This window comes from Astatotilapia calliptera, chromosome 7, assembly GCF_900246225.1.
Source record: "Astatotilapia calliptera chromosome 7, fAstCal1.2, whole genome shotgun sequence".
Classification (NCBI taxonomy): Eukaryota; Metazoa; Chordata; class Actinopteri; order Cichliformes; family Cichlidae; genus Astatotilapia; species Astatotilapia calliptera.
Window position 1 is genome coordinate 67,141,856 of NC_039308.1, and position 64,412 is coordinate 67,206,267.

Sequence of the window (64,412 nt, forward strand, 5' to 3'; positions counted from 1 at the left end):
GATTACAGTTGCACCTGCAATGAAAGATTATTATGTGCTTATGCTAACACCTGAAATACAGACTTTAATATAACCTCACCAGTTTCAATAAATGTGTCAATAAAATGATAACAATGATAAATCATAAATGATGCAACAGTAATAATAAGGATTATGAATAGTGACAGTAAAATAATATTTCATCTCGACAATGGCCTGCTGTCTCCCTATTGTCTTCTCTCCATCCCTAACTCTAACCCGCGGATCTCCTCCTTTTCCTGGAATGACAGAGCCAGAAAAGAAAACACCTCCCTGCCTAGCCTTGATGAATTAATATCATCCTACTGATTCTATTTATTATCTAAGATCTGGACATTCTGTTCGGACTTCCTTTTCCCAGAAAATATCATCGTGACTGTCAACCAGTGTGATGTGTAAGCATGCTGCAAGAAGACGCTCTGTGCTCTACGTCAGTCTCAATATTTCAATTCAGTCGAAGCGCTGAATGAGGATCCCGACCCTCAAAAACACGGCAGCAAGCTAATGGGGGCGACCGTGGCTCAGGGGGTTGGGAAGCGCCGGTTCGATCCCTGGGCTCTCTGTCCTGGTCGTTGTGTCCTTGGGCAAGACACTTTACCCTACTTGCCTGCTGGTGTTGGCCAGAGGGGCCGATGGCGCGATATGGCAGCCTCGCTTCTGTCAGTCTGCCCCAGGGCAGCTGTGGCTACACCTGTAGCTGCCTCCACCAGTGTGTGAATGTGAGAGTGAATGAATAGTGACATTGTAAAGCGCTATATAAATGCAATCCATTATAATGAGCTGAAATGTGTATATAAAAATAATTTAAAAAAACAGCTTTACTTAATCATTCTAACAGTTCACATAGTTTGTGAATGAATTCCAATGGGTCTTCAAAAATGAGTTTGAGGATCTGCTACTTACTAGACACCCATATGGAAAAGACTTGCATAAGATGTGGCCTACTTCATATAGTGAATCATATAAGGCTCATATGATTTACTCATGAAAGTGGCCACTTTCGTATATTGTTTTAATAAGTATCCAAAACATACAAGTTGTCACGGCTCGCAGTGGCAGACCGTGTGGAGAGTGTGAGGAGGACTCAGGTGCAGACACAAGTGAGGATACGGGAGTGAACTTAAACAACAGCGAGCCTTTTATTGTGGCTGATGAACACAAAATAAACAAGAGTGAGGGCAGCACAAGAGCAGTAACTAAACAGAAACCTAAACTGGGAACAAACTATGGTAAGGCTATGGGGTGGGAACACAGACGACGCGACACAGACTGCATGAAACACCGAGACTAAATACACATGAGGGATGATCAGGGGAAGTGGCCACACATGGGAGCACAGCTGACACACATGAACCTAACGACAGGACAGGAGAGGTGAAACTAAATACACTGACATTGAATACAGACTTTCAAAGTAAAACAGGAAACATGGAGATTAGACATGACATGAACTAAACATAACCATGCAGACATGACTCATGACAGGTAGACGCACGAACCAGGGAGACGGAGTACAGGGGAAGATGACAGAAGCGACAGCATGAACTTGACAACACAAGACACACAGACATAAACACATGAAGGGCAAGGGAGGCTTAATACAAGGGTGATATAATTACAAATGAGCTGGAATAACTTAATGAACCTAAACAAACAATAAACATCAAAATAGACTAAACACAAAACACTGGGTCGCACGACCCAGGACCATGATACAAGTTTCATTTATATAATTTTTCTAGGGATCTTATATCTGTTTTCACTCTTGTATGCTTTTCATACAAGTTTCACACAAGACAGAAAATTTATAAGATATGGAAACCGTGCACATCATTTTATTTGAAAGTACACAAACAGAAAAGGGAGGGCCAACGACTGAACTACCCCTTTAAAAGAGGCTAACCATGTACACTACTCTTTTTTTCAGTGCATTCCTATCTGTCTCAACATGTTTGCTTCACTTGTGCTGCTATGGCTCTTCATTTGGATCGCCATCCTTCATCTCAAATCCTGGAGGCCCAAGAACTTTCCACCAGGACCTCTTAACGTGCCCCTACTGGGCAGCATTTTTCACCTGAGCCTAGAGAACCCCTTGAAAGATTTTGAGAAGGTAATAAAAATGCTGTTTGTTGAATTGTGTTGTTTTATCATTTTAAGTAACGATAAAACAACACGCATCAACATTGCGTGCAGCAGCAACCACAGCCTCCCAGACACTGTTCAGAGAGGTGTACTGTTTTCCCTCCTTGTAAATCTCACATTTGATGATGGACCACAGGTTCTCAATGGGGTTCAGATCAGGTGAACAAGGAGGCCATGTCATTAGTTTTTCTTCTTTTATACCCTTTCTTGCAGCCACGCTGTGGAGTACTTGGACGCGTGTGATGGAGCATTGTCCTGCATGAAAATCATGTTTTTCTTGAAGGATGCAGACTTCTTCCTGTACCACTGCTTGAAGAAGGTGTCTTCCAGAAACTGGCAGTAGGACTGGGAGTTGAGCTTGACTCCATCCTCAACCCGAAAAGGCCCCACAAGCTCATCTTTGATGATACCAGCCCAAACCAGTACTCCACCTCCACCTTGCTGGCATCTGAGTGGGACTGGAGCTCTCTGCCCTTTACCAATCCAGCCACGGGCCCATCCATCTGGCCCATCAAGACTCACTCTCATTTCATCAGTCCATAAAACCTTAGAAAAACCAGTCTTGAGATATTTCTTGGCCCAGTCTTGACGTTTCAGCTTGTGTGTCTTGTTCAGTGGTGGTCATCTTTCAGCCTTTCTTACCTTGGCCATGTCTCTGAGTATTGCACACCTTGTGCTTTTGGGCACTCCAGTGATGTTGCAGCTCTGAAATATGGCCAAACTGGTGGCAAGTGGCATCTTGGCAGCTGCACGCTTGACTTTTCTCAGTTCATGGGCAGTTATTTTGCTCCTTGGTTTTTCCACACGCTTCTTGCGACCCTGTTGACTATTTTGAATGAAACGCTTGATTGTTCGATGATCACGCTTCAGAAGCTTTGCAATTTTGAGACTGCTGCATCCCTCTGCAAGATATCTCACTGTTTTTGACTTTTCTGAGCCTGTCAAGTCCTTCTTTTGACCCATTTTGCCAAAGGAAAGGACGTTGCCTAATAATTATGCACACCTGATATAGGGTGTTGATGTCATTAGACCACACCCCTTCTCATTACAGGGATGCACATCACCTAATATGCTTAATTGGTAGTAGGCTTTCGAGCCTATACAGCTTGGAGTAAGACAACATGCATGAAGAGGATGATGTGGACAACATACTCATTTGCCTAATAATTCTGCACTCCCTGTATATCTTATGCCATCAGCTTGTCCTAAGTCACAGTTTCCTTCCACATAAAGCTTTGCAAAAACTGCATAAAAAGCACTTGCAGCAACAAAAACATAATATTCCAGAAACACGCTTTGCCATCCAATCAGCTGTTCATAACACTTCCTACATTGGAATAGACGTCAGCGTGAACTTTTGCATGTCTGCCATTACCTGCTCGAAACCGGAAGTGACGTCATTTTCGCGGAAATGTAGTTTGTTTTTTTTTACCATCAGGGCCTCATGAGCCTATACTGGTGTTTTTAAAAGTTATGTTTGACTTTATGACTTTCTGTGTCGTTTCTGGGATGCTGAGGACTCATATTGCACTGCTGGAAATAGTTTATTTTGATGCATGTGCGGCTTTTTTGCAAATTTGTTGTATAATATTTATTTTCGTTTTTCCTGCAGTGTATAAAAATTGGTGTATTTCAAAAATAAAACTATGAAGACAATCAAAATAAATTTCCTGTGGTGGGAAACTATCTTGTGCAACTTGTTTGGGATAAGCCTCTTAAATTTCTCTAACTAGAAATATATGTTAAAAAGCAAAAACGATTTTCAATTTTTTTTGTAGTTTATTGCACTTTTTTGCAATTTATGTAATTACTATGCACTTAATGCAGACATATTATTAAAATCTGGGCTATAATGGTTGTATTGATGTATAGCAACTTGAAATGCTCCCAAAAATGGCTCCACAGCATGTAAAAAATATAATATAAGCTCTGGCGGACTTGGTTCTATGGTAGGTCTTAAAGGGTTAACAGTACTGATCTTACCTTTTTACTGTGATTGCCTAATATGTTGTTGGTATAAAACTGACTCTCTGCACAGTTGGCATTTACCCAGCCAATACAGATTGGACCTTACCTTCTTGATAAGTCAGTATTTGCCAACAGAGTTTTTCTGTATGTGTGAAGGGGGTTATAATTATAATAATAATAATAATGGATTGGATTTATATAGCGCTTTTCAAGGCACCCAAATCACTTTACAATGCCACTATTCATTCACTCTCGCATTCACACACTGGTGCAGGCAAGCTACAGTTGTAGCCACAGCTGCCCTGGGGCAGACTGACAGAAGCGAGGCTGCCATATCGCACCATCAGCCCCTCTGGCCAACACCAGTAGGGTAAAGTGTCTTGCCCAAGGACACAACGACCAGGACAGAGAGCCCGCGGATCGAACCGGCGACCTTCAGGTTACAGAGACGCTTCCCAACCCCCTGAGCCACGGTCGCCCCATCTTTATGTTTCTTTATATAAAATAATAAAAGAGCAGTATATGCTTCAAAAAAACAATTATTTTATTGAGTATAATTTGTCAATATAGCTTTACTAATATGCCACAAGCTGTGTCTAGCAGGATGCGTACACAGGGTCCTATTTTCAGGTCATAGTAGAAAAATATTAAGGACATAAATTACATTTAATTCAATTTTTTTCATAGCTGCTTTAGACCATATAAAATGTTAATTCCTCTGGTCGGTAAATATGTTTAAAGCCCCTTCAAAATGTAATATTCATCTGAGGGTGTGACGCATGGATTTCAAACATGTCATTTTGTTTCCTCCCAGCTGAGGAAGTCTTATGGAGATGTCTACAGTATTTTCATCGGTTGTAAACCAGCTGTAGTCATCAATGGTGTAAAGGCCATGAAGGAGGCTATGGTGACCAAGGCTGCTGATTTTGCTGGACGACCTCAAGGCTTGTTCATTAATGAGCTCAGTGATGGGAAAGGTAGAATTTACATCATATGTTATATGAGGTATAATGGAATAATAGTAAAATCTTCTTTATCAGAAATTCTAAGTGCGACTCAGAGTCAAATGTACGTTTTGGTGGGTGTTTTGTTGCTGCTTCTCCAGTGCCCCTGTCGTGACTTTCGCGTGCATCAAAACAAGCGAAACAGACTCACAGTGGTTTATGTTTCCTACCTGGGAAAGTTGATGTTGCTGATGTTTTACTGACTTTAAACTACACTGTGAGGATCAATTGTTCACTTACGTTTTAGGCCAAGAGGTTGGAGAGCTTTGGAACAGGGAACATTTTTGAGTTCTTTCTTCTTTATGTTGCTCAACCTGTTGTAGGAGTCATTATGGCAGATTATGGCTCTAAGTGGAGGGAACAGCGTCGCTTTGCTTTGATGACTTTGAGGAACTTTGGTCTGGGAAAGAATTCAATGGAGGAGAGAATTCATGACGAGATCAAACACATCATCAGTACCCTGGAAAAGAACGTTGGTATGTTCATCGATGGGTTCACGCAACAGTTTTGCACAGTGCTGTTGGTTTCAGAATATTGATTTGTACTCTCGTACAGTGCTGTCTTGTTTCATTATGTCTCCTACAGGTAAAACAATGAGCCCTAAGGTTATGTTTCATAATGCAGCCTCCAACATCATCTGCCAGGTTCTGTTTGCTAGACGCTACAAGTACGATGATGAGTTAGGGTGTCGAAAAACAATGCAGAATTACAGCAAATGAAAAGCACCCATTATTAAAAACTTGACTAATCCTATGTTTAGTTCATCATTCACTCGTGGCATTTACCACATTGCTAATTTTCATTTTCTCTTTAAATATCATTAACTGTTGTTTGTTATGTAACATTTGTTTTTGACTTTCTTTACAACACATTGTATGATGCAACATCTCCCACAGAACGATGTCAGCACGAGATAGACCGAGTGTTAGACGGGAAGGACCGCGCCAGTTTTGAAGATAGACACAATATGCCCTACGTGCAGGTACAAATCATACAACATATGTCTGGTCATATGTTTACTCATATTTTACAATGAAGACAAGAAGACCCAAATGCAGGGTATTGCAGACTGAACATTTCGACTGGTTATGTCGCTGTAGTATTGTCATGATCGAGCCAGCGTTTTGAGTTTTCATTTATGTTGATGGTTTGCGTTTAAGTTCATTTAGTTATAAGCTTCTAGGTTTCCCAGTTACGGTTCATTGTTTATTAGATTATGTGGGCTCAAATTTTGGTCATAAATATTTTTTAACCTTGTAAACCCAAATATCTGAAAGTTTTATGTTTCCGCATCTATAGAGGAGAATTTGTGAGTGTGTAAAAAGGATTTGTGTTTGTAAAAGATATTTACACAAGTTACAAATTTTTTTGCTATGGTCTGCTTACAGATACAAAACAAAACAAAAACAGAAGCATTTATGTGTCGACTAGGCGTGCGACAATACACAAAATTGATGGTTCGGTTCGACACTTTGGTGTCATGGTTTGATATTTTTTCGATACAAAAAAATGTTCATGCCTTTTTTCATTTGCAATTTATTAGAATTATAAATATTTCTTTTACCTCAAAAGTACAGTTTTTCAATTAAATGCTGCTGAAACACCTGCAGCTATACTTGCTCCAACGTTTGAGAATGATGGGCAGGTCATGGAGGATCTGATGGTTGGCATCCTTGATGTGTTTGACCTGGCCGATGTCCTGCGTTGCTCGATGGCGGTTTCTGGCGAGGCGGTAGATTTTGTTCGCTCCCCCAGGCATGTCCAGTTCTTTGTAGAGTTTGTTATAATGTGACGCCTTTGCCGCTACTATTGCCTTCTTCGTGGCCGATTGAAGGGCCCTGTAGTGTTGATAGTCGCCATCGTTGCGAGACTGAAGCCACATCTTGAATGCTGTCTGATTGTTTGCTGCACGCTGTCATTGACAGCAATAAAAGTTGCAATTGCCCTGTCTATTTCTTTTGCCCTCTTATAACCATGTGCTAACGGCTGTCTAAATGACTCGGGTAGAGTTTGTAGCATGTGTGCTTGTTGTTGTTTTTGTCTGCTTCCACTTGTCTTTGCACTAGGGTGATGTCGACATAAATGTGCAGTCATATTCGTTGTGTTCCCACCGATGGAATTGAGCATTGCGTGACACAATCCAACATACTGTTGTACTTTTGTCCATGACGTGTTTACCATCAGGGTCATGCTTCACATGAAAACCAAAATAGTTCCAAACGCCAGATCTGAACGATGGTGCGGGAGGTTCAATTTCGGGTAGCGTTGAGGCAGTTGCCATGTTGCAACGAGCTTAACTTCTGTCTCGCTAGCTTGAGTGAATGCATATGGGCGGTGCTTAGTGGATCTGTGCTCGACAATGCAGCCTAGGCGGAGTAGTCAAACGCAGATCCACTGAACTCTCAACACAGACAGCATCATCAGAAGAAAAGTTGATAAAATAAATGAAAAATTTTGTATTGTTCGATACATATGCGTACCGAACCGAAAGCACTGTATCCAACAGTTCAATACAAACACATGTATTGTTGCACCCCTAGTGTTGACAATGCACAACTTTCAAGGATAGAAGACATACTAAAGACAGAGACAAGAAGACTCACATTAAACATGAAGACGGAGACAAATGCTTTGCAATGGACCTTATGCTTCTCACCTTATAACATCTGGGAGAGGCTTCGGACAAAGTTTGCTTTGTCATTGATTGAAGCCATTGATTTGGATAGCTGTTGTAATCATTCATTCATTACAATCTCTTTATAGAGAGAAACTAGATAACTGCTAGTACTAGTGAGCCTGCACTGTTTGTCTTTTGCTCTATGCTACATAAAACATGTCTTAATCCAGGCAGTGATTCATGAAGTACAGAGGGTTGCCAACACTGTTCCTCTCAGCGTCTTCCACTGCACCACCAGGGACACAGAGCTCATGGGATATTCCATTCCCAGGGTAAGAGGCAACCGGCTATACAGGTTTTAGGAATAGAGGCAATGAAGAGTTTTCTTAATGTCTTTTATTGTTTTGGTGTTTTTTCAGGGTACAGTAATTATCCAGAATCTGACCTCAGTACTCAACGAGGACGGACAGTGGAAATTCCCTCATGAATTCAACCGTGAAAACTTCCTAAATGACCAAGGAGAGTTTGTTAAACCAGAGGCTTTCATGCCTTTCTCTGCAGGTACAAGAGCATAGACAAATCTTACTTGGAGCAGCAGCAGAGACAGGGTTGTAATATGTTGTCAAATATGTGAACTACATGGTACTGAGACCTTTTTTAATGTCTCAGGTCCTCGGATTTGTCTCGGAAAGGGTCTGGCTCGTATGGAGCTCTTCCTCATCATGGTGACTCTGCTGATGAGATATCAGTTCATCTGGCCCGAGGACGCAGGAGAACCAGACTTCACTCCGGTCTACGGGATCACCTTAACTCCCAAACCTTTTAGCATGAAGATCCAACTCAGGACACCACAGTGAGATGGTGTGCCGACGCTGTAGCTCAGTGACTCAGATAAAAATAGAGGCATACTTAGAATTGAATAAAAATAAATTTCTGCTGCCTTAAAGTCAACAGTCACAAAAGTAAAATATACATAAATTGGGCGAGTGCACCTATCCCAACATAGGGTTTGATCCTTAATTAGTCTCTAAACTATGTATTAGATTTTCCCAAATACTGCAGGGTCTACCCTGAGGCAACGCTTTGTGTGATTTGGAGCTATATAAAAAAAACCTGACCAACAGTCGTCCAACATCTAATTTGGAAAAAAAAAAAGATGTGTGGATGTGAATCAAATCAAATTCAAATTCAAATTCAAATTTTATTTGTCACGTACACAGTCATACACAGTACGATATGGGTAAATTTAACTAGGAAGGAATAAAATATAAATTAAGGTTAAAAATGAAATAACTGTACAACACAAATTAGAATGAAGGGTAAATTTAACTGGGAAGAATAAGATAAAATATATAAATTAAAGTTGAAAATAAAATAACTGTACAACAAAATACACAATATAGAACTAAATAAGAATGTATGAAGAAATCTAAATAAATATATACACAATAACAGCAGCTGTACAAGTATTAACTGGAAATGAAGAATATAGTGACCAGTGTTGTGCGATCCACATTATGTCTTGTGCAGTGCAAACATGCTTAAAGTGATTTAAGTGATGAAGTGAAAACAATGTCCAGAAAGTCCAGTGTGTGTGTAAGAACTGTATATGTGGGTCAGTACTGTGTGGTGGTGTGATTGAGAGACCGTATCGCCTGCGGGAAGAAGCTCCTCCTCAGTCTCTCTGTGTTGGTCTTCAGGGAGCGGAATCGCTTTCCTGACCTCAGCAGAGAGAACAGTCTGTTGTTGGGATGGCTGAGGTCCTTCACCATCTTCCTGGCCTTGGTCCAGCACCGCCTGCTGTAGATTGAGTGCAGGTCAGGGAGCTCGGAGCGGATGGTGCGCTCAGCTGACCGCACCACACCCATCATTGTGTTAATAAAGAGTGTTTTCTCTCATAGAAGTGAAACAATAAATCCATTACAACCCAGATTTGTGTGTGTTGTTTTACACTCTCATGGTTATGCAGACTCTTTTTTGAGGTCATCTTTTGTGACAATTAATTTTAGTTATTGGTTGTTCAGCAGATCTTCCTGGTTTTCAGACATTAACAGAAACTCATTTACAACTGTCCCAGATTTAAAAACTCACAAAACACATGTATAGTCTTTACATCAGCCCAAATTACAGGTCTTTATAGATTTTGATGGTAAGAAACACTTTAACTTAAAATGGGTTAACAGACAATTTTTAATTTCATCATTTCACAGAAGTTATTATAAATACAAATAAAAATAACATCATTAGTTTTTTCACTTGATATAATAATAATAATAACTTTCGGTTGTTAAACAAGACACTACAGTGGTGGGTCTTATCACCAACGGTGATGAGACGGCTTACAGGGAGGAGGTCAGCGCCCTGACCCACTGGTGTCAAGACAACCATCTCACCCTCAACGTCGCAAAGACAAAGGAGTTGATAGTGGACTTCCGGAGGTGCAGAGAAGTACACACCCCCATCACCATCAACGGCGCTGCTGTGGAGAGAGTGAGCAGCTTCCGGTTCCTTGGAGTACATCTGGCTGAGGATCTTACGTGGTCAGTACACACAAACAAAACAGTGAAGAAGGCGCAGCAGCGCCTCTTCTTTCTCAGGAGACTGAAAAGATTCGGCATGAGCCCCCGCATCCTCAGGACCTTCTATCACTGTGCCATTGAGAGCATCCTCACTGGATGCATCACCACCTGGTATGGCAACAGCACCGCCTACAACTGCAAAGCTCTCCAGCGAGTAGTGCGGTGCTCTGAACGGATAATTGGAGGTGAGCTTCCCTCCCTCCAAGACATCTACAGGAAGCGCTGCCTGAGGAAAGCGGGGAGGATCATCAAGGACTCCAGTCACCCCAGCCATAAACTGTTCAGACTGCTTCCATCAGGAAGGAGGTTCTGCAGCATCCGGTCCCGTACCAGCAGACTGAGAGACAGCTTCTTCCACCAGGCCATCAGACTGCTGAACACTTCATAGACACCTCAGCTTCACTACTGGAACTTTAACATTATGCACTCCATACTGTACAGTAACGCCACTGTTTTGCATATTATTTTTTTTTTTTTTTTTTTTTTTTACTATTTAATTTGTAAAAATGCATATACACACACACACATACACACACACACATACACACACACACACACACACACACACACACACACACACACACACGTAGGAAAATATTTAGTATACACATCCAGAAATGCATACACTATTATATATTGTACATATATTTATTAGTTTCAGGTTGGCCATTCTTGTATTTTGCTCGTTTGTGTTGTTGTGTTTGCACATCTCTGTTGCTTGTGGGGCTCGCACACAAGAATTTCACTCGCATGTGCTGTGCCAGTGTGCCTGCACATGTGATGTGACAATAAAAAGTGATTTGATTTGATTTGATTTGTAGTTTCTTGTTTTGTATTTTGACAGTTTTATGGGCTCATATTTCATCTTCTTACCTTAAACATGGATTAAAGATTTTTATTGTAGTACATATGTATTTCATTATCTTTTCATGTTTAAATACTATTTATTCAACATGTTTGTCCTTAAAAATGAAAATTATGTTAAATCTACAACATGTATTTTAATTTACTGTCTCTTAAAAATACAGAAATATTCTAAATATTAATTACAGAAAGCTTATATATTTTTATGTGATGGTATCCATCCATCCGTTTTCTACAGCTCATCCAGGTTCAGGTTGTGGGGGCGGAGTCTGTGGAGAGCGGCACAAAGAAGCCCAGACATCCTCTGCCTGTATAATGAGACATTTACAGTTTTACCAGGTCTAACTGATTACAAATAGCTTGGGGAAAAAATGGATCCCATTGATGCGACCGTCTCAGGAGTACATCACGCCCACCCACATAATATTCAAACCTTTGATTTCCGAGGAGCAGCCAATCAAAGGAAAGTGGGTGGAGCTGCTCCAAGTACCAGTACAACATTTTTAAAAAGATGGTTTGAAATGCAGTATTTTTCCAATATTGTGAATCATGCAAATCCAAGAATAAATATCTGAAGTTGTAAAAACAGTCCTAATACAGGCATCCATTGTTTTTCTTTTTTTAAACTTTTGTCAGTTAAACATTAAAACAAAAAGTACAATTTTAAATATTTGCATTTCTATATATTAAATTAAAAGTGAAGTAGGCATCATAGGTACCATTATGTTCTGTGGCAACAGTGATAGCAGACATTTGCTTGCCTATGATGGCACAGACATGCGTAGATCAAGTCGGTGTCGAACAAATGACTAACCCGATTCAGTGCCTCTGCAGGCCCCACGACTGTGCAAAGGTTGTCTGTGTTTGTACAGTAAAGGGTTAAGGTTAGGGTGTACAAAGGCCCGATGAAACAGAATACATTGAATCACAGCATCACCATGTTTGCATCTGTTGCTCTGATATTGTTGTTGGTGTTGTTGCTTCTCCTGCTGCTTTTTTCAGCATACAGACCCAATAATTTCCCTACAGGCCTGCGACCAATCCCCGTCTTTGGAAACCTGTTGGATCTCAATTCAATTCAATTTTATTTATATAGTGGCAAATCACAACAAAAGTCGCCTCAAGGCGCTTCATAGATACAGGGAAAAACCCAACAATCATATGAGCCCCTATGAGCAAGCACTTTGGCGACAGTGGGAAGGAAAAACTCCCTTTTAACAGGAAGAAACCTCCGGCAGAACCAGGCTCAGGGAGGGGCGGGGCCATCTGCTGTGATTGGTTGGAGTGAGAGAAGGAAGACAGGATAAAGACATGCTGTGGAAGAGAGACAGAGGTTAATAACAGATATGATTCAATGCAGAGAGGTCTGTTAATACATAGTGAGTGAGAAAGGTGACTGGAAAGGAAAAACTCAATGCATCATGGGAATCCCCGGCAGCCTACGTCTATTGCAGCATAACTAAGGGAGGATTCAGGGTCACCTGAGGGAAGCCAATGCAGGATCTGGAGAAGCCTATTGCTGGTCTAGAGGGGGTAAAGTTTAATATCTTTTCTAATATTTTAAATATATAAAACAATTCTAAAAATTTTTTAATATATGCATTCATTGATGTACACACTGATAGGTTTGTCTGAGATTCCTGCATCTTTAATTGTTTCCTGGTGTTAGTTTTTGTTTTCCGTTCTATCTAAAAATAAAATATTAGATGGGATTAGATAAAACTTTATTAATCCCTCCGGTGGGTTCCTCCGGGAAATTCGGTAAGCTGCATACAGGTTAATAAGGGAAATGACTGTTTTTAGTCTAGATATAATGATACTCACTTGTTGAATAAATATCTTAAAAGATGAATGAAAATAAAGTTGAATATGCCAAAGGTTTTTTTTTCGTGGTAGTTATTTCACTCGGCTGTTTGTCTGCCTGAGCTGATGAGCTGAGCTCCTCACAGAACAGAGGGGGCTTGGCTCTGTGACCTGATGGTCAGTTATTTATCAAAAAAATCTAACTTAAAAGAATAAAAATGCTCTGCAGAGCTGCTGTGAGGTGATTTTAGTCCAAACAAGGTCACTCGTTTGGACTAAATCTTTACGACGACGATAACTTTTTAAAATCAACTGTAAATCAATGTTACAGTGTCTCATAATTGCACTGAATCTGAATTTCATACCCTATTTTTATAAAACATGCCACTTTATCTCCCCCAGCTGGCTGAACACTATGGTAACATCTACAGCCTTTTTATTGGTCCCAGGCCTGCGGTTGTTATCATTGGGCCTTAAAGGAGGCCCTGATCCACAAAGCTGCTGACTTCTCTGGCAGACCACAACACCTAATGTACAATCATGCTGCACAAGTGAAAGGTACGATAGCTTTCTGTGACTTTCTGTCTCTTTATGCAGCCCCCGCAGACATGTTTCATCTCGTCTCAATTTTTACACCAGATCCTCTTCCTGATACAGCTCCCAAGGGATTTGTGTCTCTTCCAATCAATCAATCAATCAATCAATCAATCAATCAATCAATCAATCAATCAATCAATCAATCAAAGCTTTATTCGCCACATGCAGGTTGCCCTGCAGTGAAATGGGACCCCACCCTCCCGACCTTACACACACAATACAGACATCACATGGGGATACAGGTCGGAGATCGGTAGCGTTACAGAAAAAACACTGAAATGTACACTACAATGGGAAAGTACAAGAGGAAAAAAAGAGAGCTCTACTCATGCTGTGCTTCCATGGTAGGACAGCATGAGAACAGGAAACAAAAAAACTCCTCTGCACAAAAAAGCACATAAATGTCCACAGCACAACTTTGTGAAAGACATGACAAGTCACAGGATTGGGTGGGGGGTGAGGAGTAATCCGAAGCGAACACAGCAGCCGCCCTGCACAGCGCTACCATTCCAGCGCGGCGCACAGACCCGCCGTGTTCCCCCGCAGGAAACAAGCATCGAAGGCGTTTGGAAAGGGAGGGGGATGAGTGTGTGCTTATCAGTGTAAGTGTATGTGTGTGTGTGTGTGTGTCCAGAGTTCAGCTGAGACAGTGTCCTCCTCCCTGCCAGGCTAAGTAAACAGTCTGCCAGTCAACCCAGGTGGCCTTGCATGGAATGGGGGGAACAGTCTAAACACAGTCGTTATCAGGGTGTTGTTGTTCAGCTCCAGCCTTGAGGCCGCAGCTGGCGCCGAAGGGGTCTCCGCATGAAGTGATGATGGTTTTTACTTTAGTGCGAACAACTCATATGAATTTCAAAGCTGTTCTACAGTCCGACACTGGTCTCTCAATCTCCCGTTGGAGAGCCGCGAGCTTCCTATGATGTTATCAAACTTACGTTCCGTGATGTTGTCGTTCTTTTTGCTCAAAGAGCCGATTCTGAGAACTCACGACCGCAGTGCACTTCCCCAAGATGTGATCGAATTTGCGCTCAAAGTTGTTATTCGAGCGAGCCCCTCCAGATGTAATCCAGTTTTTCACTCAGAGATCTTATTCTGAGTATTCACGGCAGCCGTAGCTTCTCCAAGATCTTCTCCGTGCTGCACTCAATGAGCCCATTTTGAGAAACTCACGCCTTGTCCCATCGTTCCAATCCCAGCGGGCAGCCTTGTGGGGGTTTGAACAGCCGGTTCCGCTTCCTTAATTCTTCGATAAGTCAGGGCCAAGCCAGCTCCGATCAGCCAGAACCCTGTTACCATGGTTCCGAATAGGTAGATATCTTCAGCAGTCAGGCTCACCCGAGCCCAGACTTCTCGTTAAGAAAGGGGTGTCAATTGCATTCAGAGACCAGTTGATCAAATCCACAATTCCTCTTTTAGGTTTTAGAGAACAGACTGTGAGAGAGTGTCCAGGGAAAAGTACACGAGACACGACAAGGACACAAGAGGCTAAGCAGCGAAGATAAGGGGAAGAGGAGAGGAGAAAAGTGCGACCGCCTTCGCCGTGAGCCAAACGAAGTTTGGAACTGAACTGCATAACTTTTGCTTGTGAGGTGAATGTGTAAACCACTAAACTATGAAAATGTAACTGCTGTGGTCCTCCGTTTGTTATTTTAATGGTAAAGGAGTAAGAGCACAATGACAGCCTCGGGTCTCAGAGTTGCATCGGATAACAGTGGCCACTGGAAATGTAATGCAGACGTATTAGTCTGCATGTGGTTGGAGTGCAAGATTAAAATAAATTAAGTGGGAATACTTTCTGTGGTGACATGAATGTGATGTAAATACTGTGAAACAAAGTAAATGCTGAATGTCAAAACTCCTTACACTGGCACCATCTGGTGGTAGCAGTGAGAACAACAGGTGATGTGCTTGTAATTACTGAAACATAATTAAAGGGATAAAAGTTTCCGTTTTTGCATGTAGCTCACCCTCCAGGAGTGGTTTTAGCAGATTACAGTCCCGGTTAGAGCACAGACGCTTCTGCCTGATGACCCTGAGAAACTTTGGTCTGGGGAAACAGTCCATGGAGCAGAGGATTCTCGGAGAAATGCAGCACGCTGTGAAGCTTCTGCTGGAAAGCGTTGGTATGCTTTTCTCCAGCAGTGAGTAACTAATTGTTTTTGTTGCTCTGTTTTTAATGACGTGTGTGACTAAAAACGTCTGTTCACATTGTTTCTCCAGGTAGGACCACAGACCTTCAGCTGCTGTTCCACACTGGAGCCTCAAACATCATCTGCCAAGTTCTGTTTGCTGAGCAACGAGGATGAATTCATCAAGTTTTCTGTTCGTCTTTTTCATGAGACATCCAAATTAATCGCTGGGGCACGGTGAGCTGCTTTCATAGTGACGCCTCTGAATATCATGCTGTCACTAATATTATGCAGAATAAATACAATCTGCAAACAAGGTCACACCATAACAAGACCTTCAGTAAAATTACATTTCATCACTTTTTTCATCTGTACAGACTTCCTGTGGTGCGCACCTTCCCGCTGCCTTTCCCGAAAGCCTTCAAGTATTTCAGGCTATGTTTTGGAAAGTTTTGATTTGCAAAACTTTTGTAAATAATCCTTATTTTATGTTTTAATGCAGAGACAATAGCAAAGCTGTCATATGTTTGATGATATACTCCTGTAGAAGTGAAGGAGCTGACAGGTGAAACCTCTTCCTTAGATGAACATGATCAATAATCATGTATAACCACTATATTAAAAATCAAATATTCTCATTCAAACCAGGAAAATGTTCGTATTAAAAATTAAAATTATGTCACTTGAAATTGAAATGTTGAGGTGACCACATGTGACCACATTGAGGCACATTTGAATCAGGCACAAATGACACAAGCACTGAGTGCTAGCTCTCCATATATTTTCAAACATTTCCCCCAAAAGCAAGAAAAAGCCCCAAAATTCTGTTATTTTACTGGACGTAGTATGATGCAACACAGGATCAACAATACAGCACCTGCAGTATTAAGTGTGAGTCAGTTTTATCCATGTGTTTAAAAACATCCATGTCAGCATGACACACGGTGCAGTCATCGAAACAGCTCATCAAAGCTTTTTTCCTGTTAGATCGCCCATGAAAGAGATTTGGAGAAGTTGACAGAGAACAAAAAGAGCAAAGTTCCCGGTAAACCACGTCGTTTATAGATTGCTACCTGGAACCTGGATGAACTGGACAAGGTGTGTGTGTGTGTGTGTGTGTGTGTGTGTGTGTGTGTGTGTGTGTGTGTGTGTGTGTGTGTGTGTGTGTGTGTGTGTGTGTGTGTTTGCTGTCTCCTGCTCAAACATTTCAGTGTAAACAACTGATTAAAAAAACACTGACGCACTCGTTTCCTCTCGTCTGTTCATCAAGAGAGGAAACGACGGCTCGTTGTTTTCTGAAGACCAGCTTTCACTGCGCACCGTCACTATGCTGGAACTGACCCACCTGCAAACACCATGCTTGTTGCAATCCTCTACCTGATGAATTAGCGCGAGGTGCAGGGTATGCTTTTTATACAGTGTCTCGTTTAGCCAAGGAATAGCTGCATGTTTGATGCTTTGTGACCTGCAAAACTAACGACATCTTAATAATAATAAATAATAATAATAATACATTTTATTTAAAAGCGTCTTTCAAAACACCCAAGGACACTGTACAGAACAAACAATACAGCCATAAAAACAGGAAATAAACACAATAATAAAAAAAATGTTTACGAGCATGGAGAAGTTATATAGAGAAGGCTATCTTGAACAGGTGGGCTTTGAAGGTGGACTTAAAAAGAGGGAATGAACTGATGTTTCTGAGGTCGGGGCATAGGGAATTCCAAAGTCGAGGGGCAGAGCGACTAAAAGCCCTGCCTCCCATGGTGAAAGGAAGACGAAAGGAAGGAACAGAAAGAAAAAGAGAAAAGGAGGATCTGAGGCACCGGGATGGGATGGAGATCTGTACCAAATCAGAGAGGTATGGTATGAATAGCCTTATAATAGACTTTAAAGGAGTATTTTAAAATTAATGCAAAGTTTAACCGCTAGCCAGTGAAGCTGCTTCAGGATAGGGGTGATGTGGTGGGTAGGGGGAGTCCTAGTGATAATACGGGCAGCAGAGCTCTAATCCTGCAGGGATGATGGAATGTGTGTGAGTTTGGGGTATCACGCTTGGTAAACATGTGTTACCATCCTGCAAGGATTCGCTGTGTACCGGCTGATATGAAAACCAGATTTACAAAATATGTAGACGATAAGGAGAATCAGCACCTCCAAATCCGAGGCCATGGTCCTCAGCTGGAAAGGAGTGGAGTGCCCACTCTGGGTTAGGAATGGGTTCCTACCCGGAGTGGAGGAGTTTAAGTATCTCAGGGTTTTGTTGAGTGCGGGAGAAGGGAGCGGGACGCTGACAGACTGATTGGTGACGTGGACACTGTGCTGGTCCACTGTGGTGAAGAGAGAGCTCAGTGTAAAAGCAAAGTTCTCAATTTACCAGTTAATCTGCGTCCCCACCCTCACCTACAGTTTGAGCTGTGGATGGTGACTGAAAGAACGAGATTGCGGATACAAGCGGCAGAAATGAGCTTCCTCTGAAGGGTTTCTGGCCTCTGCCTTAGAGATGGGGACTCAGGATAGAGCTGCTCCTCCACATCGAAAGGAGCCAGCTGAGGTGGTTCGGGCATCTGACAAGGATGCCCCCTGGGCGCCTCCTGGGTGAGGTGTTCCAGGCATGTCCCACCGGGAGGAGGCCCCGGGGCAGACCCAGGACACGCTGGAGAGATTATATCTCTCGGCTGGCCTGGGAACGCCTTGGTGTTCCCCCGGATAAGCTGGAGAGGGGTGGCTGAGGAAAGGGAGGTCTGGGCTTCTCTGTTTATGCTGCTGCCCCGACGACCCAACCCGGATAAGTGGAAGAAGATCGATGGATGGATGGATGGATGGATGGACGGACACCACCAACATAGCATTTGAATGCAAAGCAAGGAGATCTGCTCATTAACTAACCTCCTTTAATTGGCCTGTAATTAGTATTTTGAGGCCATAACAGACGTCGGTCAGCCAGGACAAACTGACACCAGGTGCAGCTACTAACGTCTTTGGAATTGTGGTTGTATACACAGCTTAAAGATAACTGTGTTTCTCCGAGCATTGTCAGCAGGAAATAGACATAGCTGTGGATGGGAAGGATCAAGCCAGTTTTGAAGATGCTCTGTGTGCAGGTAGATTTAATTTTGTTTATTTATTTATTTAGACAGACTATTAACCCGTCATTGCTTTAAAGTCACCAATAAGACAAACAGGTACAATAAATGTAGCCTGAATATTTACATAGTCTGAAATAATGTATTATAGAAGGATGCTGCTGTTTCTTTGATGTGGTAACAACATAGTGTCATATTTGTCATGCAGGCTGTTATTCACGAGGTCCGGAGGATGGCTAATATTGCTCCCCTCAGCATTTTTCACCGCACTACTAAAGACACTGAGTTAATGGCGTACTCGATAGCCAAGCTAAATATGAAAGAAACAAATAATTTTCTTGAATAAAACATTTGAGAAAATGTTACTGCTGTGCTAAACAGCTGAGAGAAAAGTGAGGGCAGCAGTTATCGTTTTTACAATAACGTATATTTACAGCATTGGAAAATGTATGAAAGCATATGTGAGGTGATGAGGGTCATCTTTGTATTCTTTAGGGAACCATCGTCATCCCCAACCTGTCATCGGTGCTTTTTGAGGAGGGGCAGAAACTTCCTCAGTGTCAGTGGAGGGTTTGTTAGACCAGAAGCCTTCGTGCTTTCTGTGCTGCTGCACAAAAGATGTCAAATGGTCTCTCTGGTTCTTACTAACCACCAGAAGATTACAGGCTACCCTTCATTATCCTTCAGTTTCACAAAATGCTACGTGTGGGTTTTTTGTGAGGTTGTTGGTGTGAAGTTGAAATAAACAATAGCTAATAGTCTTTGAGCATTAACAAATTTATCCTTTACATCCTCAACATGAAAGACAGACATGGTCACTAAGATGTCTTCTATTAGTTTGCACTTTTTGTTTTTTGGAGGTTTTGGAGATAACAGTTACCAAATATAGTCAAGACCTTTGACCTGTGACTGATCAGTTAATGAGTCTGTTCTTTATTCTACAAACTCAGATACAAAACGAAGATAAAACTACCATTTATATGTGGACAGGAGGATGGAGTGCTAAGCTATCCACTGAGGCTAGCAGTCTGGGTAGGAAGCTGCATCCATAAACTGTATGTGTGCAACCCACACACACATAACAACTTCTAAGTTTAGCAGAAAGCTGTTGACTACACTTGTGTCAGCAGTTTCTGACACTTTTGTGTAGGCTTCATATTTCTGCCCTGGACATTACTGCTTGGTCAACATTATAGTTTAGAGGTGAATGATTGGCTCCTCCGGGGAGCCGGAGCGTGCTTCCTCATTAGTCAAACGGGAATCTGCTGGTGAACTGCTAATAATTTTTTGTGTACTTTTAAAAATGTGGCCTGATTTTGGAACTTAACGACAGAAGGACTTAATCTCTTGAGATGAAACCCGCAGTGATAGATATCTGACACGAGTCATCATTCGTTTGTGATTCACTCAGATGATTAAAAAGTTGGTCTGTTGCTGTGGTTTTACTGTACAAGAGTTACATGTGTACTTAATAATGACACAAAGATATTTAAGATATGCTCACAAATGAATCAATTCTGTCTTTTCTGGCTGACATAAAGGCACACTGCACGCTGTTCACTTTTACCAGTAGCCTTTTGATGGTAGGACAGCACTGTGTTATTGAAGCTTTTGTGTGGATGCTGTATTGTTTGACTGGGCGGGAGGCCGGGGTGGGGGGCGGGATTGTGCATGTGTGTGTGCTGACATGGACCTTCTGTGATGGCTTTCAGCTGGATGGATGATGTGGTACTGAGGACAGTGAGAGGAGAGTGGAAGAGAAAAACAGGCTGAAGGAAGATTTTAAAAACACTCATTAAACAAACGAAGCACGCGGCGAGACGCACGGCTGACTGAGATGGACTCGAAGACACTGAGACAAACTTGGGATTATCAGTAAGGGATCATCAGAAGAGGAGTTTCTCAAACATGGACTAGTCTGGGAGCGTGCACATATATAGACAAACACACACTCACCCTCATACATTCGCACACTCTGTTCCCTCGTGAGAGGCCTTGGAAGCGGACAGGTGCCATTATGCAGGAGTCTCCAGGTGCGGTTGGTGTGGATGGCAGCTACACTAGTAATGTTCCAGCCTTTCTAACTAAGCTGTGGACCCTGGTTGAGGACCCAGACACCAACCACCTTATCTGCTGGAGTGCCGTGAGTCACATCTACATTAATATTAATGGTTACTACTTAATATTAATTTTTAGTACAGTATATATAAGAAGTGAATATGGCATAGGTTGTCTATGAGAGACTGACCAGCTTGTTAAAGCTCTGGGGAAACTGTTGAAGCTGATGTTGCAGCTTTAACAGTACAAAAAATCCTACATGTCTTTATTGTACGGTTGCAAGATCTTTATTTGGTGGTGACTTAGTGGTTTCAGTATCAAGGCTTTGTTATTGGGTTGTTTAGCTTGTTAAGTAGTTGCATTTCTGATATTGATCCTATGTAACAAGTAACTCCATCAGTGGACTAAAGCTTTGAACAGTATCGTAAAGTAAATATTTCTGTTAATCTGAAATAGTAACAAAAATCTATTTGTGTAGTGTGAAGGCATCGAGTATGATCACAAATCCAGCACAGAGGCTCTGCCATGTGTCCTCGAGAACACCGCTGTGCATGTAAAGCTCACTGCTCATCCATGTTTGAGTTATTTTAACAAATGCAAACAAAAGCCGCTAACAAAAGCGTTACCCCCTTCAAAGCGTGTAACGTTTAGTTACAGCAGACCTTCCCAAAGTGTGGGGCGCTGAGCCATTGCAAGGGGGGGGGGGCGGTATGAAAGGGGGGGACGCTTGGACACTGCTAGCACGGGGCGCCCACACAAACGCAAAGCAGGAGATGAAGCATCGCTGAATATGTTTCCAAACCAACTTCATTCTAAGCCAAAGACTAGAAAATGTGGTGAAGCAAATCTGCCCTTTGGCTTCACCTGCACAGGTGCTGAGGTAGGTCTCCCTGCAGGGTTGGTTTTCCCTGTGTCGGGAGCAGCGCTGGGCTGTTCAAATCACGGACAAACAGGATCCCACATCCTTGATTTTTAGTTCACAAACACTTGTTGTAATGACTAACTGCTCCTGACATGTTGGAGATGTTTGCTCTTTATACAGCAAAGTTACAGCAGGATACAAATAACATCAGGCTGATCCTGCCACAGTTTGTTCCCTCGGTTCAAATCACGGACAAACAGGATCCCACAGCTGTTTATGTTTTTACACCCATTTTGCACAGAGAGGCATTTTTGAAAAATGTATTGACAGCAATGTTGAACATTATTACACAGGAAAAAACCAACCACACGTAAAATAATCCCACCGTGACGCCTCTGCCTTTGTAAATGGAGGGACAGTAACTGCGTGTAAACCTGCAGACAGTCAGATTAACAGTATTTTGTCTCTATCTGCCATTCTGCGATTCATCTCCTGTAAACAATAACGTGGCCACAGTGTGACGTGAAAAAGGCGCATACCTTTGACGCTGCGTGACCAACTCCGTATTCCTCGTCCACACGGAAACGCAAAAATTTCGGAATTTCGGTAAAATGTACAAATTTATACCTGCTGGTAAGAAAAAAAAGGACAAAAATGGGCAAAAACTGGGTAAAAGTTCTGTTGTTATTCATTTAATGTTCCCCAATACATGCAGCATCCATATAACGTTGATTTCACCTGGTTTCAAACAGTGATGTTGCATTTTATCACTGACAGACTCTCTGCTTGACCAAAACACCAAATTCCCAAATAGACAAACATTTACTTTCATGTTTACACCGAGTTTGTGCTGCGCTGCGTTACTGGCGTTACTCACTGCTAGTTCTGATTAAAATGTGTTATTATTGGGATCAGTCATCTGTAGACGAACCCCGGCATCGGCCAGTTTTCCAGATGACTCCCTATTGTTAGTATTATTTAATAACTCATAACGTATTATTATTTAAAGTTAACTCAGCTACTTGTAAGAGCTTACCTGGATGTCTGTGAAATCCAGAGATGGAATCAAACGCAGCACGATGGTAACCGCACTCAATGTGTAAACACATTTAAAAAGGCTAAAAGTTAACCTGATCTTCAGTTTCTTCATGTTTTTGGTTGATCTGAGGAAAAGTACATCACAGCGGTGTTTCCTGTCACACTGAGCTGCCGTACGCTAATGTTTGCAACACAAAAACGATTCAGTACAGATTAGTACGCACATGAATGATGTATTTCTCTCAGTGCTGGATTAGCTATGCACAGAGATCCTGAAAACTGATTCTGCATTTCTGTGTTTTCTCTGTTTCAGACTGGGACTAGTTTCCATGTGTTTGACCAGGGTCGCTTTGCTAAGGAGGTTTTGCCCAAATATTTTAAACACAACAACATGGCAAGCTTCGTCCGGCAACTCAACATGTGTGAGTTTCTCCTCTCCTCTCCTCTCCTCTCCTCTTCATTCTCCATTTATTTATCAGTCCTACTTTTTGCTTATAGATGGTTTTCGTAAGGTGGTAAACATCGAGCAGAGTGGTTTGGTGAAACCTGAGAGAGACGATACAGAGTTCCAACATCTGTACTTCCTCCAGGGACATGAGCACATGCTGGAACACATCAAAAGAAAGGTATGGATGCAGATAGGAGCAATGTCTCTGAAGGAGTTCTTCATTATGCTAAATTGTTTGTTTTCCTTCATAAAAATTATTAAGATCCAGTCCAGATGCTTTTCTTTTCAAGCTCCTTAGACGACGCTTCTATCAAAGCCAATAACAGTGTGGTGCTTTGACCAAAGTCCAAGACCTTGCTATTGGTCCAGTTAGGTAAAGCTGCACGTTTAGAGAGGGGTTTTGCACAAAAAATATTATTTCTCTCTTACAAAAAGACATCTGAGAAACAGAAATCATTGTTTTCTTTTTATATCAGTCTGTAACAAACCATCTCCCTCAGCTCTGGACATCCAGTGACAACATCATACTTCAAGAGTTCAGGCGCAGCTTTTTTCACTGAACACTGTTCAAATTTTCACATAAAGGAGATTTTAAAACGTGACATGAAAACACAGCATTGGTGTAGTTTGTGGACATGAACTACCATTCGTGTAAAACGCCCGTAGAACTGTAGTATTTCTGTTGTCATAAATTAATTCTATGCCAAAGTTCTTATGATTTATCTTAACATATAATTCAAATCATTCAAAAATGAGAAATGTGATTTTTCCTTTGCATTTGTGGGAAAGTGAGAAAAATGGACCCGATATTGATGCTTGATAATTGCTGGAGTTATTCATCATTTGAGGTGTTTTTACCTGAACACACAACATAATGTTAGTTTGGAAATGAGTTACCCAGAATGCATCATGTTTTCAGGTGTCCATAGTGAAGAGTGAAGAGACTAAAGTTCGTCAGGAGGACCTCAGTAAGCTGCTGTACGAAGTCCAGCTTCTCAGGACACAACAGGACAACATGGAGTGTCAGATGCAGGACATGAAGCAGTGAGTACAGGACGTGTGTGTCTGTGTGTGTCTGTGTGTGTCTGTGTGTGTCTGTGTGTCTGTGTGTGTCTGTGTGTGTCTGTGTGTGTCTGTGTGTCTGTGTGTGTCTGTGTGGGTCTGTGTGTCTGTGTGTGTCTGTGTGGGTCTGTGTGTGTCTGTGTGTGTCTGTGTGTGTCTGTGTGTCTGTGTGTGTCTGTGTGGGTCTGTGTGGGTCTGTGTGTGTCTGTGTGGGTCTGTGTGTCTGTGTGTGTCTGTGTGGGTCTGTGTGTGTCTGTGTGGGTCTGTGTGGGTCTGTGTGTCTGTGTGTGTCTGTGTGGGTCTGTGTGTCTGTGTGTGTGTCTGTGTGGGTCTGTGTGGGTCTGTGTGTCTGTGTGTGTGTCTGTGTGGGTCTGTGTGGGTCTGTGTGGGTCTGTGTGTCTGTGTGTGTGTCTGTGTGGGTCTGTGTGGGTCTGTGTGTCTGTGTGTGTCTGTGTGTGTCTGTGTGTCTGTGTGTGTCTGTGTGTGTCTGTGTGGGTCTGTGTGTGTCTGTGTGTGTCTGTGTGGGTCTGTGTGTCTGTGTGTCTGTGTGTGTCTGTGTGGGTCTGTGTGTCTGTGTGTGTCTGTGTGTGTCTGTGTGGGTCTGTGTGTCTGTGTGTGTCTGTGTGGGTCTGTGTGGGTCTGTGTGTCTGTGTGTCTGTGTGTGTCTGTGTGTGTCTGTGTGGGTCTGTGTGGGTCTGTGTGTCTGTGTGTCTGTGTGTGTCTGTGTGGGTCTGTGTGTCTGTGTGTGTCTGTGTGGGTCTGTGTGTGTCTGTGTGTGTCTGTGTGTCTGTGTGTCTGTGTGTGTCTGTGTGTGTCTGTGTGTGTCTGTGTGTGTCTGTGTGGGTCTGTGTGTCTGTGTGTGTCTGTGTGGGTCTGTGTGTGTCTGTGTGTGTCTGTGTGTGTCTGTGTGTCTGTGTGTGTCTGTGTGGGTCTGTGTGGGTCTGTGTGTGTCTGTGTGGGTCTGTGTGGGTCTGTGTGTCTGTGTGTGTGTCTGTGTGGGTCTGTGTGGGTCTGTGTGTCTGTGTGTGTGTCTGTGTGGGTCTGTGTGGGTCTGTGTGGGTCTGTGTGTCTGTGTGTGTGTCTGTGTGGGTCTGTGTGGGTCTGTGTGTCTGTGTGTGTCTGTGTGTGTCTGTGTGTCTGTGTGTGTCTGTGTGGGTCTGTGTGTGTCTGTGTGTGTCTGTGTGGGTCTGTGTGTCTGTGTGTCTGTGTGTGTCTGTGTGGGTCTGTGTGTCTGTGTGTGTCTGTGTGTGTCTGTGTGGGTCTGTGTGTCTGTGTGTGTCTGTGTGGGTCTGTGTGGGTCTGTGTGTCTGTGTGTCTGTGTGTGTCTGTGTGTGTCTGTGTGGGTCTGTGTGGGTCTGTGTGTCTGTGTGTCTGTGTGTGTCTGTGTGGGTCTGTGTGTCTGTGTGTGTCTGTGTGGGTCTGTGTGTGTCTGTGTGTGTCTGTGTGTCTGTGTGTGTCTGTGTGTGTCTGTGTGGGTCTGTGTGTGTCTGTGTGGGTCTGTGCGAACTGATATCACAAGTCCCGCCCCTTCTTGATTTTGATTTGTCATTGTCACAGAGGCGACACTGTTTCAAAAGTTCAACAGATTTTTAGGTAAAAGGGATTTTAGTGCAGCAGAAAATAAAAACACTCAACTTCAGACGATTCGCACAAACGTGCTGAAAAAAGTTCCCTTTGACTCAAAGCCTGAAGTTTCAGACACGTTTCAGTCCAGTGTGAACTGGAGCATCAGACGTTCTGCAAAATCACTTTGTTTATTTTACTGTAGGTGCAAAAACTACATTTGTAGATTATTACAGTCATAAACACGTGTAAGCACAGAAACGTTTAATAGTTTATATTTGACTGAAATTTGAATGTGAATTACTGTGATTGTGGAAGAGTGTTGTGCTGTTCTCTGGAAGAATATAAGCACAGTCTTTCATATTAACTAACAATTATTAAAGCGTAGACACCTAAATAAAAACAGTTAGCCCTTTTGGATCGTTGTGATCCTGTTTTTATTTATTTTAACATTTTAACCTCTGAGGGAGCTGAAAAGTATGATGTGTGTGGAGCCCAGAAACATGACTGACGCTTGTTGGGCTGCATAAAATGTCCTTGTTCAGTTTTACACTGGCAGGGAAACGATGCCCTTCCTGACTCTTCTGTCTCCTTGAAAAAATATTTCACATTTTTCTAGTTAAAAACATTTTTTTTATTTGTCCTCTGAACTTGTTTTTGGTAAAATAAATACAGCCATGCTACAGCGATGTCTGCTCGTGGTCATCTGACCCACACACTCACACATTGCTGGCCCATGTTGAAGACAGGGATTGTGTCAGAGCAGCAGCTAACCTGTGTTTTGTTTCTCTTGCTAAGTAGATGACCTCACTTTTTTTCTACACACTATTGTTACTGAACAGAGCTGCTGTGCCTGTTGTGTGGCTGCTTTGTGCTCCGTATTGTTTGTTAATGAGAGAAGAGAATGTTCACCTGCTCACCTGACTAACACACACACACACACACATCGGTAACCACTGGTAATCTTCTCAGAAAGGTGAGCACACGTGAACACAGGTGCGTGCATATGTATGTGAGCAATGGTGTGGACATCCATCACAGAAAGTCAGTGTGTCAGCAGGTGGATGATGAACATCATCGCTGTGTGTTTATGTCGACGTGACGCCATTGCTTCCTTTAGCTACCCTGCACACATTTCCACATTGAGGGAAATTTGGGATTTAACCAACACAACTATTTAAACTTTTCTTCTTTTGCACATCAACAAAACAAAGACAGAATCTTCATTTCCTCAGGGTGGATTGTTTTTAGGCAAATGGAGGAAAAGACAGCTAATAGAGTCATAAATACATTATAGAGATTGCACATGATTAAACTTGTTGAGCATGTTTGGCTGAAAGATTTCTGCTGTGCACTGATGCCTGACAGGTTAAATGAAACACTGCTTGTGCCTGAAGCACGCATGCTCGTGAGATTAACCTGAATGAACCTAAAGTAGTGAAAAAAACCTTCATGGAAGAATCGACTGTGCTCTTTTCTTTGCATCACATCGAAACCCAGTTTTTAACTCTGCTTATTAAAAACGTAATTAGTCTATAAACAGGTGGCTATAACAAAACGTTCAGGTCGTACTTGTAATGTTTCGCATTCGTTCTGCTCGTTCCGCCTTTCTGATCTCTGCAGTGTTTCCCCTCCGTTTGCAGGCAGAATGAGGTGCTGTGGCGGGAGGTGGTGTCACTGAGACAGAACCACACGCAGCAACAGAAAGTCATGAACAAGGTCAGTCTATGGGTACTCATGATGCATTTATATGTTTATGTAAAACACAGATAGAAAAGTAAGTAATGAAAGTTTTTGCCTTCACGTTTGACTCACGGGGCGGTCGTGGCTCAAGAGTTGGGAGTTCGCCTTGTAATCGGAAGGTTGCCGGTTCGAGCCCCGGCTTGGACAGTCTCGGTTGTTGAGTCCTTGGGCAAGACACTTCACCCGTTGCCTACTGGTGGTGGTCAGAGGGCCCGGTGGCGCCAGTGTCCGGCAGCCTCGCCTCTGTCAGTGCGCCCCAGGGTGGCTGTGGCTACAATGTAGCTGCCATCACCGATGGGTGGATGTGTGGATGTGTAAAGCGCTTTGGGGTCCTTAGGGACGAGTAAAGCGCTATATAAATACAGGCCATTTACCATTCACGCTTCTGTATTTCACATGTATCTTCCACTCTAAAGGAATAAACACTGAACAAATACTTCAAAGCTATATTTCGGTGATGTTACCATTTCTTTCTGTTATCGCTGAGCTTCCAGCATCTTTGTAACTGATGAAACCTGCCAGAGGTCGGCAGCATATAATTTTCCTTCCAGACGTTATTCAAACTACACAGTGGATGTTTGTTCTCTGTGGGTTCGTCGCTGTGGTGGAACGTAAATGAAGTTCTTTTCACAGCTAAGGTGATTTATGTATAAATTTGTGAGACGTTTGAATGCAGGACCGACGGCACTTGTATCACAGTGTTTTACAGTATTTCTTTTGAACTTTTTGTTTTAGAGTTGAAGGTAAATGTTCTGGCGTCATAAAGCATTGTTTCCTTTGCTTTGATAGAGTGCTGTTTTAACACCGTCAGCTAGCTTACTGGATTGTTACTTGAAGCATCAGCACTTTTGCTGCATGTCTGATTCACAAAAAGATGAATCAGTTTATAAAGTGAAAATGTTCAGACCATCAGACCTGAGAAACACAAAGGTTCATCGTCTGAACATGTGAGCGGGGAGGTTAGGGCTCGTGTCTCTCAGTTTCCTGTTCTGTTTATATCTGAAGGTAAAAATGAGAGTTGGTGATGTTTTCCTGTGTGAGCTGCTGATTCACACATGCTCGTTCTGTCTTTGCCAGCTGATTCAGTTTCTGTTCAGCCAGATGCAGTCCAACACACCCAGCACTGTGGGCCTAAAGAGAAAGCTGTGAGTAGACACACACCTACACACACAGAGCCGTGCACAAACACACACGGGCGCACAGTAGAGCAATCAACAAAAGTGAGACAAACAGGGCCACAGTGGGGCAGAGGGAAGGGCTGGCTCAGCTGACAAACTGAATAATCGAACTCAACAAGCGATGTGAATGGAGACAAGTGCTGAATCAGTCAGTCAGACACAAACACACACACACAGTGAAGGCAGAGCAGGGTGCGCGACCCTGCACGACAGGCTGTGTGTGTAAAATGCTGGTTCAGCTTTGTTACTGAGAGTGAACGAGGCCGACGTGAGAAAGCAACGGCACGCCGCAACACAAAAGTGCCAAAGAAATGTGTATTTCTGGGTCGGGAAGAGTTCAGATGTATGCTTTGCAGAAATGTGTGTCTTTTTTTTCATACACTTCCACAATCTGGGTTTTGTGTCCTAGTTCATCTACTCTCACTGCAAGTTTCCTTGCTCCAAAATTAACCTTTTAAAAAAGCTTCGAGCTCATTTCTGCATGGGTCTTAACATGTGCACAAGTCTAGCATGTTTGCCATCATAGTTACAGTGTTAGCATGTAAACTGAAGCACAGATTCCTTGGATGGTCTGTATCACCACAGACAAGCATACAGTTTGTTGGTTAATCCATTAAAAACATTCCACATACACATCACAGAGGTCCAGTTTAATGATTTAAAACAGTGGAGGTGGGGTCTAGCACACCACTGGCTGCTGCCAGCTGACTTTGCCCTTCAGTGTTGAGATTATTATCCGTGGATATAAAGCACACACACACAACCATGTGTTTGCTGCATGGACTTGTTGGTTAATAAATACAAAACCGAAGGAGCACATGAGCTCTTGAAAGACTGAATCTTGTGACACAGCATTGTTAATTACATGAAGCCGTGTAACAAAGACGGATCGAAAAGAACTGTAGCATTCAGCAGGTTTCAGTGTAAACACCACAGACAAACAGACGTCTGCTCCAGTCACACCAATTAACCATTTGTTAATTAGTACATTGATGATCATTGTGCGTAGCTGATATTACTACTGTTTTATAACTTAGTGAAACAATAACGCTTCCTCCAGGCCTCTGATGTTGGACGATGGCTCTCCCAGCCCTCCTGCCTCCAAGTTCAGCCATAGTCACCAGATGGAAGCCATCCACGAGCCCTTCTACATCCAGTCGGTGAGAACGACACACCTCAAGTCTGGTTTTCAGTTTGTTGAAAGTACCGTGTGGACACATTTTACTGGGAACTATAATTAATAATCTGCTGTGCTGCTGCTGACCTTCCACATTCAGCACAAACAGCGCTGGTAGCAACATGCAGTCAAATCAGCTGTGAGGTAAACAGCTGGCCTTCCTAAGTGCTCGGCTATGTGCGATTCTAAAATGACCTTTAAAACCAACTGATCGAGTACATACACACTTCCCAATACTGATGAATCTAAATGTAGAACTATGACAGCTACTGTGTTAAATCATAATTTATTATACAGATGAGGACAGAATCATTAGCACCTCTGATACTAATAATGAATCATATCATTTTTGCTGGATAATAGATTCTATTCTTTTGTTGTAGGTTTTGGCAACTCGCACCTACATCGCCTGAAATATCACAGCCCATTCTTCTTTGGCTAAGCTCTCAGGCTTCTCCATGTTTGATGGTCTCTTCTTGCATTTACCTCAGTCTGAAGAACTTCAGTGGGATTTAAATCAGTGCATTGTGCAAGCCATTCAATAACATTCACTTTGGCCTTCTGCAGGTAGTTCTTCACTGTGGAGTGCTTGAGGTTTTCTTTCAAAATCTTCTGTTATCTTTCCCGACTCCCCACAGTTGTGTCTCACTGTGGGAATGGTGTCCTTGGGGTTGTCTAAGGAGCTTGGGAAGAAAAGCATCTGGAGATGCTTGAAGATGTTTCACCTCTCATGGTGGAGAGTCCCAGATTTAAGCCCTGTGGGAGTGTTCCCCCAAGAGGGTCATGGACTCCCTATTGATCCTCTACCTAATCCCACGAGCCAAGGTGTGAAAACAGGTGTGGGTCACAATCAGCCAGAGTTTCGGGTGTGTTCATTGTGAAACCTGGCCCCACCTTATCATGTGATTTCCTGAGGTCAGATGGCCCAGGATGTGAGTGGGTGTTAAGGCGTCTGGGAAGGATCTCAAAACTGGATTATAGATGGCAGAGAGTTGGTGTCGTAAACCCCGCCTCTGTTCAAAGATGGTCGCTCACAGTGGACATAGATGCTTCTTTCACTCCTCTTTCAAACCATCTGTCCTCTCTGTCTAAGATGTGAACACTGGCGTCCTCAAAAGAGTGACCTTTGACCTTTAGATGCAGATGGACCACTGAGTCTTGTCCTGTGGAGGTGGCTCTTCAAACAGGAGAGGCCTCTTCAGATATAAGTAGTGTTTCTAGCCAAAGAGCTCCAGTTTTGTCTTATCTGACCAAAGTCTTCTGGCTTGAAGACGTCTCTTCTGAAGAAGTGGAGTTTTGTTCCTGTGCAGGCTTCTCGTGATTATCTTCTTTGAGACTTCAGTTCCCAACTCGGCCAAGTCATTCACCAGTGTCTCGGTCGTTCTTCTGCTGTAAACACATCTCTCACTAGTTTCCTTCTTTGAAATCTTTTGCTTCCTACCTCTGACAGACTGGCTCTTTACTGTCCAGCTTTCTTTGATGAAACTTCTCACTCCAGTTCATGATACTTGGAATGATAACTTTGGATCCATCTCCTATTTTATGAACATCAACAATTATTTTTTTCCATTTTAGACAAGCGTGTTTATAACTGATGCACTTTTTAACCTTTAATAGGAGGGGTTAATCATTTTGTCCTCATCTGTTTGAATACATATCCTAACACTCCAGCGCCATCAATCCAGCTGTTACTGTACGTCACCACTAGGGGGAAGCAATGTGCAGTGACAGATTTAGGGGGCCACCGATGTGCTTCACTGCAGTCCGAGGTCAAACACATGAGTCTGTAAAGGACTGTTACATACAGGCTCTGCTGCAAAGGCAACAATCACAGAAGTGTTGAAGTTGAAAAAAGGTCTAAACGAGTCCAACGAAATTCTGACTTCAACTGTTTTCAGGAACCAAAAGCATTTATGTGGGCTCACAACCAGATATGTTTGAACAGATTCTAGGTTGTGTGTTGTTTTGTTTTTTTAACTAAATACAAGTATCCTGAAAATCTTCAACTTCATTGGTGCTAAATTTATTAGAGCAAACATGCATCACAGTCCTCTCCTCTTTGCCCTCAGCCATCCAGTGATACTGCTTCCTGCTCTGCTAGCGGACTTGCAGGAGGACCGATTATATCCGATGTTACTGATATGTCTCAGGCGAGCATGGCTCTGCAGATGCAGCCTGATGAGACTAGGTAGGAGATCCATGTGTGACTTTCTTGGCTCACTATTAAAAGCTACTTTTAACACACAACGTGTGACTCTGCTTGTAGGGAGAAGTGCATGATGCTGATCAAAGAGGAGCCTGTGAGTCCAGGGGTACGAGGGGGAGGAAAAGGAAGCAGTGTACCGGGAGGAGAGGCTGTAGCGTTGACCTCCCCGTGTGAGGTGTGCTCCTCTGAACCACCTGTCCTTCCTGTTGCAATGGTCCAATCTGTTCTGGAGGGGAGGGGCTCTGTAGGCTCCATGCTGGAGAGGAGGAGCAAGAGACCTGCTCTGGAGAGGTAGGTGCTCACAGGTGGACGAAGTCATGAAAAATGTAATGCAACAGAAAAGTACTGTGAGGTGTATGAATTGTATAACACATCCTCCATGTGTGTGTGCAGAGCTGAGGTTGCAGACACAGTGGAGAATGTGGACATGAGTCTGGAGGAGCTGCAGCATCTGCTTCTTAGGAGCCATCAGCAAAACGCTGTGGAAGCTGGGACCAGTGCTGTCATGGATGTCAGTAGATATTTGCGACATCAGGCTGACCGATGTCAGTTTGATGATTATTAGGGATGGGTATCGTTTAGGTTTTATCTGATACCAGTACCAAACCGGTACTTTTGAAACGGTGCCGGTGCTTAAACGGTGCTCGAACCGGTGCTTAAAGAATCAAGAACACCAACTTTGTCCAAAAACCTCTCATGTTCAGCTGTTTTTTGTAAAAAGATAACAATGTTAGCCTTTTCTGCAGCTATGGGGGATTTATGGCATCACTCTTGGCTGGAAGCAGTGCTTAAACAATGGAAAAAACAAACTTTGTCCAAAGTTTAGCTGTTTTCCACTTTTTCTTTGGTCATTTTAGCCTTTTTGGCCAGGGTGAAGGGAGCATCTGCCATCAAACAAGAAGACAGCCGCATGTAGCTATGATGATGTTTGCTAGTTCACCTTACATGCATTAATGTAATAACGTGGTTAGCCTACTCAACGTAAATTACACACGAACAACATGAAGCTACTCACGCAGAGAAGAACGGCTGCTGCTGCATCATCATCCTCATCATTTCTGCTACACTGGCAGGGCTAGGGGCCAGGACTCTCCTCTTCGGGTTTTTGGGGGATGTTGCTAACTCCGGGTCGATAACAGGCACCACACCCGCAGTAGATGTGCTCGGTGTGAGGTCTCGCAGCAAGCTATCAAATACGGCGCATTTCTCGGCTTTAAAAAAACGCTATGCGTCGCCAGGTGTTTCATCAGATTTGAGGTGTTACCTCCTTTGACAGTATCACAGTATCAGCTTAAAGCACTTGTTGCTGCTGAGTTTGCATCTTTTGCTGTGAAGTACAGCCAGACTTTGACCGGTCCTCCTTGGACATTTTTAATCTGTAGCTCTAACAGAACGTACGTACCTGGCCCCGCCTACTATCCTCTGAAACGTAAAATGATTGGCTAGAATCCAAAGTGTGTGACATCTCAGTAAAAAAAAAAGAAGAAATAAAGCACCGAAATGTGCTCTGCTTTTCGGTCTGGTTACTACCGTTTATGTCAGAACCGGTGCCATGATACCGGTACCCATCCCTAATGATTATAGACAGCAGCCAGCGGAGTGTATTATTGTATTCATATCATTATGCTGCTTCCCCCCTGTTTCTTCTAGCCTTTCAGTCTAAGTCTGCCTCTGACTGAGTGGAACTTCACAGAGATGGAGCCCAACCTCAAACCAGTAAGTTTAGTCATGTGACTCTCAAAGCTTTAGTCACTGGGAGGTAAACCAGCTCAATAATATTGAAAAGACCCAACAATCCCCTACGAGCAAGCACGTGGCGATGATGGAGAGACTTTCATCTTCTATTTTATTTCCAGTTTCAGTAACATTAAATTCAATGTTCATCTGATTCTTAGACATTTTTCCGCACAGCAACACAAGTGCTTCAGTTTCACTACGATGATGTGCATCAGTGTGAAAACACTGATCAGCTACAAAGTGAATGCTGTAACAGGATCAGTCACATCAGTGCAGTGTGAAAAAGCCCCAGCAGGTGGAGCTTTACTACAGCAGCTCCATACTGCTCTGTGACAGAGACACTTAAGGAAGCAGAATGTGACTCTGATACAAACTCCAGATGTTTTTATACCGTTCACCTTGTGGGAAGCTCTCACTACCAGCAGCTGCAGGAGGACAAAATATTCTTCTTACAGCCTCATATTCACTGGAGTTTAGTGATGTTTTGTATGAGACCTCTCCACCTTTGAGGATCTTTGAGAGTCTTCTGCAGATCTCCTCCTGATTGGTTGATCCCATGGGCTGGTCTATTGATGTGTCACCTGCTGATTGGTTCCTGTGAACATTTTAAAAACACTGGTTCCTGCTCAGCCTCCAGTCTGTGATGATGAACTGACTCTGACACCGGAGCTCCCAGTCTCTTATTTTGTAAAGCATCTCAGCCTTTCCTGTGGTGCCAGCACTCTTGTGTGGGGGTAAAAATGAGTATGTTCAGACCCTGTAGCACAAAGTTTCTCTCCTCTCAAGCCTTGGGGTTCTCATCAGTCAGTCACCATGATACTTTGGAATGATCTACAGCAGCAGGGGAAACCTGCTCGTGTGTCTGCTGGAGTTGAAGTAAATAAACATAATTTGTCCATGCACTGCAGACCAACCCAACTCTGGCTAAATGTCTGCTGCCAGCTCAAGCAGTGAAGGTTTTGGGAACACTTTGGAAGGCTGTGCCTTTTCTGGCTTTCTCCTCGGTCACTATTGTTGGAGTTTCTTCAGTCAGATTTTCCCCCACTTTCGTGCCTCAGAGGTGCAGCCCTCTTTCTCGATACATCGTCACCAACATCTGGCTTTTTAAAAACCCACTTTGAGAGATCTGCATTTTTAAAAATTGCCTTGAAGAATGGTCACATGGTAACCTAGTGCCATGAAATGTTGATCTGAAGTCAAAGGAGCTTGCAAAGAAAAGCGTCTGGACTTCTTTAAGTTGCTTGAAGACGTTTCACCTCTCATCCAAGAAGCTTCTTCAGTTCTAAGGTCAAATGGTGGAGAGTCCCAGATATAAACCTAGTGGGAGTTTCCCCCCACAGAGGGACAAAGGACCCCCTGATGATCCTCTAATCGCCTGAGCCAAGGTGTGAAACTGGGCGTGGGTCCCAATCAGCCAGAGTTTCGGGTGTGTTCATTGTGAAACCTGGCCCCACCTTATCATGCGAATTCCTGAGGTCAGATGGTCCAGGATGTGAGTGGGTGTTAAGGCGTCTGGGAAGGGATCTCAAAACTGGATTATTGATGGCAGAGAGTTGGTGTCGTAAACCCCGCCTCTGTTCAAAGATGGTCGCTCACAGTGGACATAGATGCTTCTTTCACTCCTCTTTCAAACCATCTCTGTCCAAAATGTGAACATTGGCCAGAAGAAGCTTCTCGAATGAGAGGTGAAACGTCTTCAAGCAACTTAAAGAAGTCCAGACGCTTTTGTTTGCAAGCTCCTTGACTACGATGACCTGGATGACTGAGAACCTTCACAGACATGTTGATCTGAAGTGTTTTTTCAGATCAACCACTGCTAACTGCCTTTTCCTAATTGTTGACCCTGAATGTTCCTGCTATCCTACAAAAACACAAAACCCCAGCACTGCACTCTGTTAAACTGTCTTATAATTACAGTGTTTTCTGATCCTGTGTCACCACATTGTTATATCTGCCATCCTATATTTCACATGTGCAACACGGGTGGCTTCAGATACCCCCCCACAGCCCACTCATGTTGACTGAAGACACAAAGACCAGCTGTGGAGCCCTGCTAGTTCTGTTTAATACAACTGTTACTTTAACTTGTGGTCTGAGTCTTAATTCATTCTTCATCCTGCTTCTGTTCCTCCTCAATTTAGATGAGAACACTTGATTGTTGACATTTTCCCTGTGTGATTGTAGAGTCTTTACCTTACAGTATAAAGTGCATCAAGTTGGTTGTTGTAAATAAAATTGAGCTGAGATTATTCAGTAATTATAAATACATAAAATTCAGAGTTTTGTATGAAGAACACATAAAGTGTGATTTGGTGTATTTTGGATGTTTTAAAGCCACTAAAATTACAACCTTTTATTAAATGTTCAAAGCTCCCTTTAGTGCCACGTTTGTTCATAATCTTTTCTGTTCCCAGCATTTACAGCCTTGGTGTTTATTAGCATGGATATTTCATAACAACATGAATGAGTGAATGATTTATTAGCTCATACTGAGTTTTGTACAGTGCAGTCCTCACATATTTGTTGTGTAAACAAATTGTTTGATATAATATGAAACGTTTCTGTTGGGATTTATTTTAACGTGTGCATGTTTATTTTCACAGTACATGTTCCAGAACCAGGAAGTCGAGGCTTTTCCAGCCGCTGGCTGTGAAGAACAGTGAATTTGTGCCGTGAACAGTCCTTTCTGAGGTGAAAGGTAAAAGTCTCTTGTTTAAGACTAATGTCAATGCAGCTTCATATTGTCAGAGGATCATCAGACTAATCGAACTGTCAAACAAATCCATTTCTTTGTGCACGAATGCAGGACTGTTTTTTACAGTGTTGTCACGTCACGAAGAAATGATTTAATCAGCGTATTTCTCACATCAGCCACAAACCACACGCATGCTGCATCTGACTGAATCGTATTCGTTTAGCTGCTGGAAAGTGTTTTGGTAACTTTTTGTGATTTAAATAGACTTTTTGCCCGTACACAATGAGACACAGCTTCTCATTGTTCGTTCATAGATCCCCCTGGTATTACACTGAAAATAAACATTGTAATGTATTAACAGATATAAAAATCGTGACACAGCTCCTCGCTGCTCGCACACAGCAGACCTGCTCTCTGATTCCTGTTCAGGTTTGCCACCGTGTGGTCAGAATCAGACTTCAGAGGTTCAGAAGTCTTTGGATGACGAGAACATTTTAGCTTCTGTGTATCGACCTCGTAGATCATTAGTTAAGCAACCTGGGACTGAGGGGGCGGCTGAATCCTTGGTTTGGGCTCAGGAGGAGACTCACGTTGCTTTGGGATGTGTCAGGGAGGAAGTTTAAGAATCTGCTGCATCAGATCTGTGGAGGTACCTGCTATGGTGACCTCTTGAAAGTATAAATAGTTGTTGTCACTTTTAAATAAACTGAGTGGCTTTAATGCTTGCATGAATGAAACCATTATTATAAAGACATCACTTGACCCACATGTCCAAACTCCTGAAAGAGTAGCTGATCGCAGCACAGAAACAGCTTTAGTGAAGGTTACAGCTGATACTCTTAGAGCCTGCTAGACCTCAGGTTGACACCTCAAACCTTTATATTTTATTACAGAGATTAGCATGCTGTAGGCTTTAAATGTACTGCGTGCAGCGGATGAACCAAATCTCTTTAATATGCTCCAATTTTTAATATAAATGGGGAGTCTTCTTCACAAATTAAGGTTAATTATGGGGTTCCAGTGGGCTCTGCGCCGCGGCCGGCCCTGTTTACATTATACATGCTTCCCTCAGGCAGTATCATCAGCATACATTTTCATTGCTGCTCAGATGATACCCAGCCAGAAACAGAGAGCATATTTCTCCCATATTGACTTCCTGTTAAATCTGGAACTGAATTTAAAATCCTTGAATAATCAGATTGGCCCTTATGTCAAAGACTTCGCAGCACCACATCAGCACAGAGCTCCTCGCTCGCAGACCGCTTCTGGTTCGTTTAAAGGAGAACGGGAGGCAGAGCTTTCAGCGTTCAGGCTGCTTTTCTATAAAACTAGACGTTTTTTGTAATGTAAAGGTTTGTAACCTCATCTGCATTATTTTTAATAAGAAAATGAACGTGATGCCACACCGATGACTGAAAACTGTGTGCTCAGTTTCTGATGCTCCTTTCTCCTGTTTGTGTCTGCAGGTCACAGACGCTGCCGTTACGCTTTGTACTCCAGTGGGCACCAGTTTGAGCCCCAGGCCCTGCCAGGCTATTTCCTACAAGTGACTTTGATTTTATTCTTTATACATCCACATGCCTACAACAGAAAAAGGTCTCTGCAGTCGTTTTGATCAAAGCTTTTACTTCCTGGTTTTTTGACTTCATCGGATCTATCAGCTGTCTGATCTGTGGGCGTGAACGATACCCACATGGCGAAAAAAGATGTTAGTGACTATGATTTTCACAGTTAACCAATCACAGAAGAGCATTACGACAGCCTTACATCTAGACTCTGATATTAAGCCGGATGGATGCAGACGGTGCATTCTTGGCTCCTGCACTTTAGTCTTTGTGTGAGAGGGAGTTCCTGCTTGGAGAGGTGACTTTTTCTTCCTATAAAGATTTCACGACAGATGAATATTTTTTATTAGTTTATCCTTATTAAGAATATGATGTATTTGTATCAAAGAACAAACTTTGGCAGATTTTATGTGATTTTCTCAGTCTGTGTAGGAGTGTAGATTTTGAGGTATACTTTAGGCATTTGAAAAAAATCATATCCTTCAGAGAGATAAGCGTGTTCGCGTTTCTATCAGGCTGTGTTAAAATCCATAAAGAAGGCTCTCTGAAATCTATCGCAGTAGAAGGTAACACCCATCTTTGCACAGTCCCAACGTGAAGCCTGGGATTAGGTTATTTCTCTTCTGTCTGATTTAAGTGTTAAGTTTTAATAGACAGATTCTCATTTGACAAAATCTACACTGGACACTACGGCATATTTGCACAATCGGTATATCTAGTCATTTATCTCTAGTTACAACAGTGGGTCATTGATTTCCTGTTTGTAAATAGCCAGCACTGGGTTGCTCAGTAAATGAATGACAGCATTTTTAAACCGTAATCTTTCATCTTGGAGACGAGTGGTCACACAGTGTTGCTGCACTTGTATCTGTGCTCAGTGCTACACATGCATAAAAACCAAAGTCAGGACAGGGGGCTACGCCAAAACCACAAGGAGACGAAGAATTCGTCAGCTGTCCAGGAGCCGGTGTTTACTTTGACTTTGTTTCACTGAATGTACGGTGGGGTGATTACTTGATAATTGAATCTTTTACCTGCTTGAAGGAATGCGTCTTATTTACTCTGGATAACAACAGTTTATTAATGATTATGACGTTGGACATCGAATATTAGTCCTCACCACTGTTTGGAGGCAGTAGATGAACTTGAATTGTGCAATACTGTACAGAACTGTGAGAAACTGCAATGACCATAGGAATGTAGAGAGCAGCAGCTGTAAGTGGTGGACTGGAAAGCACCATAGAAAGATGCACTGCAGAAGGATAATGTTAGCTTGTGAGCCTAAAAGCCCCGCTATTCATACAGAGTCTCACAAAAGCTTCAAATTTTAGTAGCATTAGTGAGGAGGTCAGCTGCAGCGCTGCCTGCAGCAAGGCCACGACCAACATCGTGCTGCATCGTGTAGCCGCGCCTCAGTACCTCGGCGCTCAACCAAAATCACGACTTGTGCAGAAAATCTGCAGCTTTTGCCCACGATGTGAAGCTGACCATCATGGTTTTTCCCCCATATGTATATATATATATATACATATATATGTATGTATATATGTTTTTTTACATACACACACACACTTATACACTTGCAGGCTAACATTTGATAATTTCATTCTCCATGCAGCTTTTGGAAAAGGGACGGAAAGCAAGTTGTGGTGTAAACAAATGAAATTGCACTAAAAATGACAGTTGTATGATATTTGAGAGTACACAGTACATTTTAGACATAGCATTTATTTGTGTTCCTCATAATAAATATGAGTGTAATTACTTTTTTCCAAGGAGTGATGAATACATGCATTCAGCTGCTGTTGTGTTCTTAATTTATTCCGTTTTCCACTTTTAATCATTTGCACTGGAAATGATCAAACTGTGTGTTCAGATGACATTATGCCTGTCGGGATTGCAGACAGATAAATAAGTATTGATGTTCAACGAGTGAAAAGATCTCTGCTGTAACAAAGCCTGGCATCCAAAAGCACCTCTGCACGCTAAATGGACTCTAAGAAATGTGCATAGAAACACACATCACGTATATTAAAGCAGAAAATCCTGTCGACACCGGCTGTCAGTGAAGACAAAGACATGATCTCAGTGCTTAGATGCTTTTGAAAGTGGGCCGCTGAAAATGTGAATTGTTTTAAATGGATTTTTATTTTTAAAGAATAAAGTGTATCGTTACAGGGAGTCAAAGAAACTGAACATGTATTCCACCTGTGTGTGAAATATTTAAATGGAAACTCCAAATAAAAATTCATAACAAACAAATTATTTATTTGAAGGATTCATCAGAATGTGTTAAACTGTATTTATTCTGTTTTATGTAAACAGCTAACAGGAGCATGCTAAGTTAGCTTGTTAGCTAGCTTAGTAATAGTTTATCTAAAGCAGGGTGACCAACCGTCCTCTTTTTCCCGGACATGTCCTCTTTTCACGTTCTGTCCGTGGGGGATTTTCGAGATTGATAAAAATGTCCAGGTTTTCCTATATTCTGACAGAGGACCCATGTGTGTGACGTCATCCCCAATCTGCTGCTTTGTGAGCACGTTCTGCGCTCACAGACTAGTGATGGGATTTCCGGCTCTTTTTAGAGAGCCGGCTCTTTCGGCTCTGAACCGGCTCTTCAGGTTGTTTTGTTGCTTTAATTAATTTATTAACAATAATATAAAATTATGCACAAAAGGAACTACTAATGTAAAAAAAAAAGTGGTTTTATTTCTATATGTTTATATATAAATATTTACGGTGGCCCCTAGAGACAAAACACGTACAAACTCCAAAACACTTTTCTAGCATTAACTGAACTTCCAAAACAGAGCTACTAGATCACTTAAATTACACAATTGAAAGCATGTGTGTATTGTTTGTGTATTCATACACAAGCACTCATATATATTCAAATAATTTTTAAAAAAAAAGTTCATTTACCTGTTACTACCAGTCAGAGGTGGGTCGAGTATCCAGAAATTGTACTCAAGAGTAGCATTACCTTAAACTATTATTACTCAAGTAAAAGTGAAAAGTAGTCGTCAAAAAGTTACTCAAGTAAGAGTAAAATAGTACTTGGCAAAAAGACTACTTCTAATGTGTTAAACGAATTACTTTTTCAAAAAGTAACGAGTCGAATTTTGCAAATGTAGCGGAGTAAAAGTACCGTTTCTTCTTCACAAATGTATTTAAGTAAAAGTAAAAAGTATTGTGCAAAAAAGGTACTTTAAAAGTACATTTTTTTCAAAAACTTACTCAAGTAAATGTAACAGAGTAAATGTAACTCGTTACTACCCACCTCTGCCTGCAGTCTATCTGGATCAGATATAAACCAAGTTTAGGTGGAGTTTATTTTCGTTGTGCTGACTTTTTACAGTCAGTTACAATAACTCGTACTGCGTGCTAGCTAGCATGACGGAGTTTCTATACAGCTGGGTGGTGCTATGATGTTACTGATAGTGAACTTTATTTTATTCATAAGGTTATTAGAGTTGCCAACCTTCCGGTAAAAAGAAAAAAAAAGCTGAAAAGGAACAGTTTGTCCCGGACTTCAGCTAGAATTAAAAAAAGACACAAAGCTGGAGTTTTTCTGTCGTTATGCTGTCAGCTGTTTCTTCTCCTCTCATCCTCTCACCCTCCCTCTCCTGTTGCTCCTTCAATCATGAAACTGATCAATGATCAGCTGATTGGCTTTTCTCTCTTCTTTGTTTATCGCTCACTTTGCACCAGAAAGAGGAAACCAGCGGATGTCGCGCTAAACAGCAGCAGCAGTTTAAGCTTGATCAGCTTTTGTTAGAATTTATTTAATATTAATTTCTAGTATCAGCTGATGTTTGCTGGAGCCACAGCTGTAAAGCTGCTGGTCATGATGTCGGTTTGGATATGTGGTGAGAGGGAAACATGAAGATGAAACCAGGAGATGTCCTTACTGAACCATCAGAGCTGTGATGGAGAAACAGGTTTACCTTTAGGTGACATGGATGAGTTGAAGTTATGAACTGTTTCTGAGAGACAAATAACACCAGGATCCTTTTCTAAGTAGCTGACAGCTGGTAACTGTGCAGGGGCGGGTCTAGCAAAGTTATGGCAGGGGGGCAGGTAGGGCATTAGCAGGGAGAGGGGGGCACAAAGAAATACTTTTCTTTCTTATTCTCATTTAAAATGTCTCGCTTTTATTAAATAATTATCTGAATCTTACAACCAAAATTTTCATCTGACGTAAAATGTATAGAAATCATACATATACCAACAAGACTGTACATCACTGTCACAACAGGGTTTGTTTTCATTCAAAGGCTTTATGGCTTTAATACCTGGGGGGCTGGTCTCTAGTCAAAATTTTTTGTTTCTTTAAGCAAGTTCTTCATGACTGAGCCAAGTGTCGTCTCTTTTGGAAATCAAAATATGGTCACCCTAATCTAAAGTAATCAGATTCCCAGATTTGTTTATTTACTTTTTTTATTATTAGTTTTAATTTGATAACCTTTTCAGATTCTGGTGCAGCAAAACTCAAAGACAAACGGGGCCGTCATTTTGGGCTCCACACTTTAATTCTCCATGCTAGCCCTAACACTGCGCACACATGCATCAATATTGTGTTTAGATAATACAGTGTAAGTGTTTTTAATGATAATGTCATTAGATCTTTTTTTTGGCACCTTACACCTGTCAAAGTGACCGTGTGGAGTGGAAAAGTAGTGAAGGAAAATGAACCGAACACGAAAAACCAGATAAATGAGAAACTAATTTTAAAAAACCTAAACTGGGAAAACTAAATACATGAAAACCAGGAACACCTGAGACACGGAAGCAACAAACAGAGGAAGTCACAGGGCTGTAATAAGACCCAGGAGGAGAGCACAGCCGAGAGCAATCACAAGCAAGGAAACCCGGGGGAAGCACTTAAAACACTGAACACAAGACTATCAAAGTAAAACAGGAACATGAGACGAGCACAGAGGCAGAATTCAGGAGACAAGAAAGTAAATAACAGTGAAATTAAAGACTATTAATAATTCAAAATACGAAGCACAGGGTCACCCACACAGGACATACCTCTATAAATCTATAACATGGTTTAAACACATTTATTTAAAACATTAATTATATCCATTTTAAACAAAGACACTAAAGCGTCTGTGTGCTGAGACCTCGTGGAGCACAAACAGCTTTTATGATTAAGCTGATTTACGTACTGAAAGCTCTCTGCACCTGCAGCAGTCATAGTGCAGAGAAACTACTCTGTTTGTGTGGGTTACAATGGTAATGTATTATTATTATTACAAAAGGAAAATACATTTCCCATGAGGCCTTTTGCATTCACACATTTATATACATGTGGGGCTGGCTCAGTGTCAGCAACGAGGTTTGATCCGTTTGGCCTGGCAGCAGGTTTTAGGGTAGGATGCACAAAGGGTCTCTCTGCACTAAATACAGGTTGGTTACGTAATTTCCTTAGGGATTAATAAAGTATTCTGATTCTGAAGAAATAACACAAAGACATTATTTTCTGTTAGAAATAAAGCTAACTAACATTAGGAAACTCAAGCAGTTTGTTATGAGCTGCCTCTTTTTTCTTTTTTGAAACAAACTTCACACTTCAGAGCTGTCCTACAGTCTTACCGCTCAGCATCCGTTACAGGAAACTGAGCTGTACAAGGCTGATATTATGCCCCTTGAGGTTGGGTTGACCATTAAAAAATCATCTACTGGATTGTGTGGAGGCATTTGGGGGAATTCTGCTGTCACACTCTGCACGTAGTGTCCGGCCTGTAAGAACCGAAAAAACTGAGCTGCAGCTACACCAAATTTGGTGGATATTTGAGAGAAACTTACAAATTGTCCATCTTCATTTAAGTCTGCAAAGGATTTTAGGCCCTTTCTATGGCAGATATGAAAAGCATTATCTGCCACTGAGGGAACAAATAGGTGGTTTGCTGCAACTGGGCTTTGAAATGAGAAAGCCCGGAGACCCAGACTCTTCCTAAACTGAGACCAGTTTCTAAGAGATTGCTGGACAACTCCATTGTTACTGGGTAGAGGCAATGCCAAAGGGAGTGATGAACCTAAGGTCGCAGGTAGAGAAATTTTCCCACTTGAGTATGACTCCATGGCAACCCAAACTGGTTGTGATGGTTCGAGATGGTAGTGTCTCCAATACAACAAACACCTGATATTGGCGGCCCAATAATAGTACTGGAAATTAGGGAGGCCTAAACCTCCAACCGGCTTGGGCCTTTGAAGAATAGATTTCTTCAATTTGGGAGGTTTACCATTCCAAATAAATGAAGTGATTAGTGAGTCTAGAGATTTAAAAAATGATTTTGGAATCAGGATAGGGAGGCATTGAAAAACATATAAGAATATAAGTACAAAATATTTATGACCACGATTTGAGCCCATACACACCCTGCCACCCTCGGCTGCACCTGCAGATTCTGGCCAATAAAAAGTTATGAACTATAATCTGCACTTTAAAAACTGCAAACTTGAAAAGCTCTTAGCTCTTTTCTTTAGACAGACCTTGAAATGTGCAGTATTCGTTTTGCAGGCTGACAGACACCAGATCGATGCAGATACATATTCCTGAAGGACGTGCACAGAGTCATCAAGAGGAAAAGCATTTTTGATTCCCTCCCAAAGATAAAAACAAGTTTGTTTATATATATTGAAAATAATCTGTATTGATATCTCTGTAAATTAACAGTAATAATGAATACTGCAAAAAGTCAAGAATGACTTCATTACATTACACATGTGTGCGTGCATGTGTGTGCATGTGATGGTCTTGCTGCACGTCTCTTGTGCTTCCTTGCTGAACTGTGACAAAATGAGAACCTGAAAAATAACCTGCTTCACTTACGTAACAGCAAAACTCTCAAATTATTTTTAGCCTCGAGCTGAATTTTGGATTTTTTTAAAATATAAAACTGTTTTACACTGAAACGTAAAAAGGTCCTCGTTGGCTGTATGAACAGGAGGAACATATGGCGCTTTAAATGCTTGTATGAGTTTATATGTTTCCTTAAATGTAATAGCGAGTATTAAAACACTGCTTTAGTACTATAAATGGGAGTAATTACATCAATTTGGATTTCAAACTGAGTCATCAGCAGTCACTGAAAAGTTTTTCATTAAAATATGAATTGCCTTTATTTTATCTTCGCACTATAACTACGCTCCTCCTGCTGCAGCCACAGAAAGAGTCTGGAGCATTTTAAAAACAGACGGGGCGATATGAGCCGAGCTCGCCGCCATTACCAGGAACACACACTGACAGGACGTACAGAAGCTAGAAATACATAAATATTTCCTCTCTCCTCTCAACTTGTGCGTTTGACAGCTTCTCTTCATCTCATGGTTGAGCTGCACTCGTCTCCAGTTACGCCTCTGATGTAGCACATCTTCCATTTGTGAATCCTCCAAATTAGATTTCTCCCCTTTTAACCAGCCATCAACCTGAGAGTGTGAGCGGTAAAGTCACCGTCTAATATTTGGATGTGATGTCAGGGAAACGCTGCGTTCTTTCATCAGTGCACACGATTTATAATAGAGATCCCAGTTTTCCTCTTTTTACATGAACAAATCTTTAGACTGGGTTTGGTTGGCATTACTCGTTTTTAATTGTCTCATGTTTTTGTTCTTGCTGGTGAGGATAACAACATTAAATGCTCTCAATGCTGTTCTGACTTACACAGTTGTTCTTTGGTTTGTTGTAAACCAAAATTGTCAGTGACTACACTCTGTATGTCCCTGACCCTAACCCATGTCTTTATGGACCTTGCTTTGTGCGCTGGTGGAAGGGGGGCATCCCCAAACTGTTCCCTCAAAGTTGGGAGGGTGAAATTGTCCAAGATGTCTTGGTAAAACTGGGTAAAAAAAAACCCAAAAAAACCCACACCATAATCAAGCACCTGGTAACCACCAAACCCAGACTCGTCTATCGATTGCCAAACAGAGAAGGCTGATTGGCCGCTCCGGAGAGCTCGTCTCCACTCCTCTAGAGTTTTCACAGCACTGCATCTTTGCATTGCACTTGGTGATGTGAGGCTTGACTGCAGCTGCTCAGCCATGGAAGCCATGAACGTCTCTACATGCAGTTCTTTAGCTCAAAGTGTTCCCAGTTGCTCCCACGTCACTGAGCTCCTGACGGCTCACAGGTCATTCTTTCACAAGGGTTTTTAAAAGCAGTCTGCAGGCCTAGGTGCTTGATTTTATAGACCTGTGGTCGTGGACGTGATTGGAACACCTGCATTCAGTGATTTGAAAGGCATAGAGTGTATTTCTGTCTAAGGTCTGCTACAACTCCAGAATTTGGGTTTGGTTGGTCATATCTCATATGAATATGAACACAGCTACAGTCGACCGATAGAGATCATCTCCAGCACCAGAAGCTGCACACACTGTAGTGACTGCCAAAACTCATATTTCATTGATTTTGCAATAAAATAATAGAAGTCTACTTTGTTACATGCCTGTTGCTCTGACTGCTCCCTCTTCAATGGTCCTTCCTTCTTCTCCTTGCATTAGTGGTGGGCGGGACTAAGACACAAGGAAAGGAATGGAGGATGTGCAGGCAGCAATAAAAGGAGAGCGAAGGTGTCATCTGACCAAACAGGCGCGGTGGAGAGCATGCTGTCAGCGTGAGGGAAGACATGTGGCAGTCGTTCAGTTTCTCCAAAGGCCTGCCACTTGGTTTTTTTTAGGGATCAAGTATGTCAAGAATTCAAATTGAAGAACCTGCTTTATTTATTTTTATTTAAAGTCAGATGACCCCAAATCATTTCTTCCTCCCTTCATATCAAACGCCTCACGTGAATCATAATTTAGCCTGTAGGCAGTTGCCAGAAACTGATCCTGTTTCAAATGGAGCTTTCAACATTATGCATTCCATACTGTATATAAATGCCACTTGTTTTGCACATATTCAACTCTGTATATTTTATATATTTTATTATTATTATTATTATTATTTTTTTTTTTTTTTTTTTTTTTTTTTTACTATTTAATTTGTAAAAATGTGTATACACACACACACACACACACACACACACACACACACACGTAGGAAAATATTTAGTATACACATCCAGAAATGCATACACTATTATATATTGTACATATATTTATTAGTTTCAGGTTGGCCATTCTTGTATTTTGCTCGTTTGTGTTGTTGTGTTTGCACATCTCTGTTGCTTGTGGGGCTCGCACACAAGAATTTCACTCGCATGTGCTGTGCCAGTGTGCCTGCACATGTGATGTGACAATAAAAGTGATTTGATTTGATTTGATTTTGAGTTTTATGGCAGATTTAAAACACTGCAAACAACAGTAATCACTTTTAAAATGTACACAGTGTACATGCGTGCAAGGGCTCAAGCCGAACTGGCTACACAAAAAGAAACTTTTGTACGTTTCTCTGCCTTAACACACATTCACAATTTCAGTGTTTACGTTTCATTCATGTAATCGTCTTGCACAATGCAAAATATACAGGGGGCTGTTCGGTGAGCCACGGTGCCTATAATGAGATGCTGCTGGGATTCTTTATCTCAGCAGCTGAAACGCAGGCCTGTGCAGTTATTTTTAGCCCTTTAGGAAAAGCTTTGTAGTGTTCAGAAAGTGTGTGCGTCTGTGTGTGTGCAAATGTGTGCGTACATGTGCGCGTGTGTGCGCACGTCTGTGTGTCTGTGAGTTGGGGGGGCTTTTGTGTAGTTATTTATTTAATGGTAATGCTAATAACCTTTGTTACTCTTCCTCCTCTCCTGCCATCCTCGTCCTCCACACCGCTCTTCTGTATCTTTATGAATCAGCACGATTATGTTTTGTTTGTTTCTCCCTTCGGATTGTGCACATTATTTCGCCTCTTATCTCCACCACCTCTGCCTGTGCTCGCTCGGCCTGTAACTCTCTCTGTTGGCACTCACTACACAATCGCTCACACCCTGCCCGGTAATTCTTCCCTCCCCCTCGCTCCCTGCTCCATACTGCTGCATTATTCAGACTGAGTGCTATTTGGAATGGCTTGTGTTGTCCCTGCGTACCTCTCCTTTCATCGTGCTCTGTGGAGCATCGCTCGAGAGGTTACCCCTCCTTGCAAAACCACAGATTGCACCAGAAACACATGCACACAAATGCACAATTTACCAGGCCATAGATTCGCTAGACGTGACAGACGCATCTTTATAAACCTGGTGTAATCCTCATATAAGGTAGTGCTCCCTATTGTCATGACAAACATACTCCTTTATTTCTTCCCTGAATGCCGGCCAGGGCTCCACAGAGATCACTTAAGAAGCAGCTGCAGGCAGATGCACGGCCAAACTACAACAGAACTCGATGTCTTTTATTTATAACCAGCAGCAGCAGAGCTGAAGCACTTCAACTGCAGGCGCCACAGACTCACAACACAGAGCAGGGACGAGGCTTTGCACTGGTAGAAAAAAGGGGAAAGAGGACAAACAGCCCTGCCTATTTAATCATCTAAAAGAGCCAGGATGACTGAACGGAAAGCAAAGAGCTACTGAAAGTCTCTTCATCAGAAAGCTCTGCATCTTTAGCAATGTGTAAAAGCAAATGTGGCGTATGAAAGGATATACGCAGCAAGGAGTAGCGAAAAATGTGCCTGTTGGGCCAGTTTTGTACTGTTTAAGATGTCACACATCACAAGCAGGAGCAAAAACACTGAGAAATAGATGGCGATGAAGTGTATATCTAATAGGTATGAAATCGTATCTGTTTATGGCGCTTCTTCTAAAATACCAGCAGCTGAAAGTGGCTCTTGAAGGGTTCTGGCAGCTGTTTCTGTTGTTCAGTTTTCACTTGTTTTAGGGAAGTGGCCTCTGTGGCACCTCCACCATCATTTGTTCTGCTTTCCCCTTTTTCATTTTATGCCCGATAGCTATGCAGATGGACTTCAGGGAGCACAGCCGAAAGATGAAAGCTATGAATGTTCGTGAGAGTAAAAAAAACACAAGGGAGGGTTAGCGGTAGCGGCGGCAGTGATGATGATGACGATGACTGGGGCATCAGGGTTGAAGCTCTGCTGCATTTTTCATGTAAAATGTCTTCTTATAGCTGCGCTTTGAGGATGCATACAGGCTTTTGGTGAAATGGAGTTATTGATGTCAAACAAGATGAAGACACTGAACCAGTGATGGTTCGTATTAACTTCGAAAATATCACGAGATATACAGTCATTCTAGTTTTACACTTAATGTTTTAGTAGCCAAGGCGCAAACAGTCAGTTTTCCTTTTTACAAGATGTTAGGTTTTGTATTGTTGATTGTCATTTATGCTTGAAATATAATATGAAATATTTAACCATAGATGCTTAGAGGTGTATAATCAATTGTGTAGTGATAGGACTGTGATCTTTAGCAGGCTACAGAGGCTTGGTGTGTATTCCACACTGGAATGCACACCTACATCCTAGGAGCATGGAGAGGTCGTACCTTGTTTTATTGTTTTATGGTAGGATTAACGTAGCTACGTCTGTTCTAGTCTAAGTGCTTTTTGTTTAGATGAACTGTTGGATTTTCCAGACCAGCAGGTTAAGGAAGTCGTTTATGGGGCCCCACTCTGACCCCACACACACACACACACACACACACACACACACACACACACACACACACACACACACACACACACACACAATTCTTTGTTTACATGTATACCTATGTAAGATGCTATATGTTAATGACCCTATGCATATTCATGTAACCACAATAAAAGGAGTGCTGTGGGGAACCTGGCTGAGGTTACTCATGCATGAGTAACATGGAGAACTTTGCCTACTTGTGTCTTGCTTTGCTGTGTAATTATATTGTCTTCAACGTTCCAGCGGATGGGTTCAAGCTACAAACCTATCATAAGAGTTTTCAGTGCGTCTCACTGACAGCTATAACATTTCAGCAGCTTGTCCAAGCGGGTTCGCAGATGGAGTAGCATCATCCCAATCTATGGTGAGTCTATCACTACTGAACAATAACAACTTCTTTTGATAAAACATTTTACCAGTTTATTACACTCCTATATTTATTTCTCTTTTCTGAAGGATGACTCCTGCCACGATGTTCTTACCAGACAAGCAACAGCTCTTGTATTGACGTTTCACCTCTCATCCGAGAAGCTTCTTCAGTTCTAAGGTCAAATGGTGGAGAGTCCCAGATATAAACCTAGTGGGAGTTTCCCCCCACAGAGGGACAAAAGGACCCCTGATGATCCTCTAATCGCCTGAGCCAAGGTGTGAAACTGGGAAGCTTCTCGGATGAGAGGTGAAACGTTTTCAAGTAACTTAAAGAAGTCCAGACGCTTTTCTTTGCAAGCTCCTCTGACTACGATGACCTGGATGACTGAGAACCTTCACAGACATAGGTCCATTAATACTGTTTGTAATATGAACGCTTGGAAAGCATGATTGTTCGGTCATGAGCCGAGACGGAGTAAACTTTGAGAAAATCCAACCAATCCTGTTTTCCAAATCCAGAGGAGAAAGGCGTCCAGGAGGGCAGGCAGGTAGGTGATGGCTCCAACATTTGGAGGCCACATTATGATTTGTGAATGGCAGACAATCTGGCTGCTCATTATGTAACTGTGCTTGATTGCAGCTTGATGACGTGCAGGTCTTTCTGGACCAGAGCAGGGACCGGCTCTGCCCTGGAGGGAGGAGACAACAAAACCTGTCATCAGAGGTTAAAGGAACAGATTCCAAAATGCCCAAACCTTTTCTTAAAAGTACTTCAAATGAATGCAGCGTGTTTCTTATAGTAATGAACTGCCAGAAGTTACTTGCCTGAGAAAGGAATTGGTTACAATACTTGTTACATTATTTTTATGTTATTCAATATAATGACGTGAAACAGTAGCATATAAATCTGAAGCTACAGTTGCACACACTAACACATCCTTATCCTAATGAGAACACACATATGCTCTGTTTTTTAGTTGTTATGTGTAAACACAAAGCAAAAACTACAACATAACTATAACAGTCAACTCTGTGATTCTACTGTAGAAACCTGTACCAGCAGAAATTGAGGCTTCAACACGAACCTGACTGCTCATCACTGCTTTTGTTACCAGTTCAAGATCAAGGTCTGGTTATGCTGGGCAGACACTGTGCGATTTTTTCAGTCACGTTATTCAGCTCCTGCTCAAACTGCACGATTGACTCGCAGGGGTTAGAAGTTCATAGGTCACGATGCAGGTCTCACACTATACGGCCCGATGCTCTGATGCGACCTGAGTCACACTGTGCGTCCATAACATGAAGGTTATAACAGAAAATCTCTCTCTCTGTCTTTCACTCACACAGACACGCCACCACCATCAACTTTTGCTAAATTGCTAATGAAAAACATTGATCAGGCAGCTGTGATTGAGCAGCATGTAGATCCAACTATTTTGTTGTTGTGGTCGTGATAATTTTGTGAGGCCACATCGAAAAGGCTCGGATGAGCTTTCCAAAGCTGTGCCTCCATCGCTTGTGTCCAGATCACACGCTGCACTGCCGTGCTGCTCCGTCTTTTTCACAGACGTTTATGTGTTTATGTGTTGGCTAGCTTTGTATTGCCGTGCTGGCTGTTCAGATGCAGAACGAGAGCCAAAGCTGTGTTAGCAGTATAATGCAGTTGTTTCTGTCCTGGATGCAGTTTGCATGTCTGAGTTGCATCGTTTTCCTTTTTTGCAATCAAAATAAAAGGAATGCCTATGTCTCCATTCCTCAAAAGCTTCAGATCGCTGTAACATTTCCTCTTCCCAGCACACATACAGGATGCAGCAGATTGTAACACAAGCTGCAGGACGAAGAAAGCGTCATTTGGATTTTTTTTCTTTCTATCCACTGAGTGCAGATAACTGAAGAGGCTTAGCATTAGCAGTGCTATAACTGTAACTGTGATGCAATTACAGCATTTAGCACGTGCGACATTATTGTGTAACTGAAAAATGCAATGTCATTACATTAATGCATGTGACCACTAACTACATAATGGTGTAGGATTAGGTGACCCAGTCACACAGTCAGTAACCCAAGCAGCTAGCAGAAAGATGCTTGAACGTAAGTGACAAATTTGTCTAGAAGTGGCCAGCCACTCTTGGAGCTGCAGCGAACTGCCACAAACCAGAACTGCCTTCAAAGTAAAGGCTGCACATTTTGAGACATGTTGGCTAAGGCACAGAAGCACAACCTTTCTTTTGAGGGTGAAGCTTCTCTATTTCCTGGTTCCATCACACTTTTAAAGTTGAACTTGCAGACAAAGATGAAAACGACCACTAGAAGGCTTTTGTGCAGTACCTTCTTTGCAGCCAGTTTCATGCAGCCACAACAAACAACTTCAAGGAACCTCAGTTAGGTAACTGATGGTTGATCTGTCTTTACACGTATTTTAAAATATATCTTTCCCAAGTGAATCAGAATCAGAGAGACTTTATTTATCCCCAAAGGGCAATTAAGATACAACAGAGCAGCATGACGTTAGAAATAAGGACAGGGCATAAACAGGCAATAAGAATGAGATAGAAATACTTAAAATATACAGTATATACACAGTTTTAAGTGACTGAATAAGTGAATAAATAACTGTAAGTGACTAAAAGTGAATAAAGTGTCGGAAGTATTAAAAAAAAGATACATTTTCCTGTTTTGCATCTTTGTGACACTTTCCCTGCAGCCGAGAGCAGATCTCAGTGATGTCATTTTAATCATGTAAATGTGGAATTAAAATGTACAAACACTGTGTAAAACCCCCAAAGTACAATGATAATCCTTACATTAGTTATCACATGAGCTACGAAGATTATTTTTAAGAGCATTTATTTTTGTAGGAACATTATAAAACACACACAGGCACATTCATTAGATATATTGCAGTGGATTAGCTTTATGCTGATTGTGTCTTTAATTTTACCTCAGTTAAACCATATCACAGGGCCTCCGACGATCAGGAGCCTTTTTGTGTAATGATTTTTTCCAGGTTCAAGTACAAACGTTTAGTAAGACTTCCACTGAGTCTCCCCTGATTACTACAGTAGTAACAAAGAGATATTTTGGGGGTGTAAACATTTGAGCTTGAATATATATTTTTGACCTTGGAGAAAATTTCAGATCATTTCAGATTTTTGCACCCATTTCCTGTTTGAAGCATCTAAAGAAGGAAAATGAGATAAGTCACATTTTGCATTTCATATTTAATCAGAATCAGAATACTTTATTGATCCCTGGGGGAAATTATTTTTTGTTACAGTGCTCCATTTTAAACCAACATTAAGACAAGACAGACAATACGCTAACTAAGAATAGTACAATATATACATATATATACATACATACATACATAAGTCACTCATAAATAAATAGTTGGAAAAGAAACATGTGTAGTTGTAGCAGTAACCAGTGTGTTAAGTGGATGCGTTGTACAGGGAGATGGCCACAGGCAGGAATGATTTCCTGTGTCGTTCAGTGGTGCTTTTCAGTAATCTCAGTCTCTCACTGAACGAGCTCCTGTGACTGACCAACATGTCATGGAGTGGGTGGGAGGTGTTATCCAACATTGTCTTTATCTTGGACAGCATCCGCCTCTCCGACACCACCTTGAGGGAGTCCAGCTCCATCCCCACAACATTGCTGGCCTTACGGATCAGTTTATTAAGTCTGTTGGCATCTGCGACCCTCAGCCTGCTCCCCCAGCATGCAACAGCATAGAGGATCGCACTGGCCACCACAGACTCATAGAAAATCCTCAGCATTTTCTGGCAGATGTTGAAGGACCTCAGTCGCCTCAAAAAATAGAGACGACTCTGGCCCTTCCTGTAAAGTGCTGTGGTGTTTTTAGCCCAGTCCAGTTTATTGTCAATGTGTACTCCAAGGTATTTATAGTCCTCCACAATGTCAACACTGACCCCCTGGATTGAAACAGGGGTCAAGTGTTTCCTGGTCTTCCTGAAGTCCACGATCAGTTCCTTGGTCTTTGCCACGTTGAGCTGCAGATGATTCTGCTCACACCACGTGACAAAGGAGTCGACCACAGCCCGGTACTCTGTCTCATCATCCCTGCTGATGCATCCAACCACCGCAGAGTCATCAGAAAACTTCTGAAGATGGCAGGTCTCTGTGCAGTGGCTGAAGTCTGTGGTGTAGAGGGTGAAGAGGAAGGGGGAGAGGACAGTCCCCTGTGGTGCCCCTGTGTTGCTGATCACCTTGTCAGACACACACTGTGGGAGACGTACATATTGTGGTCTTCCTGTCAGGTAATCAACAATCCAGGACACCAGAGAAGCATCCACCTGCATCGCTGCTAACTTATCACCCAGGAGGGTCGGCCTGATGGTGTGGAAAGCACTGGAAAAGTCAAAAAACATGACCCTCACAGTGCTCGCCGGCTGGTCCAGATGGGTGTAGACACGATTGAGCAGGTAGATGATGGCGTCCTCTGTTCCGAGACGAGGCTGATAAGCGAACTGAAGGGGATCCAGATGTGGTCTTACTATGGGTCGCAGCTGGTCCAGGATGAGCCTTTCCAGGGTCTTCATGATGTGGGAGGTCAGTGCCACGGGCCTGTAATCCTGGGGGCCACTGGGACGAGGCGTCTTTGGTACAGGGACGAGGCATGATGTCTTCCACATCACCGGGACCCTCTGCAGACTCAGACTCAGCATAAACAGTTTATGAAAGACTCCACACAGCTGGGGGGCACAGGCCTTGAGGACAAGGGGACTCACTCCGTCTGGTCCAGCAGACTTGCCTGAGCGAAGTCTCCTCATTTGCATCTCAACCTGGTATTGAGTGAAGGTGATGGGTGGGGGAGGGGTGTCAGGAATCTCACAGGAGGCAACATGTGAAGAGAGAGGCTGGCACAGTGGTGTGGCTCTGGATTCCAGGCTGACTGCAGGTGAGGTTGTGGGGGTGGGAGCAGACACTGTGGTGTCGAATCTATTGAAAAACAGATTCAACTCGTCGGCTCTATTCTCACCTCCCTCAGCTCCCCTGCTGTTGGTTGGCCTGAATCCAGTGATGGTCTTCATGCCCCTCCACACCTCTCTCATGCTGTTCTGCTGGAGTTTCCACTCCAGCTTCCTCCTGTAATTGTCCTTAGCCTCTCTGATCTTGTCCTTTAGTAACACCTGGATCTTCCTCACCTCCTCTTTGTTGCCCCCTCTGAAAGCCCTCTTCTTGTTGTTGAGGAGGGCTTTGATGTCCTTAGTCACCCACGGCTTGTTATTTGGGTAACAATGAACAGTCTGAGCTGGAACAATGGAGTCGGTGCAGAAAGTTATGTAGCCTGTGATACACTCAGTAAGCCCATTGATGTCCTCGGCGTGAGGCTCACAGAGTGTTTCCCAGTCGGTCACCTCGAAACAGCCCTGTAGTTCTGCTATTGCCTCCTCTGACCACCTCCTAACAGTCCTGGTGGTCACAGGTTCCCTCCTCACAATTGGCACATAGCGGGGGGTGAGGTGAATCAAGTTATGATCTGACCTACCAAGTGGGGGGAGGGAGGAGGAGCTGTATGCATCCTTGACGTTAGCATACAGTAAGTCTAAAGTTTTCTCTCCCCTGGTGGGACAGTCCACATATTGTTTGAATGTTGGTAGTGTATTGTCCAGTTTATTTGTGATTGTTGTTGCTGTTGTGACTTATATCCTTTCACTGACCTTTCAGTGAGGTCAGAGATCCAAGCTAGCGACTGAAAAACGTCGCTGATGTCTACGGTTACTTCAGCAGGTTTTTAAACTAGGGGCTGACCTTCTCCTGATTCGCTCTCCGTTTTGATTGATGAAGACTAACGCTTCCCTCATCTCACCTCAGTTTTGTGCTCATCACATATGATGTAGTCATGGTAGTATTAGGACCTGCACTGCACCCCAGTATTCCTCTTTTTTATCGATCCATTTATCTTTTCTCTCTCTTTCCATCTTTAACTGTGTTGTTTTTAACGTTGCAGACTGAGCACTGCAGATGATGTCCTGACACCTCCGGTTAGCCCTCTGCCCACACTCTGCTTCTCACAGGCTGCATCGGGCCCCAGCCTCTGTGCTCTTTCTTAGAAAAGATTATGTAGGAGTTGTATAAACATTTATGCTCTTTTTAATAGAAATAACTGGGAGCTCTTTGCTTATTTTGGTGGGGACACAGTCTATCATTTCTGATAATTACAATAAACCTACGAGGCGATCCATCTTTGTGTTGCTGTGTTGCACAGCGGTAACATTTACTCCGCAAATCATTGTGATTTTAAACCAGCATGAATTCTTGTTTTGAAACAGTCAGAAGCAACTTTTCCTTTCTAGGTTGGTTAAAAAGACTGAATTATGTCGCCAGCTTCATTCTGATAGACTTGATGAAGGTAAAGCTAAAAGGTTTTTACAGTTTTAAAAATCCTCCTCCTCAGCAGCAGCTGATACATGTTGAACATCCATCCATCCATCCATCCATCTTCATCCACTTTATCCGAGGCCGGGTCGCGGGGGCAGCAGCCTAAGCAAAGAGGCCCAGACCTCCCTCTCCCCAGCCACCTCCTCCAGCTTATCGGGAGGAACACCAAGGCGTTCCCAGGCCAGCCAAGAGATATAATCTCTCCAGCGTGTCCTGGGTCTGCCCCGGGGCCTCCTCCCGGTGGGACATGCCTGGAACACCTCACCCAGGAGGCGCCCAGGGGGCATCCTTGTCAGATGCCCGAACCACCTCAGCTGGCTCCTTTCGATGTGGAGCAGCAGCTGCTCTACTCTGAGCCCCTCCCGGATGGCTGAACTTCTCACCCTATCTCTAAGGGAGAGGCCAGCCACCCTTCGGAGGAAGCTCATTTCTGCCGCTTGTATCCGCGATCTCGTTCTTTCGGTCACTACCCACAGCTCGTGGCCATAGGTGAGGGTAGGGACGTAGATCGACCGGTAAATTGAGAGCTTCGCTTTTACACTCAGCTCCCTCTTCACCACGACGGACCACCGCATCACTGCAGCCGCAGCCCCAATCCGTCTGTCGATCTCCGGCTCCCTTCTTCCATCACTGAACATGACACCGAGATACTTGAACTCCTCCACTTGGGGCGGGAACTCGTCCCCGACCCGGAGTGAGCACTCCACCCTTTTCCGGCTGAGAACCATGGCCTCAGATTTGGAGGTGCTGATCCTCATTCCCGCTGCTTCACACTCGGCTGCGAACCGTTCCAGTGCGAGCTGGAGGCCCTCACCCGATGAAGCCAACAGAAAGACATCATCCGCGAAAAGCAAAGATGAGATTCTGAGGCCACCGAAGTGAAAGCCCTCCACCACTTGGCTGCGCCTAGAAATCCTGCCCATAAAAATTATGAACAGAATCGGTGACAAAGGGCAGCCCTGGCGGAGCCCATCACGAGTCCGTGGGATGCATGATGAACGAGTCCGACTTATTGCCGGAAATGCGAACCAAGCTCTTGCAACGGTTGTACAGGGATCGAATGGCCCGTAGCAATGGGCCAGACACCCCATACTCCCGCAACACCTCTTGTTGGGTTTAGATTTTATTATTGTCATTTGTATTAGGAAATATTTAACCATATATTCTTAGAGGTGTATAATCAATTGTGTAGTGATAGGTTGTGTGATCTTTAACAGGCTGCAAAGGCTTGGTGTGTATTCCACACTAGAATGTCTTCATTGTTTTATGGTAGGATTAACGTAGCTACGTCTGTTCTAGTCTAAGTGCTTTTTGTTTAGATGAACTGTTGGATTTTCCAGACCAGCAGGTTAAGGAAGTCATTTATGGGGTCACACTCTGACCCCACACACACACACACACACACACACACACACACACACACACACACACACACACACACACACACACACACACACACACACACACAGTATTCTTTGTTTACATGTATAACTATGTAAGATGCTATATGTTAATGACCCTATGCATATTCATGTAACCACAATAAAAGGAGTGCTGTGGGGAACCTGGCTGAGAGTCTGACAGAGGTCAAGTGGTGGAACGACGCTTGGCTCCAGCCAGGTCTCCCTCATGCATGAGTAAACCAGAGAACTTTGGTGCCTTGTGTCTTGCTTTTTGCTGCGTAGCAGATTGTCCTTAACGTTCCAGCGAATAGGTTTATGCTACAAACCTATCATTAATTGGTCCTTCGAGCCGGATCCCTGGAGTCGACATTCACCGAGGGGAAAAGAGACACGCCGACAGACTGACGTCAGCCAGGACTTATAGAGGTCCTGCAGCAAAGTCCCGAGGCGTGAGAATTCGTCATCGGGCCGGTGGATTAGCCGTCTGTTTTTTCTCCTCGATGGACGAAGATTGATGGGATTCGGGACTGATGCTACACGCAATGAGCAACACCAAGTAAGTTTGAAGAGGCCGACTCTATAACCGTGTGGTTGTGCAGTCTCCGCCACTTTGTGAGGCGTTGAGAAGTTCGCTACTTTGTGGATAACTGGGTTCCTCGCTGCTTTGTGGAGCGAGAGGTTCCTCGCTGCTTTGTGGAGCGAGAGGTGAGTTCTCCGCCACTTTGTGAGGCGTTGAGAAGTTCCGTGGAGTCCAGACTGTGCTGGACGATAGGCCTATTTTGTGTTGTTGTCGTTGTTGTCGTTGTCATTGTTGTCATCGTTGTTGTTGTTGTTGTTGTGTGAGTGTGTGCGGAGCAGAACGCGTGGTGTGTTGTTATTATGGGTTCCCAAGCAACCAAGAGTGTGTCAGAGGGTGATGAGAAGTTTATGATGAAATTCGCTCCCGGTAGCGCAAAGTATTTAGGACGTTGGCGCAAGAAATATGATTTTGAAGGTAAATTGGTTGTAGGACAATGTCAAGTGTTAGTAGACCAGTTGATAGTAAAGGCAGCTTGTGCGAAAGGAAAATTGAAACAGGAGAAAGAGTTACAACTGGCGTCCGCTAAATTGTGGTTAGAGCAGGCGCAGAAAAGACAGGAGGCAGTGAATGCGAAGACAGCAGCTTTGCAGGCATTAGCTGTGAAACCACTACTTCAGTGGTGCTGACGTTAAAGGACCAACAGCGTAGAGCAGCATTAGAGAGAGAGAGAGAGGTCAGAGAGGAGGAAGAAAAGCGGGAGCAGGAGAAGAGAGAGAGAGAGGAGGAGGACAGAGTACGGCTGGAGTTTGGGGATGCCGCAGCAGAATATTTAAGCCCTTATAACACTAGATCCAAAGCTACAGGGGATAAGGCGAGTGCATTTGCTATGCCTGCCTCCCCTTTCCATGATACCTTTCCCATGGTGGAGGTTGCGAATCCCCATTTTGGTGTTGAAGATGACCGAAGCCGTGTTATTTGTGTTTACAGGCCATGGACTGAATCTGAATGTGCAGAGGCATGTAAAGATTTAGGAAACCTGTTGACTAATGTTGATGAATTTATCGCCCGACACAAGCAACTCACTCCCATGCACCCTCAAGTATCCTCAAGAGGATAAAGAGCTGGTCCAGTGTTCCGCGACCAGGACGAAACCACATTGTTCCTCCTGTATCCGAGGTTCGACTAGCGGACGAACTCTCCTTTCCAGCACCCTGGCATAGACTTTCCCAGGGAGGCTGAGGAGTGTGATCCCCCTGTAGTTGGAACACACCCTCCGGTCCCCTTTCTTAAAGATGGGGACCACCACCCCGGTCTGCCAGTCCACAGGTACTGCCCCTGATCTCCACGCAACATTGTAGAGGCGTGTCAACCAGGACAGCCCTACAACGTCCAGAGCCTTCAGGAACTCGGGGCGGACCTCATCAACACCAGGGGCTCTGCCACCAAGGAGTTGTTTAACTGCCTCAGTGACCTCGCCTCCGGAAATAAGCGGGTCATCCGCAGACTCTGCTTCCTCCTCGGAAGACGTGCCAGTGGGATTAAGGAGGTCCTCGAAGTATTCCTTCGACCGCCTGACAATTTTCTCAGTCGAAGTCAGTAGCGCTCCGCCAGCACTATACACAGTGCAGGTAGAGCACCGCTTTCCCCTCCTGAGACGTCTGACGGTTTGCCAGAATCTCTTCGAGGCAGTCCGAAAGTCTTTTTCCATGGCCTCTCCGAACTCCTCCCACACCTGAGTTTTTGCTTCAGCCACTGCCCGAGCCGCACTCCACTTGGCCTGTCGGTACTTGTCAGCTGCCTCCGAAGTCCCACAGGCTAACCAAGCCCGATAGGACTCCTTCTTCAGGCTGGTGGCTGCCCTCACCTCTGGTGTCCACCATATGGTTCGGGGATTATCACCACGGCAGGCACCAACCACCTTGCGGCCGCAGCTCAATGCAGCAGCTTCAGCAATGGAGACGCTGAACATGGTCCATTCGGACTCAATGTCCCCAGTCTCCCTCAGAATGCTGTTGAAGCTCTGCCGGAGGTGTGTGTTGAAGATCTTGCGGACTGGGGCCTCTGCTAGACGTTCCCAGCACACCCTCACTACGCGTTTAGGTGCACCGGGTCTGTCCAGCGTCCTCCCCCCGCCACCTGATCCAACTCACCACCAGGTGGTGATCAGTTGACAGCTCAGCCCCTCTCTTTACCCGAGTGTCCAGAACATATGGTCGCAGGTCTGCTGATACGATTACAAAATCGTATCACCTGACCTGCGACCTAGAGCATCCTGGTGGACACTCTTATGTTTGAACAAGGTGTTCGTTATGGCCAAACTGTGATTTGTACATGTTGAACATATTCTTGATAATTGTATATAAGTGTAGGAACTCATATTCAGCATCTCTGGATAAATGGTGGCTGAACAGAGCATGAAACTGGAAAAAGTGATTGCTGTCAGCAAAAAAGTCTTATTTAGTGAGTTGCAAAATACATTTTTAGTTTAGTTTTTGTGTCCTCAGTAAGTGGATCCCACCCCACATCTGATGCAACAGTTCTTACAAAGACTTGCATCACATCACTATTTACAGTGTGTGCCTGTGTGAGGGTACCTCATGTACTCATGACTCACGTTGACCACATGTGACAAGGAAAAGAGAAAAAGAAGGAGTATTATAGATGCAACAATACTTTTCTAACATCACAAATTATCGAATGCTGTTTAGGAATTTGTCATCAATAGTGCAATAAAAGTCTGAATATATTGAATGAACATTAATGTCATGTTTCCATTTCCATCTGAGTATCTGAGGTTGGGACGATGAGGGAAACCTGGAGCTTCAGTTGAAAACAAACTGGATATTTTTTTACTTTTTTACAGCGTGTGTGTCACGATGAGTTGTGTGGCTGTCAGTGGCTGGACCCACGTGCAGGACTCGGAGACAAAACATTAACTTAAACGACGGCTTTATTTGCTGGAGAGTCACCTTTGGACGATACATAAACAACAACTTAAACTAACTAGACAGGAGATGCTGAAGGAAGACGACCATGGATACACACACAACAAACGTGGAGGACGCAACAACTGGCAGGGAAAAACACAGGGCTTAAATACATACTGAGGTGATTAGGGAATGTGAAACAGGAGGAGAGCACAGCTGGGACTCATCAGACATGACAAGACAAGGGGAGGCAAAACTCAACACATTGACATAGTACACAGACTTTCAAAGTAAAACAGGAAACTGAACAGACGTGGACTAAACTAGGGGATACAGTGACAGAAATCAAACCCAAGAGAATCAAAACACATCATGAAAACAAAGATAACTAATACAAACAGAAAAACACTGAGTCCACAGACTCGTGACAGTGTGTCTGCGCACAGCTCGGTGACTCATCTCCGTACACGGGATAATGAAAGACTTTGAGATTATTGAGGACCTGGCAACAATGCACCAAGTGAAAAAAAACTACTATAGGAAGTGATTTGTTCACAGACGTAAGTGCACGATCAGATAGGCTGTGCTGAAAAGTGTTAGAACCAGGGGCTGAACAGGTCTGAGGGGAAATGGTCAGACTTTGCAAGACAAACTGACTAAAATGAACTAGGAACTCAAATATTTTTCCATCGTACCAACCCAAGGCTTTGAGAGCTTGTAACTAAAATATTTAACTCCACCAGGACAAGAAAACTGAATGAGTTTGTTGTACCTTTGCAGGAATGTGAGGCTGAAGATGGGGACACAAGCTATCGCACAAATGTCAGGCTCAGCTCAGCCTGAGCAAAGTGGCAGCAGGAATCTGAGAGCAAAAATCTGAGAGGTTTGTGGGACAAAGGGACATCCCAGAGCTCTCAGATGCAGAATGGTAAGCACATCTTGAATTTGCTGTTGATGTGACTGTTATTTCCCTTTGAACCTCAGACATTAAGGTGGAAATACAAACATTACCTTCATGCACTTGTTCAAGTCCAAAACAGACTGACTGCAGATGAAGTAATTAAACTACAAGCAAAATGCAACAGTACTTTGTTTAAAATTAAAATGCTTTGGAATTTTGCAAAAACATGCACAATTTGATTAAATGGTGATTTAATGTTGATATTTTTTATGATGTCGGTTTTACGTTTTCATTGTGTAAGTATAACTTCTGCTCTTACCAGTAGGACCACGTCGCTCTCGCACTGCAGGCTTACTTGTTGTTGATGTGATGTGATTTGGTGCTATATAAATAAAATTGAATAAGGCCAAAAAATGATTATATAATAATTATATCAAATGACTGTGTGATGTTGGACCCGTTACACATGGACAGAACACAGACGTAATGACAACACTTCTTTATTTACAGATTTGGTTTCACTGTGGTTTTGTTTTACTGGGACACAGACATTCCCGCACCGCTGTCACGTTCGCTCCCCTCCCCTCCGAATGTCACTGTGAACATATAAAGAGTCACAGTCACCTTCTCATCCCAGCACTGTCATGAATCGCTGTGCGGCAGGCAGGAGTTGGACCCAAAATGCAAGACTCACAGACTCAGGGGATGAACTCAAAAATCACAGCTTTATTTGCTGGTAGGACAAACATACAAACTAAACTGGGAAACAACAAACTAAGAACTCACAGAGAGACACAGGGAGATCCACACTGCATGAGGGACGACGCGACACTGACTCAGAGAAACACAGGGTTTAAATACACTGGGAAGTAACGAGGGGAATGAGACACAGAAGGAGGGCACAGCTGGGAGAAATCAGGACTGATGAGACAAGCAAAGCACGACACATTCACATAAGACACGTACCTTCAAAGTAAAACAGGAAGGATCACACAGAGATGCGAACTTGACACAGTGGAGACAGCAACTAAGAAACACAGAGACATAAACCATAAGGCAGAGGTCTAAGAACCGAGAGACACAGAGGGGAACTCAAACATGCAGACACAGACTTAGATTAGATTACATTAGATTAGATTAGATTAGATAGAACTTTATTAATCCCTCAGGTGGGTTCCTCTGGGAAATTCGATTTCCAAAAAAGCACAGCACCGACAGAAGTTACAGAGTTACAGAATATATATATATATATATATATATATATATATATATATATATATATATATATATATATATATATATATATATATATATATATATAATATTCACACACACACACACACACATATATATAAATAACTTACACAGAACAGAGGGGACACAGAGAGACATGAAGGGCAAGGGATCGAAACTAGAAACCATCGAATAACTCACAAGTACAATATTACAAACATCACAAAGAACTAAAAACGCTGGGTCAGGAGACCCAGGACCGTGACAAGCACACCTGTTGACCCCGCCCCTGCGCTGCCCTGGGAGCTCACTGCCTCACCCCTCCTCTGCAGCTGGCCAGAGACCACACCCACTCCACAGACTGTTATTATAGCCTCTATGTTATCATTATTGTAGTTGTTGCAGAATTGAGTGCTGCTTATCAGCTGGATATCCACAACAGTCCCAGTTTCTCAAGTGGCTCCTTGGGAAAATGAATGAGACCCCCCCCCTATAGACTTTAAACTCATACTGTATATACTTCATGTCATGCTAAATAAAAGTGTCATAGTGGAACACGGCATATATAACAAATGTGTTCATCTTCTCTTTGTTTATGTCAAATTACTCTGCAAGTCACTATTTTGTGAACAGGAAATAAATAATAAATAAATACATTTTTATTTCTATAGCACCTTTCAAGACAGAATCACAAAGTGCTGCACATAAGATTACAAGTCATAAAAAGATTTAAAAAGAGAAAATAAAACCGGCAAAAAATTAACCAAAAGCAGTTTTAAAAAGGTGAGTTTTGAGTTGTTTTTTAAAAACAGCTGCTGAGTCCACAGTTCTTAATGTTGGGGGGGAGAGTCCACAGTCTCGGGGCCACAAAACCTCTGTCACCCTCAGTCCTCCTCTTAGTATTTTTATAGCAAGTAAGCCCTGATCA

At 42.9% G+C, this 64,412-nt stretch overlaps 2 protein-coding genes and 1 pseudogene across 4 annotated transcripts; all 3 read left to right on the plus strand.

Annotated features, from left to right (window-relative positions):
- Positions 1 to 1,779: 1,779 nt before the first annotated feature.
- LOC113027183 (cytochrome P450 2D14-like) lies at positions 1,780 to 8,881 on the plus strand. The gene is made up of 7 exons (XM_026176782.1): positions 1,780 to 2,128; positions 4,943 to 5,105; positions 5,456 to 5,608; positions 6,029 to 6,114; positions 7,980 to 8,081; positions 8,169 to 8,310; positions 8,419 to 8,881. Exons 1-7 carry the CDS (start codon positions 1,967 to 1,969, stop codon positions 8,604 to 8,606), a joined length of 996 nt encoding a protein of 331 aa, XP_026032567.1. The 5' UTR covers positions 1,780 to 1,966; the 3' UTR covers positions 8,607 to 8,881.
- Positions 8,882 to 12,626: 3,745 nt separating this feature from the next.
- Positions 12,627 to 17,246, plus strand: LOC113027185 (cytochrome P450 2J2-like; annotated as a pseudogene).
- Positions 17,247 to 18,434: 1,188 nt separating this feature from the next.
- On the plus strand, positions 18,435 to 40,338 carry hsf4 (heat shock transcription factor 4). Of its 3 annotated transcripts, none has more exons than XM_026176784.1 (14): positions 18,435 to 19,865; positions 20,523 to 20,953; positions 23,082 to 23,190; positions 23,267 to 23,394; positions 24,136 to 24,260; positions 27,485 to 27,560; positions 28,662 to 28,729; positions 29,823 to 29,922; positions 32,009 to 32,127; positions 32,206 to 32,436; positions 32,539 to 32,656; positions 33,796 to 33,861; positions 36,486 to 36,580; positions 38,044 to 40,338. In XM_026176784.1, exons 2-13 carry the CDS (start codon positions 20,828 to 20,830, stop codon positions 36,543 to 36,545), a joined length of 1,326 nt encoding a protein of 441 aa, XP_026032569.1. In that variant the 5' UTR covers positions 18,435 to 19,865; positions 20,523 to 20,827; the 3' UTR covers positions 36,546 to 36,580; positions 38,044 to 40,338. The 3 variants fall into 3 exon arrangements, with proteins under 3 accessions (XP_026032569.1, XP_026032568.1, XP_026032570.1); XM_026176783.1 differs by having other exon boundaries at positions 18,435 to 18,828; positions 19,761 to 20,953; XM_026176785.1 differs by having other exon boundaries at positions 18,435 to 18,828.
- Positions 40,339 to 64,412: the final 24,074 nt, after the last annotated feature.

Coding starts and splice junctions, on each gene's coding strand:
- LOC113027183 (XM_026176782.1), top strand. CDS start 1,967: ATGTTTGCTTCACTTGTGCTGCTATGGCTCTTCATTTGGATCGCCATC. Junction 2,129..4,942: donor CCTTGAAAGATTTTGAGAAG/GTAATAAAAATG, acceptor GTTTCCTCCCAG/CTGAGGAAGTCTTATGGAGA. Junction 6,115..7,979: donor ACAATATGCCCTACGTGCAG/GTACAAATCATA, acceptor GTCTTAATCCAG/GCAGTGATTCATGAAGTACA.
- hsf4 (XM_026176784.1), top strand. CDS start 20,828: ATGCAGGAGTCTCCAGGTGCGGTTGGTGTGGATGGCAGCTACACTAGT. Junction 28,730..29,822: donor GTGGGCCTAAAGAGAAAGCT/GTGAGTAGACAC, acceptor CGCTTCCTCCAG/GCCTCTGATGTTGGACGATG. Junction 33,862..36,485: donor TGGAGCCCAACCTCAAACCA/GTAAGTTTAGTC, acceptor TTATTTTCACAG/TACATGTTCCAGAACCAGGA.